Source organism: Ammospiza nelsoni, chromosome 1, assembly GCF_027579445.1.
Source record: "Ammospiza nelsoni isolate bAmmNel1 chromosome 1, bAmmNel1.pri, whole genome shotgun sequence".
Taxonomy (NCBI): Eukaryota; Metazoa; Chordata; class Aves; order Passeriformes; family Passerellidae; genus Ammospiza; species Ammospiza nelsoni.
Window position 1 is genome coordinate 132,207,031 of NC_080633.1, and position 71,685 is coordinate 132,278,715.

The 71,685-nt window shown below is 46.8% G+C and overlaps 1 protein-coding gene across 1 annotated transcript; it reads left to right on the forward strand.

Moving 5' to 3' along the window:
* The first annotated feature begins 16,652 nt into the window (after positions 1-16,652).
* On the forward strand, positions 16,653-27,271 carry GDF6 (growth differentiation factor 6). The gene is made up of 2 exons (XM_059484386.1): positions 16,653-16,989; positions 26,415-27,271. Exons 1-2 carry the CDS (start codon positions 16,653-16,655, stop codon positions 27,269-27,271), a joined length of 1,194 nt encoding a protein of 397 aa, XP_059340369.1.
* The last annotated feature ends 44,414 nt before the right edge of the window (positions 27,272-71,685 follow it).

Genomic DNA, 71,685 nt, shown 5'->3' on the forward strand with positions numbered 1-71,685 from the left:
CAGGGTGGTCACTGGGTTTTGGAATGCAGCCCAGCCAAACAGAATGGAGCTTTTCGTCAGTTAAAGTCCAAGAAGGGAATAATGATCTCAGAGTTTTGTGTTTATCATTGGACTTGGCCTCCTGACCCCCCTAAAGAAAGGCAATGACTTGAAACAGTTTTCACAAAGCTAAGAAATAAATGGTTGCAGTAAAAATTAATTTTATCCTGATCTCCTTTTTTTTTTTACCCCCAGATATGCAATTTCTATTATGTTTGGATAAATCTTACCCCCTGGTTCCCTCGAAATGGTCAATGCAGTTCTCTACATTGGAAAGCTGTGCTGGTCCAGAGATGTCACTATCTTGGCAATAGCTTACACAGCCCCAAAGAGGGCTGTGTGGAGCTATGTGGAGTTTTTATGATTCAGCAGCAACAAGTGTGAAAAGGCTGAGACTGCTAGAACTCACCCTTCCTCAACCTTTTCGTATTCCTGGCACTCCCTGCGAGCATTGCTGGCTGCAGATATTTAAAGAGCAAAAAGAGCGAGTACTGAAGTTAGCTTTTTTTTTTTTTCACTTAGCATTTTTTCCTTCCCCTTTTTCATTTAGGCAGATCTTTATGCTTTTATGACAATCTTCCCCTGGTTTATTAGCATCAGCACAGATCATCTTGTTCTCCCAGCAAGCACCGTGCAGTGATGAGCAACACTCCTTGTCCTAGCAGCCTTTCTCCTCACAGCAGGCACTTTTCCCTCTCACACAAGAAAACAAGCAGGGTTTGTGTGGTGAAAGCACAGGGGTTTTTCTGCCACATAGTGGGTTCAGCATGGTGGAGCACAAGCACTGGCTAAATGATGAGGCATCTCATGTGTTCCCCTTTACAAGCTGCACTATACCTAGAGGTCTTTGCATTTTTTCCAGAAGGCTGGACATTACTGCTCTTTGAAAATTGAAAGGCCTCCACATAAAAAGCCCCAAAACCACAACATAAAAAAACTCTGAAAAAAGACTCAGGGATTTCCATGCTTCCCAATACACCTATGGAAAATGGAGACAAAATCTTTCCATGCTACATCTACAAAAGCATGCTACAAGATTCCTTTATGCCTGCCACAGCTTGAAGCTCCATATTTTGTCCTTCTAGTATAATTCTTCTGGTATGAAACAGGGGCAAGATCTAGGTAACCTAAAACACATCTAAATTGGGATTAAATTGGGCAAAAATCCACCTGATCCTAGGCTGTGATTTAGTCTCCAGGGTTGTATTCTCCAAAGATGTACTTAAATTAACTGGGTACTTCCCAGGCCACTGACACCTAACTTCTGACTCCATGTGTTCCTCAGGCATAATTGTTAATTAACGTTACATTAATTTGTTGGTGGCTGGAGGTTTTGAGGAGGGGAGTTCAAAGCCACTTGACAGGCAGGATTCCTGTCCACCTGCGTCGGCTGCCTCGGCAAAGGTGCCAGCCATTAAATGGACAGAGCCTCATCTCTCAGCCAAAGATGGCTTTCCAGGTGCCCAGTGAACAGCACTGCTTGCTGCTGAATGCAGAGCTGAATTCATTTTCAGATGAAAGCAAATTCAATGACAGTCCTGACATTGAAAGAAATCACATGCTTAGAGACCAAACGTGGATACTTGGTTTTATTCTTCTTTCTCACAAAATACATGATGGCTGGAAATTTTTCTTGTGCACAATCTTTTTCTGTTTATCTGTCCTTATTCAAAGCTAACAGCTGGTTTTACCTATGAGAACCAGCTCACAGATGTACTTCAGGATATAAAGCACATTTATGATAAGACACCTGATAAATCCCTTTATGTTCCATACCTTTCCTGTAAAGCTGGGGAAGGGATGAGGGGAGAAGGAGAAAAGACCTGCCTTAGGATGATGTCATGGCTGTCGGGCACATCTGCCCCAAATTAAATTGCCATCTAAAGGGCTTATTTCTCAAACATATCTCTTTTCAGCTTGGAAGGAGACATAAAGCAGTGTATCCCTTCAGTTTGCATTTGAGGAGTCTGAAAATTTGGGATCACCCTCCACAGTATGCCAGCAAGATTTACTAGTGCTGAGCCTCTCAGGTGATGATGCTGTACAAGTTGCATGAAAAATGAATCTTTCTTGGTTCCTTGATTAACTTGTGACTCCTAATAAATCTTCCAGAGACATCAAGCCTGTCTTGCTAAAAGCATGAGGGACCTTTGCAAAGCCCTCTAAGAAGGTGTGAGAAAGAGGTCTCATCTGTGAGAAGAAAGCTTTAAAAAGTAAACCTGTTTGAATTTAAAAATATTCATTCTCAATCTTTCACAGTATACTCTATGTGCATGTTAGAATTGGAAGATTAAAATGCAGAATGCATAGAAATAAACAACAGTGTTTAAACATACCAAGAATTAAACATTTGCAAATAGACTGTTTTGTCTGCTGTCCCACCATCCCCACCCTGCCCTCCCCAAGAAACCAAAAAAGGCAACAGGAAAAAGGAAGAGGAGACATGAAGGGCAACTATTATTTTTATACTTTCTGTGTGATCTTTTCCTATGAAGACGCTCAGCCTCTATGGTTTGTGGGTGAAAAAGAGGAGGAAAACGCTGCACCAGACAAAATCCTCATGCTCTTGCTGTCTCTCAGTGCCAACAGCAGGTGTCCCAAGACACGGTGGCAAAGCCCTGTGTAGCAAGGGAAACATTTTTTTTCACCTGAGCAGACCCCCGGACTCGGTGGCCATGACAGAGCTGCGCACGTGTGTGGCATCTGCTGCACTGGAGGAAAAGATGCAGCACGTGCCACACCCATGGGCAGCCTTGTAACTGCCTGGGCAACTGCGCTGCCTCTTTCAAAGCCCCTGCCAAACAGCATCAAAACACAGCAAAACCCGCCAGCCCATCTAGAAACCATGGCCCTGGTTTTCCAGCACTCCAGCTGGTGGAGTTACACTCATTTACACCAGCTGAGGAACTGTTCCTACATTTCCACCTGGTTCCTGAAGATTTATACACTAATTCCCTGCAAAACATTACAATGGAAAAAGAAAAAAATTGCCTAATTGGGTCCACAAGCCCTATTTCATAAGTGAGTTATCTCAGCCTTGCTGGGTCAGATCTTACTGAGAGGACGATACATCCAGGGCTGTCATGTAAATCATTTCCTTTTGAATACTTATGTCTAATCAACTTCAGACCTTGTTTTGGACACATTGTATGTTTCATAAGCTGAAGAACTCTCTCTGATGAAATCCTTGCCTCCTGACCGCAAAATACATCTGAACAAAATTGTCCCATCAGGAGTTCAGATAATTGCTTGGCCTTTCCTGTCAGTCATGCACCAGACAGATGCAACTTTTTTGGACACTTCTCCACACTCGACCATGCATTTCAAACATATTCCAAACAGTGTAAGAGAATAGGAATGGTTGCTTTTATAAATGTGTGGTAGTTTGTATGCTTAAGCAAAGAAAACAGACTCTCTTTGCTGGTGCCATATGTGCTATTGTGTGATAAAAATTTACCAGCAAGTAGTTCTGCAATTATTGCTCTTACAGCTCCATTAATCTCAAATTTTATTTATTTCTGTAGATGTTTTTCTCTTACTGGAAATCCCAGGCTCTCCCTTTTCTTGCACCAAAGCTTACAAAGCACTGAGTAGTCCAGGCACAATTTGAAGACTCCTCTCTGAGGGCTGAGCTGGGACACTGCCCAAGCACTGGCAGGGTCAGCAGGGAAGGCACGGCATGGACTCTGCAAAAGCAGGTGAAAAGTTTTCTGCTGACTTCTGAGGGGACCACGATTTTCTTCTCCTCACCATCCTTGACAGCTTGCTGGTGTACATAGGAGAGCGTGGAGAGGTGAGAAAAATTTGCTGGAGGAAGCCTGGAACATATCTGCTGGTGAATGGCAAGTCACCCCATGCACTTGGATGGAGCTAAATCCTGAACAATGAGAACTATTACAAATATTCAGACATCACAGACAAGGGTTTACAGAGATCACAGTCTTGAGTTGAAAGCCTGGGAATTCCTCAAGGAGAAGGTGTGGTCTGGCACAGTGCATATGAGCCAAGAACTTTCCAAGTGCCTCTGCAGCTCCCAAAATCTGATGGGAAAATTAAGTTCATGGGCAAACACATTGTGAAAATGGAAAGCAGGCTGCTACACTCATCAGTAAGTTGAAAGAATGGAATGTATGTGAATGTTAGAAAAGAAAAATCATTAGAAGTTAATTCTACATCAAGCAGAAAACTTTCTAAGGAGTGGAAAACAAGGACCTGCAGGGCTCAGGTGCCACAGAAGAACCTCACTTCTGCACCCGAGTCCTGGTTGTGCAGGCAGAGCTGCAGAACCACGTGTATCATCTCACAGACCATTTGGGTGCTAAGCCTGTATGTGGTTCCTGCAGACAGACAGGCTCTGTGAGACATCACTGTGCCTGTCAGCATTGCCAGCCTCTTGGTGGTTTGACAGAAGTCATTGCTGTCTAGCAGAGGTGACAAAACTGAATGTAACACGACTCCATCTGCCACAGTTGTGGTCTAGCACTTTACACCTGTAGCAAAGAGTAATCTGGAAACAAAACTGGTATTTCTGGCACTGCTGAGTGACACATGGGGCAGGGTTTGGCTCCAGGACAACCTCATATATGTGCTCAGGTCTGCACGAATTACAGAACCATTCCTGAAGCTCATGCTGGCATTATCATTCTGCAGGGTACCTTTGTGAGCCTGTAGTCTCAGGCAGAGCTCACACAGGGTTTGTTTACAAAGCTGTCCTGTGAGGACATGGAAAAAAAGCATGAATCATTGGAAAAATTGTATTCTCTCCAGGAACACCTGCAGCAAAGGCCACAGGAGTCCCCTGGGTAGCTGCTGCACCCATCAGGTTGCCAACACCCATGGAGCAGCACATACTGAGCTGATTCTCTCCAAATTTTTTGCTCTTTCCAGACTTACGCTGTGTAGGAAAATAACTTTTAATTTTTCATATTTCTGCATTTCTTCTCTTCACAATTGTGATAAAACCTCTTATCTCATAATCCTGCTGTGTGATTTAGTTGGATGCCCACTGTTTCAGCTTTTACCTTCTGGTTTCCTCACCATGGATGCTCTCTGTAGCTGCTCCCTGTCTGTGCTGTCATTCCTGCTAGATCCTCGCAGCATGCAAGTGTCATATGGGAGAATCGGCCTGTGGGCTCCTGCTTTGGGGACTGGAATGAGCATGTGGAACAAATGAACACAAAAAGGAGGTCAGAAATTTTTGGGAAGTGGAGGCCCTCCAGCAGAACAACCCCATGGGCAGGGCCGCCCCAGGGAATGGAGACAAAATTAAGGGAGCTGTCCTCGAAAAGGCCCGTGTGGCGGTCACAGCGGCGCTCAGGGACACAGAGCGGGGAGCGCGCCTGTGCGTCCCGGCTGGAATCCCGGCTGGAATCCCGACCGGAGAACCCACCGGAGGCCCTGGGGGAGGGGCTCCCGGGGCCGGCCGCGCCGCTCGCTTCGGCCGCCAGGTGGCGCTGTCGGCCCGGGCACGGCCCGGCCGCCCCGGGGAGCTGGGAGGGACCGGGCGGCACCAGAACGGCGCCGGAGCGGGACCCGGCGGCACCGGGCAGCACCGGCGGCACTGGGCGGCACTGGAGCGGGACCGGAGCGGGGTCGCTGTCCCGGTAACTGGGGGAAGGGGCCGCCCGTGCCCTCCTCTGGCCGCTGTCCCGGGTGGGGGCCGGAGCGCGCCGGGCTCTCCGGGCCGTCCGTCAGCTGGGGATGCGAGGGGGAGGGCAGGGAACGGGAGCAGAGCCCCTCGGCCGTGTGTCCCCGCAGAGCCCCTCGGCCGTGTGTCCCCTCAGAGCCCCTCGGCCGTGTGTCCCCTCAGAGCCCCTCGGCTGTGTGTCCCCTCAGAGCCCGCGCACTCCTCTGATGCTGGCCTGAAGGGGAAAAGTCTGCTCGGAGCCTAAGTGCCGGTCCACAGAGCGCATTTCGTGTCACCCAGAGGTGACGCCCATCAGGTGCCAGTCTGATGCCTGTTCTCACTCAGACACCTCCCTGCGAGGACGGTCATTGACTGACTGCTTGGATGCTGCTAGTTCTTTTGGAGTGATGTGTGGGATGACTCGGTGATCCTCCCGAGGACCCCTGAGCAGCAATTTCTCTTTCTTATCCCCATGCAATGCCTTGTACAAGACTCTGAAATACTTAATGAAGTCCAAGCATGGTGGTTTGGTTGTTCTTTTAACCGGCTCTCCATAGAAAAGCATATCTCTTGTCTCTTTGCTCTTGTCTCTTTGATCATTTAAGTGGTGCTAGTGTCTCTGAGTTTACACCTCTGCTCAAAGCACGCGCAGCATCTTTGCTAACTCCAGTTAGGGACATTTGGGACTGGAGCAAGGCCACCTCTCAGAAGTCCTTCACAGTCCAGACACGGTCCCCATCCTGGGTCTGTGCAGGCACCCAGCCCAGCCAGCATTTCAGTGCCCACCATTTTTCTCCACTGCTCACTGATACGGGCACTGCCAGGGGATGTGCTCGGCACCCTTCCCAGCCACCTCATCAAAGCACAGCCCCTGACATTATCCAAACACCATCTGCTAGTGTTTATTTTGGCCCTTCTACAGGTGTTTCCAAATTATTTTGTGGAAGAACATGGAAAACATGATTTAGGGCAACCATTGAAGGAACTGTGAGACTGAAGGTGAAAATTCCCCAGGTGACATCTGCTCTTTTTGCATCCTGAGAGCTCCATCCTGCCTTGCTCTGACCCTCAGTATGAATGTGCAGTGCTGAGTCTCTCAGGAGAGGCAAAGCCCATCCACAGTCCTCAAAACAAGGGCTCAGGAGTTTATACAAAATTCAACCTCTGCTCTGGAAAACCTGTGAGTTTGGAGACAAGGGGGATTTGGTGAGGCTGAAAATGCAACAAGAGAAGATTTTCTTCAGATGTGTGGATGCTGTTGTAGGCTTCATGAGCCATCAGTGAAGGAAAAATGAAGTTATTTTAGTAAACAAAAATACACATGTAAGCACTGAAAGGTGAAGTCAGAAGTTTGGAGTCAGTTTGCATTTTAACAGACACAGAAACAGCAATGAACTGAGGAAACATGCTTATTTATAAGTCTGCCTAAGCAAAGCTATGCAAGTCAGACAGAGAGCCATCAAACTCAGTTATGCTGAATAATATCCTATTACTCCCTGGACAAATAAGCCAGTCCTCACTGGAGCTATCAAGGAATACCATTCCATAAATTATATACAATTCTGACCTTGTTTTTTAAACATATGCTTTTTGCGGGGGTAGCAAATCCATTACATTATTTTCAGTAATGCCCTCTGTTTCTATAGGTCTGATAAAGCTCAGGCTGTGAAATGTTTCTTCAGCTACCTCAGGCAAGTGCTGACATTACCAGGAAGCAAGCAGTGCTAAAGAAGAAAAGGTACCTGAGTGAAAGCCTGGGCTGAAACTACATGCGATGAAATGGAAGATGCCCAGCCAAAAATTAAAGTGTTTCTGCTGACTTACTGTGGAACTTTGTCCTTTTGCTGAAGAACTACTGTGGGATTTCAGGCAGGGTTGAGTCTTGATGAATTGTGAGGCGAAATTTGATTTTGATTCATTATTTGGTAAGTTCTGAAAATTGCATACACACGGGGGAAGTCTCCCTATAACATGCATTTCTCTGGTTTCCATTCCTTGTTGTGCTGCTGTTTGGGATATTGAACACCTCCAGTTGTGGAATCCCTGCCCCAGGAAAAGGACAATGTCAGCTAAGCACAGGCAGTGCTGAGATTTATAGAGAAGTAAAGACAACTTCTGTTATTAAGCAAAGAAAGCTGAGCTGGATAAAAAGCTTGCTTGAGTAAAATGAAGCTTTTATTTTTCTTTTTTTCTTCTTCCTCTTTTTCTTTCTTAAGCTTAACAAAAAAGAAAAATGGAAAATCCCCACTGATTGCATCCAGCTGTTAAAATTTTATGATACTGAGATTCCCAGTTGTCATGACCACTTCATGTAGTTTAATATGCAGTCGTATTCTTTTCAGTTTCATTTTCTTCCCCAACTTTAGTTAATAAAACACCTTTCAGACAGCCTGTTCTTAGCAGTTATAGAGTGCCTGGTCTTCTTTTATAAAGAGGAGGACTGTGTGCGGCTGTACCCTGGCACAGGAGGAAGTTAAACTGCAGCCATAACTCCCATTACTGTCAGTGAGCGCCGCGCTGATGAAAAGGCGCTGCGGGCTGAACGGCAGCAGGTTTCTCCTGATGAGGGTAGGCCAGCCCTGCAATAAAAAGGTCAGGTCTCTGCCCCAGCCCACTGCCCTTGCCTGTGGATGGCTTTGGGCCCACATCCAAAGTCAAATCTCTCCAAACTTCAGTCATTCAGAGGCAAACCAGCACCTCCCAAGCTATCGTACATTTATTCTGTTTGATCCGCAGCACACGAGGGTTGTTATCTACGCTGTTTGCACAGTTTCAGCTTGGCTTTTATAAAGGACTTTTTTACTGCTTGATTGGCACAGATAAAATACCCAGGATAAAGGCCATGCCCATAATTTTACTTGTAAATGCACTAATATTCTTTTTCTGCCATCACTCCCAGTTCCCTCCTGACTCACTGGTGTCTGCTCACACCAGCAGCCATGCACGTATAGGAAGTGTGGAAGTGATTCCCCATGCCAGGGCAGCATTGGCAACAGTGGGGAAGAAGAATACTCCAACAAACACTTCTGCTTTAGAGCTCTTTGTTTGGTACAGCACATTGGCATTGCTCTGGCTTGCTACCACTGCTCCTGTACATAAAAAAACCCCCCACCATACATTCAGAAAGAATAAATGTACACATCAGCAGCTTCAGGATGAGACCAGCTGATTTAATTAATCCCAGAACAAGCATTAAAAATAAGGGAACTCAGGATTATGATTAAGCTGCAAAGGAAACAAAATATGCTACAAGCAAGAGGATTTTGCTGTTCTCTAGCTGATGAATGCTTCTTTTTGAGCCTTGGCATTCTTTTGAGTAAGTCTTTTGCCTTTGTGGTGTTGAACTGGTTTGAGGAATCTATTTAATGATGCAATTTTATGTAGTAGATAACTACATTACTGCATTAAATATAAAGCAGTCAGAGGAACTAAACTTGTTGATTTCCTAAGACGCAGCACTGATCAACACTTTGGTCAACCAATACATTTTTTGGACAGCGTTGAAGGAAATATTATCTTCTGACATGCTTAACTTGAGAAAGCTTTATGCTTCCTATGCCAGTATTTATAGTCATAGTTTAATAGGAAGCCTCTAATGATAACATCTTACTGCTTGTTTAATCATCTTTTACTGAACAAAACAGCTGAGTTAATTTGGGACCTATAAAGGATGGGCACTATGGCTGGCTGGGATAGGAGCATGGAGGCTCCCTGTGGCTGCTGGCATGGGACTGTGCTGTAGCACTGCCCCTTGGAGAAATACTCCAACTGTCTCCCCAGGGCAAGTCATCAGCTTCCATTTGCCAGGCCTGCCTCTCTTGTGACAGGGATAAGAATAGTGGCTTTTCAAAATTACAGAGATTTTAAAATGCAAAAAAGAAATGTAAAGGGAAAGGAATACTTGCAACATGCAGGGGTGTTTTCTGAGATGAGGTAGAATTCACAGCAAGTCCCTTTATTTAATGGGGAAGATCCAGCTGCCATCTAACCTTCTGATATTAAACCACTATCAGCTTGCCTTCTCCTGTCTTTCCTTGATCCCCTCCTCTTCCCCTCTATGCCTTTCTCTTCTTCTTCAGTAAACCAAACAAAAAGGAAGGGGAAAAGAGTGGAATTACCGTCACAGCTGTCACCATCACAGAGCTCAGCCTGTGCCTCTCCTTCCCCTGCCACCATCCTCAGGCACAACTTCTCTGGACAAGGGAATATCCCCAGCCTGAGGACTGCTGCAGCCCACCTCTGTCCAATATCAAAGCAATACCAAGGGTCAAAATGAATTTTTTACTTCCCAGGAGTTTGTTTTGTTTGCCAGAGCCTATTCCATTGGTACCTCTCTGGTTTGGATCTGTATGCAGTCACTCTCCTGCACTGCTCCTGAAGGGTTTCTCTAGGGCAAATGGCTCCAGGTCGTGGTCTGGGAAGGCAGTAAGCAACACCCACTGGTGGATTGCTTTGAACTAATGTAAGGAAAAATTAAATTTTCCCTACCAAGAAAATAATTAAGTGACAGTGGCATGGTGGAAAGCAGATCCTGTCCTGAAGAGTTTGTAGCTGAAACAATGAATAGGCAGAAACAACAGTAAGGAGACACATGGTGACACTCCTGAGGTAGTGTGAGTAGGGATGAGATTGGTACCCACACCTCTGAGGTGTCACATAAGTGCTCATTTTCTCTCCAGAACTGGTAAGAGAACATTAACCAAGACATCTTGAAGTCATCTCAGGGTCTGTGAGAAAACCCAGCTCCCATGCTCCACATGGCCATGCAGTGCTGAAGTGACAAGAGGGACTTGAAGGAAAAAGAGATGGCTGAGAAAGGAATTGTAAAATAAAAGGATGCAAATAAATTTCTTTGTGCTGTTAAGCCAGACTGCAGTGATGCAACACTTGAATAGACTCCTTCATCTTCTTTTTAAAGGAATTTCCTCTATGTCCCTGTCCCTCTCCAGTCAGAATGTGTGGTTCTGGTCATTCATAACAGCAAGCATTATTTAATAGCACCAACCTGAGTGAAGCCAAAGATGGAAGCCTTTCCCCCCAAAAACATGGAAGTATTCCCCCCAATAAACCCCAAATGCACAGTTAAATCTAACTTATCAAAACTGTATGTATTCCTACATAGAAGGAAAAAGTGCAAAAAAATTCTGCCAATTATTTTGCCTTTTTTCTAAAATGTGAAGTTACTGTGCATACATGAGCTCCCACACTTCCTGAAGCAAAGAACGGCCCTAGGCATATGGCCACTCAGTATAAAAGACAAAAAATAATGTAATTCAGCCCACAAACTGAGGGCTGAATCCTGCTGGATCTGAGTTCCTTTTGTGTCCTATAAAATTAGGAATTGTGGATATCAAAGAAAAAATGCTGAGTATCCTTCAGGGCTGGTTCATAGCCTCACAGAAATTCAGACTAAAATGAAAACAACAAATTAAAGTCCCACAAAATTCCTCAGAACAAAGAAAATTGCATCAAAGCAACAGCTTTCACTTTTACCCCCTCAAGAGCTGAAATAAGCAGACACTGAGGTGGTAAGCAGTTCTCATCCACCAGCAGCAGGATATACATTCTTTAGAAATTACAGAAATTGTCTGATTTAGCAGAGTAGCTGAACAAATTAGAAATGATGGTGTGAGTGGGGGTTTGGTTTATATAGTTGGAGTTCCAAGACAGAAATAGAGATTATGACAGGTTAATGGAGACTGTGACATTCCCTATACATGTAAATAAACACCGAATTTGAGAACCTCTGTTTTCCCCAAGCACTAGTAAATAAAAGTATAACAGAGACTTCATGTAAAGTAACCATATGCTTATAATTATACAAACATTGTGGATCCCTTGTGTGAAATTTTACATCTTTATTGCGTCTATTTTAATGTTTACAAAGTTAGCAGTAATTTTTCAAAATCAAATCTATCCTAAACAGGAAAAATAATTTCTACATAATTTTAATTTTCTACACCAGAGCAAATGAAAGCAGAATCACTGTTGCAAACTTCTTCCCTTTCTCCTGATCTATAGGCTGCAATTTGTTTCCCTGATGTCAGGATGGGTTTTGATGCACCAAGAATGCATGAGTGGCTTCACTCTTCACGTCCATGTATTAAGTTTTTAACTGTGAGTGAGAGAGTGAGAGACAATGTGGTTCTAATCTAAGACAGGGACAAAAATGCAGAGAGCTTGCAGAGAAGCGAAGTTGCCACTGTTTTGTGGCAAAATGAAACACTGCAAAAAGCAACAGTGATGCATAGGCTTAGCCCTGCTCCTTCTCCCGACTTCTCTTGTGCAAGGACAAACTGCCAAAAGCAGGAGCAAAAGGAAGAGAAATGGGAAAGCCTGTCCCCATGCTATGGGGCTGCACAAGCCTCCACTGAGCTGGAACATGGGGGGACTCAGCTGGAAGAGCACTGCAGGCTGTGGGGCGCTGGGAGAGGTGCAGATCCTTGTGGGATGCTTGGAAAGTGAAACAGGACTTTCTTTGGAGGACCACAATGCAGGAGGTACTTCAGACTCCTAAAGCAACCCTATTTATTTGGGTAGGCTCCTTTGTCTGCTGTTAGTCCACACACCATAGTTTGGGCAATTAAAAATCTTGATCTTCTTAGACTTTTGAGGTTTATATTGATGGTTTGGAGATGGGGCATGCTGAAATAAATATGTTTAGGAAAAAAGGATGGTTTTCTGTGTAAAGGAAAAAAAAATTGGCTAATGTGACAGTCCAGAATGACGGCAGCAGAGAAGGAGCTTGGTGATCTATCTCAGAAGATACTCTTAGCCAAGAGCAGGGCAGCTCAGCTGGGGGGAGGCAGGGAGAGGATCTGGCCCATTATCCATAACAGAAGATCCATGTGGGGAAGGGCAAACAACTCCTGGGCCAAAATATAGCTACTGAAAAATAAATATTCCTGCCAGTGTGAAACACTGAAAACCAACCTTTTCAGGAGCACTGCAGAAAAGATTAGAGGTGCTAAAAATGCTGAGGCTAAAAGAGTAAGAATGTAATGCCTCAGAACCTTTGGGAAAAAATTCCCATTTTCAAAACCAAGGCTTTTGCAGGCTGGTGTTTTGCTGAAAACCAGCACATATGGACTACACAGGCAGTTTGGAAAATGTGCTAACTGCTGTGCTGGTAGGAATCCCTGCCCCCTGATTATGTGGTGTAACCACAGCCTTTTTGGAGCCTATTGTGCTAAAGTGGGGAAAAACCCATAGTTTGAGGGGGTACATTTTCTAGTCATCCTAATAAAAATGATTTTTGTTCACAGAAATAAAAATCCTACAAGTAATCGTTCATGTTAAATCAAGTGTCAACCTAGATGCAAAAAAAACCCACCAAAACCAAAAAACAAACTAAGGAGGAATGTCTACAAACTGATCAACTCTGTATTCATATTCCTTGTGTACCACAGAAAGTCTTACAAATGATCACAAATCAGAAGTGAAATGACTGATGCTTACATCTTAGCTCAACCACTTTTCAGGGATGAATTTTAACTTCTGTCATTCTTCCTCAACATGGCTGCTCACGTTATGGTTATAGCAAGAGAAATTTCCATTAAACTTCCAGAGAAAGAAATCACATTTGATTTGGACTGCTTCCTGACTTTCAAATTTGTCTCCACTCATTTGTACTTTTCCCCAGAATAGCAAATTCACAGCAAAAAAGAATGTGAAAGATTGGATTTTTAAATGGTTTTAAACTAGTTTTAAAACTGCATTTTTGCAGTCTCCAAATTGCTTTAGTTCTGAGAAACATATTTGAAATTTAAAAAAATGTTACAAAATATGTATAATGCAATTATAAACTGAAATCTGGCCAAGTTTTATTGTTGAGAAAACCAGAAAGGAAACAAGTTTTTAAAACACTATTCTTCTTTTCTGGTGGCTGCTATTATTTTACTCTTTTTATTGTTGCTGCCATTATTTCACTCTTTGCCATGCACTGAAGTGGGGATCCCAAGTGTCTCACAGGCACTGATTCATTCTCATGCTGCCCCACAAAATGCCCACTCCTGCCTGCAGTTCTCAGGTCCAGTTCCACACAGTTTTCTCAGGAACAATCAAAACCAAAGCTTCTTAAGATGGCTCAATATATTCAAGTCCCTCTCAGTGACCTGAATGTGTTGCTCCATGAGGCTCCACAACTGTTGTATCCCCACAGTTCGTGTTCTGTCATTCCCTTAAGTGACTGTCTTGGCAATTAGCTGTATTGAACAATGGCATTGTTTTCCAAAATGGCACAGGGACAACCCTGAGCAACCTAAAGCTCTGAGAAACAGGCTGGAAAGCAGCACTGCCTGTTTATGGCTGGCACTGCTACCTGTGTGCGCTCTCACCTGCTGAGCAGCAGCCCTGGGGTGCTATGGGGGGCATCTGCCTCAGCAGGGCCTCAGCCTCCACACTGCCTCAAAGGTCACAAGAGCCAGAGCAAAGGCCCTGTTGGCTGCAGAGGGCTTCAAGCCAGGCCCCTGATAAAGAAGGGACAGTGCAAAACAGCCATCCAAGTCAATTTTAGAGAATGTGTTAAAACATGCAAAAGCAGCAGGTAGAAATTAAATCAGGCTGATGGAAGTTGCTCTTGAGACCTTGCAGCTTTTCATTAGCATGAAACCATCTCCCCTTGGGAGAGGAGGAGGCCAAGGGAGGAAAAAGCCGAGAACAAAGAGGGAAGAGGAGAGACAGACCAAGAGACAAAGGCAGGAAGGGAACAGACACTCCGGGAGCACCAGAGGGAACCCTGGAAACCAGCAGAGTGAGAGTGGGAAAGGGCAGCCGTGCAGCAGCAGCATTTGGGACCACAAGGAGGGGATGTGGGAAGTGGGAACAATATCAGAAAAGAAAAACAGGACAATGAAATACAGCAGGAGAGAAAAAAGAAAGAGCCTGGGGGACTAGGGTTGGGCAGAAGTTGATGGAGGAGAAACTGGAGCTGGGCAGCTGATTGGAGATAGCCAGCAGGAGCATGGAATAAGTGAATAGGACACAAAAGGGGCAGAAGGAAACAAAAAAGTGATGATAAGGCTCCGGAAGGAACTGGGTCATGGCAGGAAAAAAATAGCCAAAATGGTAAGTACAAAGCAGAAAGGATAGGAGTGGCAAAGGGGAGCAGAAGCAACAAAAGTGAAGCATCAGAAAAGAGAAGCCGAAGGGACAGGAGGAGGAGGACACTCCCAGTGCAGAAAGCAGCTGATGAAAAGGGAGGGTAGTGGTCAGGAGGGTGTCAGTGAAGCCAGAGGATACAGAGGAGGAGTGAAAGAACAATAAATAAAAGGGGGTGAAGAAATGGGACAGAATGAAGTGGGAAATGGTTTTGCAGAACACTTGCCTCATTTCTGCACTGTCACTGATACTTTTTTGTAGCCCTGTCTCTTCACCGTTCATCTGCCAGCACCTCGCAGTACATCTATCGTGCTAGAAAGAAGCCAAGGCAATGATGGGCCCCTTTCTCCAATCCCAGCTGTATGATGTGTCCCACATCCACATGGCACATCCAAATGGCCATCTAGGGACAGTCCCTGGCACAAGCCATAATTTGTAACAGACCTGGGTATTGGCTGGGAAAGGGCTAGTTGGCATGGGCCAAAACCACACCAGGGAGCTCTCTAAGCCATGTATGGAGGGCTGCAGGACAGTGCGAGCCCCTGCCTTGGAATTATCTTTTTTTCTACTAGAGATGCATTGTGGTTCACTTGGAACCTGAGCCTGTCACTTGCTTTGAATGTTCCCCTTGTGTTCCTCATAGTCCCTAGCGTCTCTCCGTAGGAGATGGGGAACACAGTGGGACTAAGCACCCTACAGGCAAACTGGGATGTGCCAGGCTAGAAGCCTGCTTCATATGCCCTGTCAGGGTCTGCCTCATCCCACTGTTCCTCTGTTGCACTGGGAGTGGTACCAAAGCCCAGGCATGAGCTGCTCTCAGTGGAAAAATGAGAACAGGGAAGAAGAAGACAAGTCCACATATCCAGTGTATGACTGCATGAAGAATGGCAGCTGATGGAGGAGCATGGTCAGAGATCTCAGATTCCCTTTATTTACTATGGACCAGGCTTTCACAGCTAAACACACATGACCTCTTACTGGAATTAAAGGAAAATCCCCCAGTGGCAGAGTTGGGGCAGATAGGAGAGGTAGGAAGAAGTGGCCAATGGGAGATCAGGACAGAAAAGGAGGAATGCTCAGCACAGGGCAGAGGAAAGCCACACGGGGAAATGGAAGAGGGTGGTTTGTGGCTGCCTGCAGCAGCAGTGCAATGGATCAGGCAGGAGGATGAGAAGGTGAAGGAGAAGAAGGTAGTGATCAGGACAGGTAGAGTAATGCAGGCATATTACTGTGCTTTGTCATGGCTGTGAACCCTAGACAGGTGGTTGGATGAAACCGCTGGAGAACTGACACCGATTTTATATTGAAGGATGCTTCTCGGAAAAGCCAAATGAAAAGGGGTGGGTGAATTTCTGAATCCTTACCACCAAATTCTCCTTCTTATAAAACCCCTGCTTTGTGCCAAGTTTTCGGGCACGTAGCCACGGGAATACAAAGAGCCTCAAGCAAAATCATTAGCATCACACGAATCTGCCCACACTCAAACCTGGAGAACCTGTGAGGCACCTGAACAGATGTCATCACCGCTGGGTCGATGAGAAGCGGTACCCGAGAGGTGGCAGCAGGACGCGCGGCATCTCTCTCCGGCCCTCGCCCGCTTCCCGCGTGGAGAGCCCAGCGGGGAGGGAGCACAGGGACCCCCGAGCGCCCGACCAGGGTGTCCCGCCCCGGCCGGACCGCCCCGCGGGGCGGGCTGGGTGCCCGCACAGGGCGGTGCGCGGCGGGGCGGTACCCGCGGGGCGGGGCGGGCGGCTGCGGGCCGAGCCCGCCCGGGTGCAGTCGCCGCTCCGCGCCGCGCCGCCGCGCAGTCCCCGCGCCGCTCCGTGGGCCGCCGGAGCCGCACGTCGGGCCGCCCTCCTCTTCCTCCCTACCGCCGCCGCCTCTCGCTATGAATGCGCGCCGGGCCCTGCTCTCCGCCGCCTTGCTCGCCAGCCTCCTCTGGGATTTACCTTGCTGCCTCCCGGCTTCCCTCCCTGCCTCCTCGGAGCTCGCCGCCTCCTCCAAAGGTGGTCGCAGCCGCAGAGTGCCGCGGTCCCCACGGGAAAACCGCCCGCGGCAAGGGGGACACGCCATGGACCGGGCGCTCCCACGGGCGGAACCCCACGAGTACATGCTGTCTCTGTTCAGGACTTACTCTATCGCGGAGAAACTGGGCATCAACGCCAGCTTTTTTCAGTCGTCCAAATCCGCCAACACCATCACCAGTTTTGTAGACAGGGGACGAGGTAAGTTCTGCCCCCCCCCCCCCCCCGCCCCTCCCGGTTCCCCCGGGGCTGCGGGTGCCCCTTCCCGCTGCGCTCCGCGGTACGAGGAGCGGTCGGTACGAGGCTGCCGTCCCGCGGAGCCTGGTGCTGGGGAGGTGGGCAAGAGCAGATCTCTCGGTGAATTCGGAGTCGCGGTGTTTTATTTTAGAGCAAACGGCCCCGCGGCACTAAACCCGAGCCGAGGCAGCCCTAAGTGCCGCGTGCGAGAGACACGAGTGTTCCTCCCCGAATCGTCATGGGGTGGTAGAAAACACGCCCCAGCTTTGCAGGCGGAATTTGGGTGTAAATTCAACCTTGAAAAAAAAAATTAAATATCGCTCTTCTGATTTCTTTCCACCCGCCGGATAAAGGGTGGCTCTTACCGACGCGGCTGCACGGCGAAAAGAAAGTTTAAACTGACGAAAGCAAACATCTTCTGCCTGAGGCTGCTCTCGCCTCGGGTTGCGTTATCGGGGTTACCTGGGAGAGCCCCAGCTCCTTCCGAGAGCGCAGGGACGGGGACCCTCCGGCTCCACTTGCGGGGGGCAGCGCGCAGCCCAGGTACCGCCCGGTACCGGGACTCAGCGAGGGGCGGCCGGACTTGACGTCTGCTCGGGGCCGCATCCTTTGAGCTTGTGTGCGGGGTTGCTCCTCACGCACCCCCGGGCCGGGATCGGCAGCGGAGCCCGCTACCCCGGGCCGCAGATTTTCCCGGGCAGCATCGGTGCCGCGGGGTCCCGGACCCCTCCGCGACCTGCAGCCCCGGCCGGGGCCCTCCTGGGCTTTTCTCTTGTCGTCGTATCGCTCGTACCCGGGGCAGCGAGTGCACATTTCTCGTCGATCCAGAGTAAAATTTCCCTTCCATAAAAACGCCCCCATGCCCCTTTCATTCCCTCCCCCTTTTTTCGTTACCCTGGTTGTGAACCATTAAGAACAGACTAATTAACAGGTTCTTAATGAAGGTTGCGCTTTCGTTCCTCCCCCTCTCCCACATATGAAGACCCTCCCCTCCGTCCGCGCCTCCTCGGGCACTGGTGTACCTGCCGGGGGCTGGCAGCGCCGGGAAAATCACACGGCTCCCTGGAGCTGCAGAAGCCGATCGCCCCAAACCAAATCGAACCGAACCCAAACCGAGCCCCTTCGCCGCCTCCCCGAGCCGGAAGCTTCTCCCCGCCCACGGCACCCGAGGCTCGGCCCCTTGCCCCATTGCTGCCCCGGGCTCGGGGAGCTCTTTCCGCGGCGGAGCTCGGCGGGCTCTTCGCCTCCCGCCTCGGTCGCGCCTCTCTGCGCTCGGGAGGACGCGGGGGAGCGCCCACAGTATGTGACCCCCGCGGTCGGAAGCCCGCAGACGTTTTCGAGGGGAAAGGGGACAAGGGGTTTTGCTCTTCGCCTTCGCCTTATTTGGGTTGTTTTCTTTGTCGCTGTTAAAAGCGGGGGTGGGGGAAGAGGACCCGCTTTCTAGAAACACGGTTTCGAAAATTCAGCCGTCAGAAGGGAGCTGGACCGCTCCCCCTGACGGAGGGGAAACGGGGTGCTGATCCTGCGAGCTGCAGGAAATGGAGCTGCGCTCGATATCATCTTATTCTTGATAACCAGAAGAAAGACAGTTAATTTAACAAATTTAGCTCATCTCGCTGCATGTGAGATTCTACTCCGGGGGAAGTGATTTGCTAACAGAAGTCCTGGTTTGATTAAGGAAAAGCCTCACTTTTCCCCATTGATTTTGATTTGATGTGTCACAGGCTGTGACCTTCTGCTGGACCTTCTGAGGGTTGCTTAGCATCAAGCCACTGATTGGAGTATTTCAACTCAGTGATCTAATTGAGTGTTCATGTCATAACATATCAAATATTGTCTAGTCTCCCATAATGAAGTGGACCAGCCGATGGCACATCACCAAAAAACTTCAAGAGAGCTTCCGTTCCTCTGAAGTGGTAGCTATTTTACTGCCCACCTCCCCGTGGGCTCCTAGCCCAGTTAATTGGCGAACTGGAGTTGTGCTGATGATGAACAGTCTTTGCTCAGAGAAAGCGGGGAAGGGGGTGGCAGATTTTCTGTCCCTTCATTTGCAGACAGTATAGCCGCCCAAACTGACCCATTTAGATGGGCTGCTCTTTACCTAAGCGGCATCTCCGGAGCGGGGATATGGCGGTGGCCATCCCACCTGCCCACGCCATCCTGCATGGCAGCATTTCGGGGGGACAGCAGCCCGCAGAGGAGCGCGAAGCAACTTTTAGCCCTGCCGAGAAGGGCCCCTCCCGTGCGAGGCGGCTGCTGTGCCTGCGGGGCCGCCCGGCGCTGGGCTCTGACCCGCAGCAGCCCCGGCTCGCCCGTCCCAGCTCCCGCCGAGGCTGAGGGGCAGGGCGCTTCGGCGCAGGCACCGGCAGCCGCTTCCCGTTGCTTCGCTTCTTCCCTTCCCGCTTGAAGCTAATAAGATCATTTTCAGGGTAGCGCGCGAGGGAGTGAAGACTCACTACTGCTTAATACGTATATAATTTTTTCCCCCGTCGGTAGAAAGAGAGGAGAAAGGGGGGAAAGGGTTTGCGAATCCCCCTTCTCCACCCCCTACCGCCCCCCACTCGCTCCCCCTTGTTACGGTCGCAAGATCAGACAGGACCTAGCTGAATGTAGGAAAATTACTGTTGGCACATGAAGTAACTCATTAAAACGCAGATGGTGCTCTCACTGGCCTCAGGACCCCCAGCATTGGAGCTCCACAGTAAGGCAGGACAATTAGGAGCTGCAAGGACTCCACCAGGCAGGGGAGGAAAAAAAAAAAGAGAGCGGGAGGGAGCTGGAGAAGGGAGTTATAAACAAGCAATCCCACAGCTAGCAAGAAACGCGGCACGACTAGGAACAAATAGAAAACAAAAAAGAAATAGCTAGAGTGCGAAGGAGCACGATTTTCGAAAGGATCTCCGTGGGAAGGGGTTGCCACGAGGGCCGGCTGCTGCGAGTGCCCCTCGCCTCACCCTTTTGTGTCTGCAGAGCCCGCAGCACCGGCACCAAGGCAGGGCTCCCGCATACGAAATGCTGCGGTCCGTGCCTAAGGGACGGGGACATCGAAATAGGTCAAGATCGTCTCCTTTTTCCCTCCCCGTTTTCTTTATGCGCTTTCGCGTTCCAGTTGGAAGGCAGCTGATTCGGATGGGCAGGGATCCGAACATCGTTATTTTGCTCTTGCCATGAGGGTTGTGAGGGTGGTGAATAGACGGCTAGGACGAAAGGGGGATCCCGTGTGCAGAAACTGAAAATGGCCCGGCTGTGCATGTGGCAGAAGAAAAGAATGTAAATCTCACTTGAAGTTCATCTAGTACAACATATTTATGCAAAACAGTGGGTTTCTGGGTGGACCGAAAGCTGCAATGTAGTGTAATCTGTGCAGCGCCTTTGCCCAAGCAGTGTTGTCGTTGGCAGAAGGAAAATGAAATATAAACAGGGAAGTATTTTAATGGGAAAGGAGGGAATTCACAACTGTTAATTATTTGGTGACCTTGTATTCGATTTGTTTGAGCCCCTTATAAAAACACTAATGCAGACCAGACGGCCGGAGCGCGGCAGCGAGCTGCCGCTCCTCATCCCCGCCGTGCACCCGGGAAAGGAGCGAGCGGTCCGGCCCAGCCCGGTTTGGCTCGGCTCGGCCCGGCCCGGCCCGGAGGGGCCTCCGCGCGCGCGGAGCCGGTAGCGCGGGCGGGGCGCGGCGGCGGCTCCGCGCTGCCGGTGCCGGGAGCTGTTTCGGGGGTCGGTGTTTTACCCTCGAGCTGCGGGAGCTGCGGGAGGGAGCGGAGCGCGGGGCCAGGGCGCGGGCGGAGCGGAGCGCAGCGTCCCCTCGGCGGCTGCGCCTCTCGCCGCTTCCCCGTGAAAACAGGGGCTGTCGGCGGGGGGAGTATTTTTTAGTTCATCTTTCGTTTGTTTGTTGTCCCTGGAGGAGGCGCGGGGCTCGCGCACGGGAGGGCGGTCCGGGAAGCGGCGCCGGGAGCTCCGCAGATCAGGCGGCCCGGCGGGGCGGTGCGCTGCCGCGGAGGACGAGTAATTAACGCATATCAAACTATTCCGGTGGCTCATTTCCGACCGGGTCCTGATTTTTTTCGTTATTATATATATTTTTTTTTTAATCCAGAAATCCTCCTGCAGGGCTTGCTAAGAGGTTGAATTTTTTTTTTTTTTTTTTGAGGGGGGGGACACGTGGGGGACGGCGGTCCGAGGTCTCCGCCTCGGAGCTGTGGAGTTTCCGCCGCCCGCGGGGAGATGCTGTGCCGCGGCTGGGCTGGCCCCAGCCGGCAGCCGAGTGGCCCGCGGGGAGAAAATCCGGCGCAGGCCAGGGCCACTCGGTGCTGGGCACGGCAGCGGGGCGCCTCGCCCTCCTCATTTACCTCCTCCCTTCCTAGTAGAAAAAAACCCCACAACGGTCGATCGGAGAAAACCGTCCCTTCCTTGCGATTTCAGGGCAGGCTGAAACTGAGAGTGGGAGTCCTCTCGTGCCTGAAGCCAGATTTATGAGCGAAAGGGGATGTTTCAGTCTTTGCTAGTTATGGCCAGATCTGTATGTTCTGCTGTTGTATCTTAGCGCTTCCACATTTATCGCTCAGTAATATTTTCGCTTCATTTCTTAGCTCCAAGCGCTGGGAATATTCGGGCCGATTTTCTCAATACGAATAATTTCAGAGGAATTATTTCTCCTCCGTCGAAGTATTTCGGGTAGCGTAAGCACCGCAAATGGGCAAAGGGAAAGATATTGGGTTAAGGTCTGTTACAGCAGGTAGAAACCCCGCAAGGAAGCTCCCGTGCGCCTCGGTGCATCTCCTGGGACGATGTCGACAGCCGAGGGCCCGGAGCCTTGCGGGAGTGTCCCGCGGGTGTTGCAGCGATCCCTCTATGCCCGAGGGCCGAGAGTCGCTCGTGGCGAGCGGGAGAGTGGGGCAAGGGCAGGCAGCCTTGCCGGAGCAGGTACGGTACAGCGGTGATCAAAAGTACATCACAGCCAGGTGCCCCCCCGCTCCGAGGAGAGAAAAAAAAATAAAAAAGGAAAAGAAAATTAAAAGAAACAGCCCTCCAACAACTAGTTAGTGTTTTTTGGCAGGATTGGGAATTCGTCGAAGGAAGGTGTGGTCTTTCTCGGTTACTCGATAGCGAAGCGAACGATACATTTAAATCTAATCACTCGTGTAATAAAAAACCGCGGCGAGGCAGGCGCTGGGAGATGTGGAATTGAAACCCGGAGAAATACCACACATGGAGAGTCAGTCCCTTGTTTCCACAGCTTGGGTAATGCTCCGAAAGAAATACCTGTCAGCCTTGCGACTCTGCAGACAACGTGTGGGCAGACCTTCGCAATTAGGGACAATATATGTTTTAATTTCCAGATTATTGTTGTGCGAGTGTCTGCAAAGTGTCTTTAAACTGAAAATGTGCTTTTGGTTTGCGAGTTTAAATATGGCTTGAAAGAGAATTTGGGAATGGGAAAATTCTTCTTGAATGTGGTTTGGGTATAATTTGCAGTGATGTAAAGTTAAGTTCTGAGCCCTGATGAATTGGCTGAGAGCCCAGTACCTGATCTGCCATGAAAAGGGAAACTTTGTGTAGCCTTCGTTAACCCCCGTCTCTCCTCAAAGCCCAGACTACGGCGAGAAAGCGACCCGGGAAATGGGAGAGGCTTCACACAGGGAATCGAGGGAAACGTCCCAACCCAGTCATTCATTCAGCTTCGGAGATGCTGAAACCGCAGCCACCGCACGGCGAAGGAAAGCGTTGGGGGAAGGCGGCGGGACCCGGCGCAGCCCCCGGCCCGGCCCGGCCCGGTTCGGCTCGGCACGCCCGCGGGAGCACTGGGCACGCCGCTGCCCGAGCGCCTCGCGAGGGGCAGAACGGAGCAGGGTTGCTCTCTCCCATCCGCCACTGACACATTCTTAAATTTCAGATAGACCTACTCCCTCCTTCTGTCCCTCCTTCCTGCCCCTAATATTTTATTTTCGCCCGAATAAAAAAAAAAAAAAAAAAGAATAAACTACGGAGAGTGAAATAGAACAAATACTCACGGCGGAGCTAACATTTATCTACATTAACGCTACAAATATAAACACACCTCCCCGGTGCATTTTCTGCCATGTGGCTTTCCCCAGCCCAGCTGGGATGGCTTTGCTGCTCGCACCAAGTATTTCGGTAACGGGAATATCTGTAAGGACAGCTTCAGCTGGCCTGAGAAAAAGGCAGATCGCGAGCTGGCTGTTAGAAATCCCAGGTTTTACCCCATTCGCTCCTTGAGTTTAAAGGAAAACTGAAGAGGACAAGCCCCTATCCGTTGTGCACTGCTCACGGGGAGAGAGGGACAGTCAGGGTGTCCCCGCGCCGTCTCTGCTGCCGCTCTTTGTGTGCTGGGACGGCAGCAGCTTCCCTGGAACAAAGGGTCCCCAACCTAGACCCGTTTCTCCCCGTTTTGTGGAAGTTCCGGAGGTCCCGCTTTCCCTCCCCGCCCTCCGCTGCTTTTCCCACCCTCTCGACTGCTCTGGGAGCGAGCCAGTACTGGTTTAGGATTATGTATTCATCTGGAATTATTAGGTTACAAGAGTGAATAAATAGCGTTTATCTGATCGGATTCAAAGCTGCTTATTTGAAACAACCGGCAGCCCTGCCCCTTTCCCTGCCCTCCCGAGAGAGGCACGGGAGCCGGCAGCTGCCTGAGCCAGTGCGACTTTTCCAGCACAGTTTCGGTGCTGCTGAAATCCGTCTCAGACCTGCTTGACCGGGGGCACATTTCTCTGTAAACCGGCCGTGTCGCCAGCGTGCCATCCCACCAAGCAACCCGGACCAGCCATGCAACGCCCCAAACCCTCGCCAAACTGGAGTCTCAAAAGATGCTGGTTCGGCAGCATCCCTGAGCGAGCCTTTTGGCACCCACAGTGCCGGAGCTGGTTTCCTCCCGCACCGCCTGGTGACAAAAGGTCTGCAAACCCTTTAGAGCCCATTTTCAGCACCGGGGACGTGTGGGGAATTCAGCCTCTCGCTTCCCTCCCGTCTAAGCTGCATGCCTGGATGTTACCCCCGAATGGGATTATTTCCTGCGCCGCGACAGGCCACCTGCGTGACGGTTCCTCGGGAAGGGGAGAGGCGCTGTCACCTTCCTGTCCCCTCCTCCCTCGGGAAAGGGCTGCCCTTTCCCTGAAAGCTAAGACTGCCGGGCAGTCCTGCCTTGCTCCTGCACCGCGCCGGAGAAACATATGCGGGACCGTGGTGCTGGTCAAGAACAGGACAAGGAGGAGTGTATGTGGGGCTGTCTGCTCCTCACCCCCACCCCATGGCGACTGGGAGTATCAAAGAGAGCGAGCATCTCTCTCTGAAACCAAGCGTGACACCCGCCTCTCCATCCCCTAAGCAACGAGAGCGATTAAAAGGGAATCCGTGCCCAGGCCCTGCTCTGCCCCCATCCCGATGCTGGGGATAACCGCAGAGAAGGATGCTGATCTAGTTTCCTCGACGGTCGCTGGAACCCGTGAAGGAAGGTCTGATGCATTTCGGCAGAGCCAAGAGATCGGTCTGCACCCTGTCGGGTGTCCGAGTATCTGATAGATGTTGGAAAAAAAAACCCCAAAAAACCAAACAACCAAAAACCAAATCGAAACAAAACCACCAAGACGACGAGAAAGAAAAGAAGGAGGAGGACCTGCGCTTTCTTACCCGAGGGCTCATCCGCTTTTCTCTGAAACTCCCAGGACCCTCTTGAAGGAGGAGGCAATGATACCAGAGATCTCCTGAGCTGTTGGACCCTCCTCCTGCAACCACGTGCACCTCAGCCCACGGCCCGCGCCTGTGAAGGGCAGAACTACCCCCACGATCCCCCAGAACCCACAGGAGACTCATGGACCGAATCCTGGTCTGTACTTGCAGCGCTGATGAAATTGTCCAGCACCTCTAGGCAGCTCCCGATGGGTTTCGCTTCTATTTTCACAGCTCAATAAAGCAGCTGTTGTCGTCACCTGGACTGTGACGACATTTTTCGGGCTCTGCTCGTGTTTTTTTCAGTCTCCTCCCGCACTCCCTGAGCGAGATGCACGACCAGGCTGCTTCTCGCCTCTCGCTGGGAAGGAGAAGCCCCTCCGCAAGGAAACAGACAAGCCTGAGGTGGGAGGCGGATGCAAGGATGCGAAAGGCCTGGGTTCCAATTTTCCTGATGCCTGAAAGGCCTGACGGATTCCGCATCGCTCCCGCCGGCGCGCAGCCCCGGGGAGGCGGGGAAGCTCCGGCTCGGGAACTCCCTCTCCTTGCTGACTCCTCGTGCCCCGGTGCCGGGCGAGGCGGGGCCCGCGGCCGTGTCCCGGGACCGGGCAGGTGTGCGGAGCCGGGCCCCGCAGCCCGGGGTGCCGCCTGGGTGCGCGGCGCGGTCCGGGCGGGCGGCAGGGCCCCCACGGCGGCTCCTGCGGGGCGAGGGGGACGCGCTCGGCAGGCAGCCAGGCTCCGCAGGGGGATTCCCTGGCCCGGCTGCGGGGCAGGTCTTTTTCCCAGCAATTCCCGCTGTCCCTGCTGCACTCCACGCTCCATCTCCCTGCTGACGTCCAGGGGAACACGCGGCGACGCAGGGCGACTGTCGAGTGTGCTAATCCGCACTGATTAACTGCACGTTAATCCGCATTGATTTTTTACATCGCCGTGTCGCGTCTGAAGGTTTTTGGTTTGCATAAATCATCCCCTTGTCTCTCCTGCCCCGCAGGAGGTTCTCAGAGAGCCTGTCAGGTAGAGCCGAGGTTGTGAAACACACTGATTAGGGATCGCAATGACCTTTAATATCGATAAATAGCAGGCGGGTGTATATTTCTTCAGTCTCTGTTTCTACCCCTGGGGCGGGCTGATTTTGGAAAAGCGGCGAGGGGCTGCTGAACAGAGGCTCCAGTGACACTTTTACTATAGAAATCTACACAAGCTTTACTAGCTTCTGGGGAAACACAGGGGCTTTGGGAATTTTTGTATTTGCTGGGTTGTAAACATTTTATTGGAAAGCAGCTCCAGGGAATCTGGTTTGCTTTCTGCGCTGCACTTTGTACACCGATGTGTCAAAAAAGAAGTCCAGGTTTTTCTCAGAGAGCACGTGTATATGGGGCTGATACGCAGAGGATGTGCGTGGGGCAGGGTCTGCCTCTAGTGCTGGAGAGTCGTCTCCTGTCTGGTGCGGATTCTTCCATACTGCCTTTCCTTTCCATATTATTCCCTTTCCTTTCCATATTGTTCCCTTCTCCTTCTTTCTCGTCTCCCCGCCCTCCCCCGGTCAGGGTCCCGCTGGGGGTGGGTGGGGGGTCAGGCAGGCAGGCAGGAGCGGCCCCGGCCGGGCACGCCGGCGGTGCTCCCTCCCTCTCCCGCCTCAGAGACCTCTCGGCAGATCCCCCCGAGCGCAACTGACTGTAATTATTTTTATCTCGCAGACGATCTCTCGCCCGCTCCCTTGAGGCGGCAGCAGTATGTGTTTGATGTGTCGACCCTCTCGGAGACGGAGGAGCTCGTGGGGGCCGAGCTACGGCTGTTCCGCCGGGCCCCGCGGGGCCGCCCGCCGCCCGCCGCCCCGCTGCACGTGCAGCTCTCCGCCTGCCTCTCGCCGCGACCGCTGGACTCCCGCGCCCTGGACCCGGCCCCGGCGGCTGGCTGGGAGGTGTTCGACGTGCGGCAGGGCCTGCGGGAGCAGCGGCCCCGGAAGCGGCTGTGCCTGGAGCTGCGGGCCTCGGCGGAGCGCGGCCCGCGCCGCTGGCTCGACCTGCGGGGCCTGGGCTTCGCGCGCCGGCCGCGGCCGCCTCAGGAGCGCGCGCTGCTGGTGGTCTTCACCCGCGCGCGGCGGCGGAGCCTCCTCGGGGAGCTGCGCGCCGAGCTGGGCGCGGCCCCGCCGCCCGCCGCCCGCCGCCCGCCGGCCCGGCGCCAGCGCCGCACCGCCTTCGCCAGCCGCCACGGCAAGCGGCACGGCAAGAAGGCCCGGCTGCGCTGCAGCAAGAAGCCGCTGCACGTCAACTTCAAGGAGCTGGGCTGGGACGACTGGATCATCGCCCCGCTGGAATACGAGGCCCACCACTGCGAGGGCGTCTGCGACTTCCCGCTGCGCTCCCACCTGGAGCCCACAAACCACGCCATCATCCAGACCCTCATGAACTCCATGGACCCCGGCTCCACGCCGCCCAGCTGCTGCGTCCCCACCAAGCTGACCCCCATCAGCATCCTCTACATCGACGCGGGCAACAACGTGGTGTACAAGCAGTACGAGGACATGGTGGTGGAGTCCTGCGGCTGCAGGTAGCGGGCGGGACGCCCCTCGGCGGCGGCCGGGTCTGCGTCTGGCGGAGGTGCAGCGGCGAGCGGGGCCCCCGTCCCGCGGCCGGCCGAGCGGAGGGCACGGCGGAGGGCACGGAGGAGGGCGGCCCGGCGCCGGAGCTCCGTCGCGCTGCCCGCGGTGGCCCCGGGGGCTACGGCAGCGTCGGCCCGCGGCTGCCGGCTGGGAAGGGCGAGCGGGCCGGGCAGGCGGAGAGGCCCCCGCCCGGTCCTTTCCCCGCTCCCTTCTCCTCCCCCGGGGTTTATCTGGCGATCTATCCTCCTCCCTCCAAAGGTGAAGGCAATTTACCAAGTACAAAAAGAGTCGGGGGAGGGAGAGGGAGCAGACTGATCCCTCTCTCTGAAGTCGCTCTGAAGAGGGCTGTTTAATTTCTGCCCTCTCTCTTTCACATTCCTGCAAGCTTACCAGCCAGAAATAGCCTATGCCCCCCCCCCCCCTCCCCAAGGGAAAAAAAAAAAAAAGAGAAAAAATAAAAACAACCGAGAGTTTCTTAAGATTGTAATTATCAGCTAGGTTTTATTTTAAGACAGCAAACTGTGAAGAGCGAAGTGTTACAGAAAGCACAACCGGGTTGGACTGGAGAGGAAACTGCTTCGGGTCCCACGAAGAGTGCGAGGATGCCATTGCCAGTCTCTGGGTAGCTGTGCCTCGGCGGCCCTCGCAATTTGCAGCAGTATTATGTGCAAATGTTGTGCTGGAAAAGGCGTTTTATGTAAGATTTCTGATTCTTTCCCACCTTTGGTCTCAGCTGTGGCTTCACCTGAGGAAAGTGCACTTCGAAGCTATTCCTAGCCCTTTCTTAATGTAATTATTATGTTCGTAGTTTCAGGCTTTTCCCCACCGATTTCTAGAATTGTTGGCTTATCTGGTATTGCAGAGCTACAAACTTGTGGAAAAAGATAAAAAAGAGAAGAGAAAAATAATATAAAATGCTAATAAAAAGACTCGACCAGGAGCAGTAATTTAAAATGCACATTTTGCTTTGGATGCACTGTTGTTCATGTAAAAGTTGTAAATATTTGTTTATTTAAACAGACTGAAAAGTGCAAAATGGAGATGAACAACATGCATTTCTTTTTTTTAATGTACAAAACATGATATGCACTCGAAATGTTATAATTTCTAATATTTTTAAAAGTTTATATTTGAGTTGTACAGAATTAAGCATTAATCAAATATTTCATCCTTACTTAACATTATCATTTCCTTAAGATATTATTACAAGATTTTAATTCTGTGCTAATAATGGAGAAAATAATTTTTTTTTACTGTCTACCTCAATATAATGCAAGTATTTACAACTCTAAAGTTATCTGAGGTAAATTAATATTCAGAACATTTTTACAATACACCTTTACTGGATGATACTACAACTATCATTGTATTATTAAACAATTTTTTTTCCAAAAAGTCAGCTTGCTTTTTATATGTTCTATTATTTGATTAAGTAATTCTGAGTTCTCAAGTAAATATTGGCTCTAATTCTAAAATGCTGCAGAGTTGAGTTGGATCAAGTGCCACTTGAAGGCGCACCTAAAGCCATTCCTCCTGTCTGAAGACTTTTTGTACTCTCACAAGATCTTTAGTTTCGTCTTTGGTATATGCCAGTGGCATAAAGCTGCATTGTGTTTTTATGCATTTTATGCAATGATTATTGTAAGTGGGAGAATGCATTAAGGGGAAAAATTCAGGCAAACGTTTGTAAATCTCATCTGTACTGGGGACATTAATATACACTGTATGATGATGATGAGCAAAAGACAATGAATGTTTTATAAATGATATTTATTTTGATGCAATGGGTAATATATTTATTAAATATTTCCTGGCTATCTCTTAGATAATGAAGAACTATTCAATGAGTAGCTGTTTCAGTAAGAGAAGGATCCTCTCTCAGTGGTGCATGCAGGGGTGGTACAGGCAGCTTGGGGACTGTGAGCCCCACTCTCAGGGAAAAAAATAAAAGCCTCATCTTATATGCAGAAGGGCTGAAAGAGCTGCTCACCTTGTGGAATGTGTTTGAAAACAAGGTTCCTTTCATGGAAAGTGGATTTTTTTTGCCATATCACAAGATCTGATCCCACACGCTTTTCTCTGACCAGCTTTCACTCCCTTGGACTGGTGCTTGAACAAAGGAGTGCAGGATCGGGCCCGAGTGTTTGAATAGCAGCAGCTCAGAGACCTGTAGAAGACTCCAGCCTTAGACTTGGCACAACTGCCAGAGGAATACTGCTTTCTAGTGCTTAATAGTGGTTCAAGTTCATTACTAATAGTAGATTTAGCAATTACAGTTTAAAAAGGGCTTTGATTCTTAAGCCAGGTTCACCATGTGCAGTTCTGATTGGTGTGAACTGTGCTGTTCTGACTACACCAATTCAGTCTTCTGCTGTGGATCAGGCCTCTGCTCTCTCCATGAGGGAAAGAATGGGCAAATGATGTCCAAAGAGCTGCAATATACTCTCTGAGGAAAGGTAATCTAGATATGTAAGACATTGTCAACTGGAAATGAACATGATGTAAAATCTGAAATTTTACGAAATTGTCAGCTAGAGAAGGCAGAATGAATCATCTCTTTATTTTGCTGTCTATTGAGCAAATGAATTATTGTGTGTACAGACAATGCTTTGGCTACAACCATACACTGAGAGTTTCAATGCAATTTCCTTTCCATGTAAAAACCAATATCGCTTCTGTTGCAAGCCCATTCATCACCCGTGTGGTGGCAAGCTGTGCTGTCACTGTGCTGTCCTTTCTGCTCCACCTCAGACACAGCTTTGGGGAGCTTCATCAGGCAAAGTTCAACTGTGGGAGGCCTAAGGAAACTTCTGTCAAAGGAAGTTGTTAAAGAAGCAACATTTTTCTCTCCTGGGTGTACAGTGTAGTGCAGTTTGTACCTTCTTCTACATTAGCTGAATTTTTGGTGACGTCTTTAATGGCCAAAAAATATTTGAAAGCCCTTTGTCCCAAATGCCTGTGGTTGGTTAGCTCCAAGAGGAGTGGAGAACCAGAAAAAAGGCAAAGATAGTTAGAAACTGCAGTATCTGCTTTGGAGGCACACCTTTTGGATATTGCTTACTGAAGCACAGAAAACACTGGCCTTTTTGAGCATATGCTCTGCATGCTGTAGCTAATATAACATTATCTGAACCTGTTTTGGCAAATCTGCTATTCCTAAAGATGGGATCTCTGCTTGCTTCCTTTTTTAGGTCTGCAGTATTATTTTGCACAAATCTGAAAAGGAGCAATATCGTGTTGAGAGGGAGAAGTGAATAGATACAGCAAAGCTGAGCGATGGTATTTCTTTCCTTGCACTTCCCGTCCTCTCTCCTGCCCTCCCCCCCCAGAGATACCCAGTAAATTGAAAATGTAACAAAAAATACCTGTAATTATTTTTTCAGCTTTTTTGCTACAAATACTGCAAGCCTTTGTTACAGAGAAATCCAAATATGGAAATGCAGCGGATACAGTTCAGATCTCTTTGTCCTGCCAAAGTAATATGAAGTTTCTTTTCCATTTCTCAACTCCCCATGCTCAAAATCACATTTCAAAAGGGAAAATTATTTCTTTTATTATGTTGCTGGCCAGAAGAGGGAGCAGAATCTATGAAATAGTGGGAATAGACAAGGAGGGACAGAAGACAGCTGAAGTTGGTCTGGCTGATTATACAATTCATCCATCACACTGGCTGTGCTGCTCAAGCACAAGAAAATCACTGACTCATCTTTGAAATGTAGATATGCATTGGAACAAATTCTGAGTACATGAATGAAAAAATCAGCATGGGACTCAAGCCCTTTCATAAGTAAGCTCCTTTTTGGACCACAGACTCCGTCTTACTTGTCAGAGGGGTGTGTTTCTGACAATGTTTTTTTTTGTGGGGAGGAAAGCTGGAAATTCCCCATCAAGAGCAGATTCAGTCTTCCTACTTGTTATCTCCATGTAGATGAGAGGTTGGTCTGTTTACTGCATTTATAAAATAAGCATGTTGATTTTTAACAACTCAATGTTTAACCTAAAATATTATTTGAGCTGATTACATTGTATGAAACCTCTTCCTTCACAAACTCTTATCTTTGCTTCAGAAGCACATCTGAAGCTTTGAGGAAGTTGAGTGACTGAACTTCACCCTTGTCAGTCATTCAGAGGCTGGGCAGCAGGACAGCAGGTATCAATAGTGTGTAATTTGTAATCTCACATAGCAACCATGTGCTATAAAGGAGTATATTCCCCTAGAGCAGGGTCCTCTTGTCAGCATTCAGCTATATTATGTGATTAGATTTCCAAATATTTGTTCTTGTTTCTTTGCAGTGTCAGACCCATTGTAAACTGGGGATGTTCCAGCTGTTCATAATTGTGAGGGAGGAGAATCAACATATTGTCCCTGCTACACTCATCACCTGCCTATTGCTTGATGACTGCAGCCTTGAAAAGTACCACTGTCTTAGTTAATATACATTACTGCTTCATGTATTATGCTGTCGGGAATTAGAAACAGTTCTCCCGAGGTTTTACCCAGACCTAATTTTGCACATCAGCCTGATGTAGAGCATGGGACTTTATATTTGCCCATGTGCTAGCATTTTGACAAAACTAGGGTTTGTTTAAACTATGAGTGCTGTCAACCCCCTCTCTGGAACTGAGAAATCTGAAATTGGACTGTGGACCTTTATTCAATAAGACTGCTTTCCTACTAACAACTTTCTGACCCGTTTTTTAGGAAGACCTTAGGGAGAATCTCTATCCTATGGAGCATTGTTAAATCAGTGAGAAAAACATTGCTTTCCAGAATGTGAGAATTTTATTACTGGAGAAAAATGAGTGAAAATGCTCCTAGGACAGCAGAGTTTGAGTGAGTGGGCAGGAGAGACCTCAGGTGAGTAAGAAAAGTAGAGGTCTGGTTGACAACTCGTTGCTTTGGTGGAAGTGGGAAGTTGCAGGAGAGCCATAGAAGAATGAAAGGGATAATGTAAGGGCAACCTGCCAAACATCTGAGATGTTTTCACTCTAATGGTAAGAGTATGGAGAATAAACAGGAAGAACAAGAAGTCTTGGGACACAACAAAGGCTACAGTTTAATCAGCATCACATAGGCTCAGTGAAATAAATTGTGGCACTTCAATATTAGCAGAGAGAATATAATCTGTGTAGGAAGTAGAGGCAGTAAAAAAGGGAAGAGTATTATCTGGTATATTTGGAATGTATAGAAGGCCAGAAAGAGGGAAAGATGGAGTGGTTGGAGAGGAAACAGAGGAACAGTAAAACCCTGCTAAAGATTACTGTATGAGGAGGAGGTTGATGTCACATTTTTAACGAACTTCTGGGAGTGTTCTGAGGGTATGAGGTAGTGGTAATCTAACTTTATCTAACCAGATTATCTGCTGCCAGAAAATTTAAAAACCAACAAAACAAAACCTAACAGCACAGCACAAAACGTTCCTCAAGTTGTTGGAATATGTTTGGACAACTCTTTCTTTCAAAGTATTAAGGCAGTTATGGGAGACATGGCCAGATAAAATATGATAGATATGATTAATAAAGAGAAACTTGCTAGAAAGCAATTTGAGCTGATGTGTCTGTGGAGGAAGAGAGCAAGACCAAGTGACTCCTGTATAGCAGATTTCTTCACTTTGGGCAATTGATAGGGAAAGTTCTGAAGGGAGGAGCCAAAAGGAGAAAGAATCTTAAGAAAACAGGCAGTTTGGAAGAAATCCTTAGTTAAAAGTCTCATAGGATCCTATCCTGCTGGCAAGGAGGACAGCATTGGAGAAAATCAGGGGGTCTGAGTCAGAAGTTGTGTTTTCTATTGACAAAAACCCATAGTATAGAAAGTGAGCAAAGACACTACTAGGAAAAGTAAAAGAGAAGGACTGAAGTATAAAGAGTACCAAAAGGGATCAGAAAAAGAAATAAGGAAAAAGGGAAAAGGATTATCACTTCATGGGGATGTTAAACAAAGGACAAATGACAGAGTGGGCTGAAGTGTGAAACACCACCTTTGCAAGTAGGAGACACTTGATATGAGAGGCTGAACACCCTTAGAACTAGCAAGGGAATTGAAATGCAGCTCAGGGAAGAGAAGTGAAGGAACCTGTGAATAAAAGGCATATACTCAGACAAGGAAGTCCTGGGGAAGTTTACTCTGGTATAATTAAAGAACTAACCACAGGAATTTCTGAAATATTAGTAAGTGTATTTAGGAACACAGAGAAGATTTAAAAGGTACCAAGAATTACAGACCAGACAACCTGTCTCGGATGCCTCCAATACTTTGAGAATTACTGCAAAAAATTCAAGAGCTTCATAGAATAGCAACTGCAGAATGATGATGTGATAAAAATATCCAGTGAGAATTTATCCAGAACAAATCATATCTAATTAGTCCCATGTTCTTCTTGGTAAGAGTGGCATGCAATTCAAGCATGTAAGTTTCCAACAAGATTTTGCTACACTAAAGGGACAGTTTGGTATAAGTACAGTGAAATGTAACAGCAACAATATTCAGTTAAGCACTTTATACAAAATATTACACTTAAGAAAGGATAACATCAAGCAAAATGTAAAAACCCCTCTAGCTAATAATGCTCATACAAGAGAGAATCTGGACTGTATAGTGAAATGGGTTCTGAATACAAGGTAATGAAGGATTCATTTAGTTGTCCAGGACATTCCAGAGAATAACAACTGGAATATTAGGTGTCAGAAATATTCTGACATCTAGACTACTGAGGGCTCAGGTAAAGTGCTGTGCCCAGTTTTAGGGATCATGATCTAACAGATCATTTTCTGGTATCTTCTGGATCATTGGTGGCCTCCTGGCCACAGGCTAACATGATCTGGGACATCAGTATCTCTGGGCACAAGTACCTGTGTAAGACTCACTCAGGGCCAGCTCTTTCTCTGTGTGTTCTGAAAAGTATTTTCAGTTATGCCTAACAGGGTGGACCTTGCTCAGTCCCTTGCCATCAAAAGAGGAGGGAGTAGAGCTCCAAGGTGCTGTTGTGTGGAGAGCTCTGCAGTGCCACAGTGCCTGAGATCTGTACATCATAAACTGCCTGACACCGAGGAGAACTAAAGACTGTTATGCACTCATCTGCAATTATCTCCCTTGAGACATATAGATCTGAATTTTCCTCTTGAAATGGGAAAAGGGGGATTTATTTTGATGCCTATTGTGGCACCTAAACTGGACTGTATGCCTTCTGGGATGTCATTAGTACTGAGCAGAGTGAAATAAATGTCTCTCATAACTTTATATGAGGCATTATGTTTGATGCAGCCAGATGAATTCTTCACAGTGAGGGAGTCCCTTTGTTCACTTCCACTCAGATGGGGTCCAGCTCTGGATGAGAGTTTCTTGTTGCCATCATAAACTAGACAATGGGTCATAGCATGACAAAAATGTGCTTCTGTGAATTCACCAGGCATAATTTGCTGTTGATGCCAATTCTGGTCAAAAATCTCCCAAACCTCAATCAGCCTAAAACCAGTTATCTGCACTTTCCAGCAGATGTTCTGCAGCGAGCTGTGTCCTACAGCTGACTTTTGAAATACTTTTCAGGAACTAGGTTTTGTGTCCTCAAGGGTTTTAATCTAACATTGCTGTTCTGTTTGTCATTTATTTCATATTGGTTCAGACGTGGAGCTCTAGAGAGGAGTATTAGATATTGCTGTGACAGACAAATAAAAACAATGAAAAATCTGGTCCATCTTGAACTAGAAACCCTGCAGACTTGAGGGGAATCAGTTCTTGCAAATGTGTCTGCAGGCCTTTGGCACAGCTGTGAACAGAGTAAAGCACACCTGCTAATCAACCCTCTCATACACATCTTTGATTAGTGAAGATGAACATCCAGTATGACACAAGCTCACAAATGTTTTTTTCTTTGTTGTTTTAGAGAAAAATAAATTAATATCATAATCAGAGATGAAATTCTGTAAATCATACTCCTGTCCCTTTTTGTCAATATTCTACAAGCAGAATATTTTCATTAACAGTGCTGAAGGTGTAGTGACTCTTTCTAATATTCAGTTGCTCTTTTTGTTCTTTTAGAGTCTAAAAACCTATTTAAATTGGGATGTATCTCTGCCAAAGGCTGTTTTGCTGGGAGAAAATGCAAACAAATTCATGACTGACAAAACAGGCAGCAGAGCCATAAAACATCAGGCATCTACTGTAGGTGTGGCTGAAAGGTTTTGAGAGAGAAAGAGGAAATAAAGAAGACATGTTCATCATGTAAGGACTTCTCAAGCATTTCTGACTTCACATTTTATCTCAGGAAGAAGGGTACTCTTTACATTGAGAGGAATGCCTAAGATGGCAAGGAAGATGGGCTTGACCTGGAGCTATTAGAAGTGTGGCAGACACTTGGAAAGCAGTCACATTTGCTCAAAAGACAACAAAACCAATTTTTTTCTCTAATTATGAGAGCTATGGTATTAGGAATTGCTGAGGCAGCTACTCTGTAGCTGCCCCTTAAGTATCACACTGCCACAGATGTGAGAGGTTCAGAGCAGCTTAGAGAAAACCAGGAGGATGTACTCCTGGGCATTATGTTTTGTACAGCTTGGTAGTCCTAGTGGGTTTGCAAATATTTCTTGCTCTGAGTTCTGCTCTGTTCTCTATCAGCAACCACCAGGACGAATTCCTTGATGTGAAGGTAGAATTTGTTTCAGATGGAACAGTCCAGAGATAATGCCTTCTCCTCCCTACAGGTTTGGTTCTGGTCTTTTCTGTTTGTGGCACAAGCTTTGCCAGAAGCTCTGAGGCATTTAGACTCATAGCCTAGCTAGAGGGTTTTGTTTTGTGTGAGGAAGTATATGCATTTGAATTCAAAGCAGATTGTTTTATGCAGTGTCAAATTCTGTGCAGATGGAACATGATATGATATGTTGAAGTGGGATATATAGCATATGGCTATCATTCAAGGAAACACATTTCTCCAGCTGGATACCTGCTATTGAGTTGGAAAACATGTGTCCTGCATTCTGGTAGGCTTCCACCAGAACAGTGAGAGGACATAAAAGACAGGTCATTCCTGGTATTGAGTATCAGCTAATACTTACATCTATTTCACTGGTTTCATAGTGCTGTTCACAATTAAGCCTCCTGTTATCACAATGAGAATAGCGCAACTGAAAAAAAAAAGCTATTGCTGAGCTCTACACCCACAAGTACATGTGGACAAGCCAACATATGCAAACAGGCTGGCTGCTTTTGGGCTGGATGGCCATGCCTTCTGCCTCTCCTGTCCCCAGGGAAACATAGCCTGAGCTGCCTCAGGGCGTGGCACTTCTTCCAGACACCAGCCCCTGACTCTGGGGCTGCATCCCATGTCTCCAGGGATCCCCTGAACCTGGAAATTCCCTTGGGTGCAGCACCCAGCTGCAGCCCACATCATGCTCAGTCTGGCTGTGGTGCTGCAGTGAGCATCTGGATGGGAGCAGTGCTGTCTTTGGACAGAGGAGCTGCAGCTCTGCCTGGGTCCTGCATGGTCTGCAAGGTGCAGGCATCATTTCACATAATTTCACAGCATCCCTAAGCAGGCAGGAACTGAGTTGTACATGACAGACATATTCCTCAAGGAAAATGGGCTCATTTTGGCCCTTGGTCAATGGGAGAAGTGAGATGTGAATTAAGCTGTATTAATCATCAACTTATGCCTTCTGCCAGGCAGAGGTAGGCCGCGCATACAGCTTCTTCTGTGGTCCAGCTGTTAAATACCTCGTGGTCAGACTCATGAGTAATTACCTGCCTCAGCCTACTTAAAATAATGAAGCAAGTATAAACCATTGCCCAGGAGGGATCCATTCTCAATGCTGCTGTTCCCTGCCTGCTGATCACCCTCTGTGATCCCTTGCACCCATCCAGGCTCCAACCTTGCTCTGCTCCATCCCAGCTGAGCACAGTGAGTAAATAACAATTTCTCTCCTGAGAAGATCAGGCTAACAATGTCTCACACCCTTGCCTCTGCTTTTTCTTATGCAGATTCTACTCCTCTTGCCCTTAATTTTATTTTCAAAACCTTGTGCAGCTAATAACCATGCTGAATGTTTGTCCTTTCTCTGGCCTCTTGGAGATGATGGCATCTGCTATTTCCCCCTTCCTCTACCTCTTCCTCTTGTGGTTTTTTTCCATGTTAGTCACTCCTTCCTACTCCCAGATTTAAAGCCTAGCATCACTGTCATAGCTACACAAATTTTGTTATCTTCAGGTGCACTGTACCCTTGGAATTCTGGTAGTTCAATTTACACCATTCCACCCCCCACAAAAGAATAGTCTGGCAAAATCCAGATAGCAAAAGTGGAGGCTGACTGGTATGCAAAAAAAAAGCTTTCCCCATAGCTTTTATTTTGCTTTCTTATTTTTACATAAAAAAGCAACAGTTTTTATGATGCAAAGCTCTGCCCCTTCACTGGAACAGACATATTCCTAAGAAGAATAAAAGAGATTTTTATGTGGAAAAAATATGACTGAAAGAAATTCACTACTGATATTAAAGAAGGTTGGAGGCAAAATATCACTTTTTGTGTTATTTCATGTCTGCCTTCTCCATTATTTAAATACCATGTGCCAAACAACACAGGAAAACACAAAATCCTAGAGATTTAATTTTTTCTAAAAAAAGTGAACATTTTAATTTCATTACAGGCTAAGTTCTTCAGCAACCCTTCTCAGTCCAGCATTCTGGTTTTGTGTTTTTTTTTCAAAACCAGCCACTGTTCCCCTCCGCAGAGGAGCGGCTGGGGCAGCTGGGAAGCTCTGAAACCTGGCAGGTTCAGCACTCAGGAGCCAGGTGCAGGTGAAGGTGCTGGTTCCTGGAGCCCCAAGGGGCTCCCTGGGACGTGGCAGTGACGCCAGGAGCAGGGGCTGTGCCTTTGCCAGGCACACCTCCCTGGCATGGCTGAGCAATAAACCCAGACACCATGCTCAGTTGCCCTGGCTTTTCCCCAGCCTGCTGATGGCTCCTATTTCACCTGAAGTGACATAACTGGTATGGTGCAACCCATCCCTTGTTTCCACAAGTTCAGGGATTCCTCCTTGAAGGCTGTGGGAAGCAGAGAAATCTGGGTGTGACCTGAGGGCAGGTATAAAGTAGCTCCCATGGTAGAGACTCTGGAGCAGCTCAGCAATTCCCTTTTGCAGACAGCCTGCAATGTACCTTGATGAAGAAAATATTCTAATTTTACTGACTATTTCTAAAATGTTTTTCATGTTTCAATAATGACTGAAAACAGAAAAAAAAAAAAAAAAAAAAGGCAGACATTGTCCTGCATGGAGGATATGGAAATTGCAACACATTTTCTGCCTTTCTACATTGCAATTTTCAACATATTACATTCATATTCCTGTCCCCTTTGTGTACAAACATGGCAAAGTTTGAGTTCCATGGGCAAAAATTGCACTGTATTTTAAAATGTTAGTTTCATTAACAATATAAAACTTTCTAAAAATTAAAAAGAGGAGGTAGAAAACAAATTGCAGGGTTCCTATTCCTCTTATTTATTCTGGAAGGGAACAGGAGGTCATGTCAATTATATGAGAGCAACAGCTCAACAGCACAGCCCCAGTTCTGGATATTTGTAATCAAACCAAAATCAAAACGGTGATGAAGCCCAGAAGTGTGTAAGGGATGGAGCTCCTCATAAATGTCAAGTTAGAAAAAAAGCCACAGCAGCTGCTATTGAGTGTAGTGAACACTCTGCTCTGGGTTTTGGCTCATATGCACCCCTGAGACATTCATGGGGACCCTGGGGCAGCTGATGGAGGTGCTCATGGCTTTCCAACATGTCCAGTCACTGTGAGAGGCTCTTACTTCAGAAGAGGAAGTTCAAAGAGCTCCTGGCCATCTCCATTTCCTGTCCTTCTCTGTTCCTGGGCCTTACAGAGGATATCTCTGCTGCCCATGCAGGATCAGGAGAAGCTGAAGGACGTAAGCATGTCACTTCTCTGAGGGAACAGATGCTCCATGAGAAGATGATGATTCGTGTGCCAGAGGAACAAAGCAGGTTGGAGCTCTGCCAGCAGCACTGTTCCAAAGTGAGGAAAGCAATCCCAGCTGGAAAGTGTGGTGTATGCCTCATGTGGCAGCAAAGTGACCCTAGGAATGAAGTGGCTGCTGGAAGCTGCCCAAAGGCCAGCACACAGCAGTTGGTGCAGTCTGGCTGTGGCCCACTGTGGGTGGTGGTGGAGGGGCACACCAGCACTGGTGGGGAGTGAGTGTGGTGCCCTTGTGTTGTTACTGACCCTGGAAGGAAACACAAACTTTGATTTCCATGATTTCCTCCTTTATGGAGGAACAGTGCTCAGCATTGTTGTGACAGGAGAAGAGGTGCTTTTATATGGAGAGGACTGTCTGTAATTAGGGCACATAAATGCTGTAGGAAAGTTGTGATCAATACCTTGGGATGATGGACCCAGGTGTCTATTCATGTCAAACTCAACCTCTGACTAGGCTCTTGGAGAATTATAATGTTTCTGTTTAATAATAGAGAAAGTGCATTAATGTGAAGAGTTGACATGCTATCCAAATTTTGGACAGCTGTGTCTCTCCTGAGTTTTGGGTTTGTGATAAGTAAGTAATGTCACAAAGTAATTGTGCAGACCGAAATATTTGGCTGCCTGTGTATTTCATGGAAAGTTCTCCTGATTTTGAAAGGTCACACAAATGTTAGAGTTTGGCCAGATGTGAAAACCAAAGAGCCTCCCCTGAATGCTGCAGACTAGCGAGTCACTGGCCACCCTGGGATGCCACAATCATTGTTCATCAGTTTATTAGATGGGCTGTACTCAGGAATGATCTCTATGGAGTCAGGAAGTCCACACCAGTGAATACTTCTGTACTATTTGCAAGCTGTTGGAGGAAAAAAAAAACCAGCATCTTTTTTATCTACAACCTTTTCCTCACTGAAACACAGTTCCAAAGGAATCTGAGCCAAGGGGCCTGACGCTGCCTTTATGCCTTATACAGAGCTGCTATTTTTCATGCAGCACACCTGAATTCTCAAAATGGCATAAAAGCCAATTTAACCAGTCTCAGAGGAATGGGCTGGGGTGTGGGGTGCCCTTCTGGGCACTGCAGATGATGGAAGTGTCCGTGATCTGTCCCAGGGCATGGTGTGCTGGAAGACCCATGGCTCCTCTTGGATTTCCAGGTGCAAGACCCACAGTGCTGCAAAGGCTGCTTGAAGCTTTAGTCTGCCCATGAAAGCACCTTTCTGGTTGGCTTGCCTGACCTGTGGGGTCATGGTGCTGAGGGATTCTTTTGTTTTTCTGAAAAGAGCTATGTAATTGTCCCTTTCACACTAGGGTGCTAATGGAAAAGGGAGGGCAAAGCACCTCCTATCAACACCTCACAGAGCTCACCAGCTCTGTAAATATTATCAAACAAGTGACAGCAGCCTTCAGGTGGCTCAGTGTGAAATGGAGAGTGAGATGGTGGCATCCTGCAGAATCCCCAGAAAGGGTGAACTGCTGGGTCTTTGCTTTCTCATTTCAGCATCTCCTGTGGGGCCACAGCATCTCTTCACCACTGAGCTTCAAGATATGTGGTGCCTGGGCAGGGCTGCCCAGACCCTCTTGTACCTGCAGGGCTGGCTCCTAGATCCTGGACATTGGGGTGTGGTGATAAAGAGCTTTTGAGGTCTGATATCTATGCAGCATCCCATGGATTACGCTTCTGCTTTCCTAAAACAGTGAGTGGTGACAACTATCCCCATATTTCCTTACAAGTATCTGAGAGGGTGAGTCATTGGCAATTTGGAAACAATTTTCATGTGATCACCTTCCTTGTATTTACCCTGGCACGTGAAGTTGGACAAAACAGCAGTGTGCAAAACCAAGGCAAAGATAGGGAGCTACTGCATCTTATGTTTAGTTTAATATAACAGTTTGAGAGGAGAAACTGGGAGATCTCATGCATGGTCTCAATTGGCCTGAGTCCACATCTGCTTGATTTACTCCAGCTGAGGATCTGGCTCTACACCATTTTCTTCCTCATAGATGTAGCTGCAGTCAAGCCAAGTGGTACGTGTCAGTGCAGATGAGCATCCTGTGTAAAAATCAACAGAGAGCAAATGGGGGAGTAAAATTTCAAGCACAGAATGGCAGCGTTCAGCTAACCCCTGCCTCTAGGCCAGAGTGCACCCAAGTGATCTGCACCCTGTAGCTCAGGATTTCAGTCACCACAGGACTTGATCTGGGCTGTGCTCAGCTGTCCCTCTGAGTCTGCTCCCTGGCACCCCTTGCAGATACTCCCCAAGCCCTACAAGCCCCTGTCTCTCAACTTCTGCTCAAGCAGTTGCTCCTGCCCTTGCCCTGGAAGAAGCACACTGCCTTTGGGGATGGCAGGCTACATTCTCTCTGGCAGACCTGCTCCTCCTGCCTTCTTACATCTTGAGTACTCTCCTCAGATTTCTATGCTGGCCTTGGGAGCTGGATGGAAATGTGACACAGGTGCCTTTCATACACAGCCTGCAACTGAGACCACATCCACCTGTGTCAGTCTCAGACAGATTTTCTTCTACAGAGAATAGGAATAACAGACATGAGAAGATTTGTCAAGGCTGCAGGAACAGTTTCAGGTCTGGACTGACAATCTAAAATTTTGGGTGCTCACAACTTACCAACGAGGTCCCTTCCTTGGGGAGGACCTGGGTGGAAGAATTTGTGTGTATTTGGGGCACCAGTTGCCAGACAGGATGATTTCAGGGCTGAAGGGGAAGAGAAGCTCCATGGGCTCTGTGCAGAGTATGAAACACCTGGTCGGATGCCTGGGGCTGGGGGGCACCACTGAGACTGCACCCAGCACTGTCACCACAGATTTCAGATTCTAGTGGATATCCCACCCTTTCCCAGAAGGGTGACACAAGCTTACACTGACCCTCACAATACATTTTTGTCTCATCTTTATGCCATGCTCTATCTGGCAGCATATATATTTTAACTGTTTCTCTTCAATGACTTTGACTGTGCATGAGTTTAGAAAAGCCACAGGATTTCTTACAGGAGTCTTACCTCTGAAAGCATTTAAAATTTCCTGTCATGTGTTTTTGTTTTTAGCTGCCCATTAAGTCACCCCTTAGCCTTATTAATACCTATCCTGCAGCCCACCTTCAGTACACCATGATCCTTTCAATGGCATGACCTGGACGTAGTTGTATAACAATTCTTTCTCTTTTCCTCATGAATTCCAAGAGATTAATTCCTTCTGTGTCTCAGCTATCATAGAATTATAGAATATGTGGAATTGGAAGGGCCCCATCAGGATCATCAAGTCCAGCTCCTGCACACAGCACCCCAAGAGTCACTCCATGTGCCTGAGAACATTGTCAAATGTTTCTTGAGCTCTGTCAGCATGGTGCTGTGACCACTTCCCTGGCCTCCTGTGAATTGTGGAAACTTCCATGTCTGTATTTCCAATTTGCAGATCTGGTTTTCACTGGAAAACCATAAATAACAGAGCAGTGATGCCACATAGGAAAAGTTACAAAATTCAGTGAGCTGATTTCTGACTGTCATCCTGCATGATGGAACCTTCTGCCTGCACATACCACTGCTTTCTTTCCATCTAGTCAGCATGCTGGTCCCAATAAAGCATTGATCTTCATTTGTCATGCTTTGTAAATACAGTAAAAACACAGCACACCAGCCCCTCTTGGTACTAAATAGTTTTTTATCAGTGTAACAAAGTCTCCTTGCCCATCTCCTGGCTATCCCTCCTTCCAACAGAGTCACAATGAAGTTTTACCTAGTGACAGAAGTTGAAAGTTTCCTGGTTTAAATGTTTATTTAATAAAACATTTTACATTCCTGGAGAGATACCAGTTTGTCATTAATGGATTCTTGGCTTGATGCCAGCAGCTAATAGTTTTATTGGTCCTCACACATACAGAACAATTGTGCAATTTGGGTAACTGCACTGAGCTGTGCCTTCCTCTTTAATTCTGACAAAAAAAATCAGTGCTGGAGGAGGGACAGCCATCAGAGTGTGGAGAGATGGAAGGGATGAGGGGCTCCTGAGCTTTGCAAAGGTTATACGTGACTCCTGGGAGGCAGCTGGAGATGTCCACAGCCCCTGTGAGGGGCAGGGTTAGCTGGAGACCATCCACATGTTGGCCGTGAGATGGTGAGCTCTCCTGGGTCGCCCCTGGTCTTGCTGGGAGCATTGTCCCCATTCCTGGTGTGATCCCCCTGCCCACTCCTGCCCTCCACTCCCAGAGCACGGGCAGGCAGAGCTGGCTGCCAGCTGGGGCTGCAGGCAGAGCTCTGTGACTGCACGAGCGGGATCAGCACCAGAGCACAATTGTATGCTTACATACCTGTCTCATTCAATCTCATTTTCCATTGGTAGTTAAGATGAGGCCACTTCTTCCTTAAAGCCTCTTCCTCTATTAGTCTCAATGACAAGAGGAAAGGTGGCAGTGCCATTATTTTTGATGGGGGCTTGCATTTGTTTTTCAGCTGGAGAAGTCAGGCTGTTGTACATGCACATTTCAAGGGGATGACGCAGTGAAGAAAAATGAACGCTTTGGTGCTACAGGTCAAGTTTATTTAACACTGCAATGTTTTAAAACACAGTGATGCCATTTCAATTAAATACCCTAGAATGTTTTGCAAGGTAATAATTTAAGAAACTTTTCAGAACTACTTTTGCAAATTGAGCACATCTCACATAAAACACCCTGGCAATAAAATTGTATGTGTGAGAGAAAATACGCTGAGGGTTTTACTAGAAATGAGGGAAGTAGTAATTTTCTTTTTAGGACAGGCTGGTTCATAATAACATACTATTATATCACTTAGCCTGTTCTGCATTTCTTTTGCAATATTTGTGTTTTGCTTTGCTCTTGCAGCAACCTTGTGATAAAATCGTAAGGGACAATGAGAAGAGAAAATAAAGAACAAGAAGGCCCTTGAATTTATAGAGCATATTCAAACTTGCCTGTGTCTTTTTCATTTGCAACATCTCCATTCCTGCTCTCTTTTTGTGTTTCCCACTTATCAAACTCACTTCCACAGCTAGGATTGACTGAGACCCAAAACTGGATTTCACAGAAGCAGATAGTTGTAGGGACCAAAGATAGACAAAGGACAGTCTAAAAATCAATTCTGTCTACTTCTCTTGGTATTGCAACTTCTGGATTTGTAAAACTGTGGGATTTCTTTTGATTATTGAAAGTTTTGCAAGGGATTTTGTTTTTCCTCAGAAACATCAGTTATTTGATACTTTTCTGTAAAGAAATATTTGACAAAGCTGTGGCACAATGGTGTCTCATTCTGTTTCTAGGAAGAATGGAAATCGGAGGCAGGAAATTTCCAAAGTGAGTGTCAGATTCTGATGTCTTTTACAGAAGGATAAATCCAAGGTAATTCAGTGCAGTTACTTTAGATTTATGCTAGCATAAATAAGATAACAATTTGGCTCTGGGAATCTCTTTAGCTCCCTGTTTGCTCATCTAACAGCTGGCAGCTTGCTTCTTGCTATTTCTCTTGCTTTCTGGGCTAATTTGTCTTGCCTGGTGCTCACGTTGGGGCCAAATGAACTCAGGACTTGGTTAAACGATCAAATGTGTTTTGCACAACACACAACTGTGAATGGCTCAAGATCCTTCACATGATCATACATATTTCAGATTTCCCAAAGGTCAGAAATTAATGGCTAGTAAATGGATAGAAGTATTACTTCACACAGTATGTAGTCAACCTGTGGAATTTGGTACTGCAGGAGGTCACTGATTCAAACAATGGGTCAGGATTTGAAAAATGGCTGGATAATTTAATGTCAATTAATTACACTTGGAACTGGACAAGCAAAGATTGAGGTAAGTAGGCCTTTTGCACCAGCACAGACATGAACTCCCCTGCCGAGGCTAGGAGGAATTTTCCCCTTGGGTTGTGCCCACTTGGCAATCAGCTTTGCCTGCTTTCCTCTGCCATTCCACATCAGGAGACAGAAGGAGGGAGCAAGTAAAGCTGGGGTTTGTAGGGCTCTGTCTGCTGCAAAACCTCAGATCCCAGCATCTCCTGACTTTGAAGGAATTAAGACCTACATCTAGAGCCAAGCCAGACCTACATTATCTCCACCTGCTTAGGTGCTTTTTGAGTGTTATCTGTGTGCTGGAGCTGTACACAAACAGTCACTGACAGAGGAAAAAAATACACATTCACACATGTAAGCTGATGCACTGCTTCTTGCAAATTAAGTCAGGCAACAAAACCACTTCCAAACCATTTTAGAAAATAAGTAGCTCAGTCATAAACCATGAGTGTCTATTTAAGCATTTATACTTGTGTTCTAACCTCTCCTTGGGAGTTTCCTAGTGAAGGCACCAACCAGCCAGTGCAGCTTCCCAGCTGTAGATATCTAGTGACACTTGAGAGGACCTGACACACCAAGGCATCCTCTGGTGCTTGGTGGGGAGAGGATTTATGGGAAACTCCACTCTCCAGCTGCTTGGGGCCAGGTGACACTGGCTAGGGTATCTCAAATAGCCAAAAGTCCAGTGCTGAGGCAATTAAATCCTCCTTACTGTGTCAAAACACGAACATACATCCCATCCACTATATCTCCAAAAGGGAGCTGAGGTTGCTTTCCAGAACTGCAGAAAGCTTCCTGGCACAGTGCTGGTCACTGTCTAGGGCAGGGCCTGGGGTTTAGTGACAGTTGTGCTGTGTTCTAGACCCAAACTTGCAGTATGGGTAGTAGTGCCTGTAGGCCTTAAGACTGGGTCTGAGTCTAAGCAGGAGTGCAAGCATGCCCTCAAAAGTACAGCTTCCTGCAAACCTGCTTTTCTAAAAAAGTTGACTTAATCATACAAGAAGGAAGAAAGGGTGGGAGGACTTCCACTAGCAGCAGTAGTAGAAAATATGAGCTCTGAGGATGTGTTTCAGTGGAAGCAGCAGGTAGGTGTGATTTGGAGTGCCTGGAGCAGCATAATCCTGTATACATGGTTTCCAGTGTTCACTTTCTGTGGAGGTCCTTACAGAGTGCACCCTGCAGTGCATGGGAGAGATCTTCTTGCCATCTTCAGGAAAAAACACAGGCAATTATATTTCATAGGGAAAAGACATTCTAGAATTACACAGCAGAAGAATGCAACTGACAGCAGCATATGGAGGGAGCCTGAGGACTCCACGGAATTGCATGTCACTAGATTTTGGTCCGTGTTACATACACAGAGTCATTACTTTTTATTACTGACTGTTCTGGCTGCATTAAACACCTGAACAATAAAGACGTCGTGGTTTCTGCCATAGCTGGGAAAGTGATGTCAGTGGGAAATCTGTCTCTAGCTCCTCTCAAACCATCAGCTTTGCCTTTGAGATGGCCAGAGGAATTGGAGTGAGTCTGGTGAGCAGTTCCATGCTCTGATTTGATTGTATTCAGACCAGAAAGAAACTTTTCTCTCATACAAGGACTTTGAGAATGGTTTATGCAAATAGCAGCTCTCTCACTTGACTCAGGAAATCTGTGACTTGCCAGGTTTTTAGAGAAAATCCTCACTTTTCTGTTTGGAACCTGATTGGGAGAGTGGATCACCACATGGTGACTACCAGTTCTGAACAAGCTCTGCCCTTAACTTTTTAAAGGTTCCTCTGAAAATGAGTTTGCAAACAGCCTCAGCCTTTTGAGTCCCACTTTGAACTGTTGATCAAAGAAATAATGACTTTTCTGCTTTGCTCAGCACAGCTTGGGACAACTAAACACTTTGAGGTGATCTTTTTGGCAAGTAGGAAAACTCTTCCTGCTGAAGTTGCCCATGATGAAGCTTGCAGCTGCAGTGAATAATGTCTGGATTCCCGCTCCCTTGCAGATGCAGACACAGGCCTCCTCTCCTCCTTTGTTTTCCTCTGCTGTTTTGTCAACTGTGAACAGAGACCTGCCAGCAGCTGCAATATGCTCATAAAGAAAGGCAAAGGTCCCCACTCACCTCTGTCTCCCAGGCAGCTGTTCACCAGTGTGCTGGTCCTCAGTGTTCTCAGCATATTGAAGTACCCGCACGTGTTGTCAGGTGCTGAGAACCCCGAGTGCCTTCAGCTGGTGGGTTCGGAGGCACTCGGGGGCTGTACATGGCCAACAGGGCCTGGCCTTGCGCAGGATGGACTGGAGAGAGGGGCAGCTGCACCAGCAGGCAGGTCCACTTGTATCCTAAGAGTTTCCCACACGTGTTCAATTGATTTCAGAGATCCAGAAACTCCCATTTCATCTCCTGTGTTTATGATCTTTCCTCCCTGAGATGTACTAAAGGCGAGGAGGAGCTGGTACTCATGGACAGACAAGGTGTGACTCCAATGAGTTCACTCTAGGACTAACCAGAATAAAACATTTGTTATCCAGCTGAACAAGACTTTTAGTGGGAAATGCTTCACAGAATCACAGATTCATCCAAAAATCCAATTGTAGAACATTTTGCTAAAACACAGCACTACCCAAATGAAGCTGCTGAGTAAGTTTCTCACATCTAGAAGGAATTTTACCTTTCCTTGGAGAGAACCTGGAATATCAGAGACTTAGATTCAACCCCCTCAGCTAAACTAGAGAATCTAGGTCACCAGATGTCTTCTGAGTCTGTTTTTTCATGGTAGCATCTGTTGGGAGTACTGTATTTCGATTTCATTCTACAGGGAAATAAAATATATTGACCTTCATGTTTCACATGAAATAGAGTCCTGGTTTTCTGAATAGGCCTAGCTAGCAGTGAGCAATAAGACTGAACTTTAGGGATGCTACATCCCCCTGCATATTCTGGACTTTGCAATTTTTAAATTAATGTTTTGCAGACCTATGCATGCAAGGGAGCCTAACAAACATTTTTATTTATCTTTTTTTATATCCAGCCATGAAGAACACATTATTTTTATAGGCATATGAGTGTGCATCTGTGTGTAACATTGTAGGTAAAAATTGATATGTGTAACAGTGGTCAACAAAGAGCGCTATTTAAATGTCAGTGCATAGCTTCAAGTTAGCCTTGAGATACAATTAGGCATTACACAGTTCTTCAAGAACTAAGCAAGTGATGGTCCTTTGTTCTGCCCTTGCTGGTGCAGAAGTACTGCTGAAGCCAGAGAGCAAAGGGAGCAAAAGGACCGTGCCTTTTGCCCAGCAGACCTGGATTCACAGGGCTGGAAAGGCAGCCCAGAACATCACTGGGGTCCCAAGCTGTGTGCAGCTAAATCCAACAACATGTATATTCAACTGATTTAACCTTCCAAGTAATTTCTGACCATTACAAGAACATGTACAATAGGATTTTCTTTCTTGAGCTGTATTAACACTTGAGATAACCACAGTGTGTAGTGTCCGTATAGAGCTGCTGGTAAGTCCATGTCCAGGCATTGCAGTATGCAAGGCTAAGCCTTTGAGGGGCTAGTTCACCATCAGTTACAATCCTTCTGGGATCTGCTCTAAAGGGCTGTCATCCACATCACCTTCCTCCACTGGATTTGCCAGGAGCTGTGTATGACCTCCTAGGACTTCAAAATGTGATTCATTGTGTATTACAGAATGTCCATTCCTCTGGGCAGCCATTAAAGTGCCTTTGATGTGGGTCACTGTGCAAGGATGAAGGCTGCATGATGTCACCAGTTTCCCTCTGACAGACCCATGCAGCCCTGCCAATGTCAATACAGAGTGGTGGTGCTGGCTGCCTCTGAGAATCACTGTGCTGTCCTTCCAACCCTGCAGGACCTGTCAGGGGTTTATCAGCCTCTTTGGCTGCGACAGGCAACGCTTCACAGACCCCTGCAAAGAGTCAGCACAGGCAACTGTCACGCAAGTCAGTGTGGGGCTGAGCTATGGCTTCTATTTTTAAGATAAATACTTCTACAGAGCTTGTTAGTGTTCCTCCTGGTCTCTGCCCTGGGTTTGCCTGTGAGAGTGGAAGGGGGGTGTTTAAGCTATGTATGCATCTTGCAAAACATGCAAAACTCAATGCTATATTGATGATGGCTCAGAAAAAAACCAACTATGTTTTAACTAGTCTTCAGTCAGTTTCTGGTTTCCCAGGACAGTAGCAATCAAATTTTAGTCTTTTGAGATAGTAGGAACAGGTTATAGAGTAAAACAAAAATGTAGATATTGTAAAAGCTACTTGCATCTGGCTCTGGGAATATATTTGTCTTTGAAAAACTTAAAACTTGGCTTGCTAGACAGTAGAGTGTCCCAGACTGGTCCCTAACTGACCCAAAGCACTTCTAAGCTGCATATCGAAAGCTAGGGGTAATGGCTGCTGGTAGCTCTGATTCAGGCTCCTGCAGATGCTATTGGCCAGGTGTCCTTTATCTCCAGGGAAAGCTGGTGCTGCTGCCCTGGCCTTTGCAGGTATATATCTCTGTATCTAGATCATCTATATCTACATCTGTAAGGAGCAAGATGGGTTGACCTCAGAAGCTAAAGCAAAAAGTGTAGTAAGCAGTCAGGAGGTGTTGACATGAGATGTAAGTGAAGTAAGCAGTCAGAGGATGGCATGAGATATGCTCCTCCATTTTACAGGTACAAACAATAATTGATAAATTCTTCCTCACATGAAATTCATCCTTTGTACCTTCATTCCTTGTATGAGTTACTTCTGGCCACAGATTGCTTTCATTTCAAGGGCCCAAGAACTTCAGAAAGGGAGTAGAAGTAGGAACTGTCAGGATGGCTGAGAAAAGGTGGTGACACCACTGCTACCTGTGGTTGAGAGTGTCCTGCATCTCTCCCTTCTCTGATGTAGTGGAAAAGGGGTGTGCTGGGTACAGCTGCTTGATGGCAAAGGTGCTGCTCACCCAGGGACATTTCCAAGGCTTGGTCACAGCACAAGCCAACATGAATCATCCTATGCATTACTTCTAATAAATGGGGAAGCTCATTGCAAGTATATGGCAAGCAAAACAATAAAATCCATCAATGAAACAGTGGGCAGCAGGCAGGGCTGGTGGGAGAGAAGCTGTGTGGGCAGAGAGGTTTCACTGGGGGCAGGTAGCCAATGACTGACTGTTACTTCTTGTAGAACCATGACATGAAAAATGAAGCCAGTTCAGAAGAAAAGTAGGCAAAACATGGCAGAGTTCAGCTAAAGACAGCCAGAGGGAAGTGTTTGTAATGTGATCCTGGAGGAGAGAACCGCCTGGGAATGGGGGACAGAAATAGCAAAGAAATGGTATCTTGCTATTTTGAGTCCAAATGTGATTGTAGAACATGTTTTCTCTTTTTTATTTTTGTAATTGAATGCGATCACGTCAGTTTCTGATTCTGCCATCTACTTTTCTTGGTTGAAATGAGCAGGAGAACTCCCTGTAATATCTGGGTTGGGAAGAACCAAAAGGAGCCAGGCAGAAAAGCAATCATGGCAAAAGGGTTGGGAGCTGATGGTGTCCTTGAACTGAGAAGAACCAAACAGCGGAGATATCAAAATTACTTGTCTGGAATTAGGGAAAGAAGAAATCACAAACAAGGTCTAAAACAAGACCCAAAGACTTTGCAGTTGGAATTAAGACTTGAAGCAGCTGGAGATGTCAGAGAAGGAATTAAAAGAGGGTATAAAATATGAGCTGAAGGCTTTGAAAAAAAATGAGAGCAATGTCTGGAAGTTTCCCAAAAAGGGAAAGGAACAAGCCTTAGATTGAAAATTGTTGAAGACAGCATCTACAAAGCATTTCACCATCTTGGGAAGCCACCTAGGTACAGCATTTTAAATCAGCAAAGGCTTTGCTGAGGTTCTTAATAGCCTGATTGCTGTGTTCCACATGAGATTATTCATGGAGGAGGAAGGAACCCAAGCAACTTGTAACTGAATAAAAATTCTAATTGATTTGAAACTTGTCAGCAGAAGCAGACTGATGTGAGGATTCCAGAGGATGCATTATGACTCTGAGAAGGATGTTGGAGGTCACAGTGGTCATACAGTCCTTGGATTTTACTGTGACAAATAGGATTGTGTTTAGCACTTTCTTAGTTTACTCATAACCTAGAGGAATCATCTTGCCTAGCTCCAGAGATATAAAAATGAATATCTATAGGGAGTGAGATTCCACAACTCTTGTTGAAGGAAAAATCATTCTTAGGTATTTTTGCAGATTAAATAAAATTCAAATCCCCAAGTTCGTCATGAGTGAAAGTATGAACAAAAAATGCCAGCTAAAGTGATTCAGACCCACTTGAGCACAAAAAACTTGAGTCTGTTCTAAAGAGATTCTTTGTAATGCTTGTCCCAGAAAGCTACAATTTCCCAGTCACTATAATTTCTCATGGCAGGAAGCCTGTGGTTGGGATGGCACTTGCCATGATCATCTGCAGCCACACGTGCTGCTCAGACACTGTGTGTGGGGGAAGATGACAGAGCTGCAGGGCTGCAGCTGTGCACAGCCCTGGGCACCCCCCCCTTCCAGAGCCTGGTCTCCCAGCCCCAGCTGTGGGCACCAGGAATGAGCAAGGAATATACAGAAATGCATGAGAAGGGAAGGATTCTCTTCCATGGCCTGCAGGGCGGCAGGCACTCCTGCCCAGGGTGAGTGTGCTCTCAAGGCTGGTGCCTCACAGTGCAGTAGGGGACATGAGGACATTTTCTGGCCACAGCAAGGGGGCTTGGACTGAAGATGTATTAGAGTTGGGAGGCACACAGCAGAAATACAGTGTCTGAGGGTAGCTGGGAGGCAAAGTCACAGAGTCCAGTATGGAAAACTATCTGAAGCTGACAGGCACTTCTGGAGATTGTCTGGTCCAACCCCTGCTCCAACACCATCAGCTGCAGCAGGTTGATAAGGCCTGTGCCCTGTCAGACTTTGAATATCTCCAAGGATGGAGACTTTGTCTCCCTGGTCAGCCTGTACCACTGCTTGAGTGCCCTCCACATAAAAATGTTTTTCCCTTATGTTTTAAATGAAATTTCTTGTGTTCCAATTTGTGAGGTCAGTGGCCAGTGCCTGGGAGGCTATCTCATTGGAAGCAGCATGTTGGTGCCTGCAGTAGAAAGGGTGAGGGCCTGCCTGATGAGTGGGATGTTCTATAAGCACCAGCCCTCAGCCCCATGACAATTTGGTGTGGTGGTGTCAAGATTTATTTTCTTTTTAGATTTGGCAACTCCTTTGCAGAAGGACATCACTGGACACAGACCCTTCAGTGCTTGAAGAGCAGGTGGCAGGAGTGAGAGGGAGGATGGTGCCTCCAGAGCCCCATCATTGCTCAGGCAGCAGGGACACCCACTGCCCTCCCCTGGGCAGCCCTCTCCCCACCTGATGGATGCAGGTGCTGACAGAGGGCTGGGAAGGATGCTTCTGCTATGCCGGATTGCTGGATGTGTATGTGGGATCTGAGTGGGAAGAGCTGAAGTTTTCATGCAGAAGTTGCTTAACTTCTTTTCCCAAAATGTTCCTGAGGTGCATTTGCACTGAGTCATATTCCTTCTGGTCTTGGACTCAAAAAAAAAAATAGTGGAAGGAAAAAATCCTGATGGTGACAGGGTAGGCTTAGATGTTAAAATCAACTCTCCTTTGTGGGTAGGAGCTCATTTATACACATGATTTATGCCTGTTGGAATGAGAGGGACAGACTTAACAAATGACAGGTTTTGAATAGTTGCAAGTAATGCTATTAATGTCTGCTGACTTGGTGCCCTGCCCAACTTTGAACTTCTTTCAATTGTATGGGACTGAACAAGAGCTGTGTGAGTTTTGAAATATTTCCACATAAAATAACCTCTGAGACGGATGGAGAAATGTGAGTTTACTAATGAGGCCTAGTAAGAAGAGTGCAGGAATGAAAAAAAGAGGGGGGGGGGTGTTTATAAGAATCTTCCTCAATTGAAACAAAACCAAAGAATCAGAGGAAATGTATTTCAGTGCCAACCACTGTTGCCTGACGGGTTGCACCGCTGCCAGTAAGAGGACAGGCTCTTTCAAAAAGGCATTTGCAACACCTTTCACCTGCTCTGCAGGTCAAGCAGCACTGCATCCATAACTCCAGCTACTGCTGCCTCCCAGGCCAGTGCTACTGAATCCCAGCCTTAATTTATTTAAATGCACACAAGATGATTCAGTAGGTGCTAATGCTGCTAATTCAGTAGGTGTTAATGCGTGAATAATTATAGACATATTTAAGCAGCTGGTGCTGTGCCTTCAAAAGTTTCTGTGCATGGAAATTAATAGCTCTGTGGTGGCATATGTGCTTGCATGACATAAAATGAAGATGTTGGTAGCAGCTCCATGTTAAAGTTTGAGTTAATATTTTCACTTGAAGTAGAATTTAAATTTCTTGTTTTACCGTTGGATGTCTCCAGACATGGTACAACAGATCCTCAGAAAAGATCTGAATTTTTTTCTTCATTCTTAAAAAAAAAACCCCTGGTTTTTTACATCTGTCCTTGATTTCCCCTCATTTCTCAGATACCTGACAGCATGAGCTCAGTTCTGACTGACTTCCCCCACATACGGGTACTGATGGTATCTGAGGGCCAGGCCAGATGAGAACAGCACACACAAACAAATATTCCCCTTATTTGAATAGCTGCTTGGGGCTAGATAGAATAGATTCTGGGGCTGATCTTCACTTGACTTAAGTCTGTTTATGTAGTTCCAGGTGAATGCTTTGCCTTGAACAGGTGACAGGGCACCTCAGATGGACACAACCCATAGAAAATAGACCTGTATGAAGGTCAAGCACTGCAGAATAACAGTGAAAATGGGCACAATGGGAACAAACACTCCAGTGTGGGCCCCATTGACTGCAAATAATACTTTCTCATGGACAAAAGGGTTTCTGAGCTTCTGCTCAGAGGTGCTCAGCACCTTGCAGGATCAGCCCCCATGGAGACCTGGGCTGAGGCAGGAATTGACAGCAAGGTTTTGACATGTCAGCTCTTTGGCTTTGGGACAGAAAACAGGTCAACTTGATGCTGCCTGGTAGATTTCTCTGGGTCATCCTGACAGCTGTAGAAAGCCCTTTATTGCTTTTACCAGATAACCAGGAGGAGCCTGCTTTCTTTCTTATCCCCTGCCTTCCTGTGAAGGCAGTGTCAGTGCTGCTTCCCCCTCAGCTGCCTGCCCGGTGACAGTGCCCAGCACAGCCTTGCAGGACAGGAGTCCTGCCAAGCAGAGCTGAAGCAAGGGCTGCAGACCCAGGCAATTCCTATATGTGAATATACACCATGAGAGCAGGGAACTTTATTGACCCACACCACTGTGATTCCACCACTTTTTGCCTAGAACAGGTGGTGGGACCTCTGGCCCATCTACAGTGGCTACTTTCAAAAGGTGGCATATCTTTGGATGGGAACCATTCCACAGACATCTAGGATGTCACAAAGCTTAGATTAATTAAATAAGCATTACTCTAGCAGCTGTTTTAAATAGCTGCACATTAGACTGACTTCCAGTGCCTCAGTTTTTAATAGATGAATGTCATGTGAAGGTTTCACATTATCATTTGGATGAAATACAGATTTTTGAAGATAGAAAGATATCCAGTATTTTTTGTATTTCCAGGAATGACATATTAATATGTTCTCTGTTCCTCTGCAAAAGGCACAAAGGTGTTTCATCAGTATCAGACATGCTGCACAAGAATGGCTCACAACTCTTAATTAAAGAAAGTCCAGGATGACAGGCAACAAGGTCTGTTCTCATGTGTTTTATATGCAGGCAAGGAAGTCTCAGAGTTCATGAATGGTTCATTTATACTGCACTTTAACTTATCTGTTTCTTGAGTGCTCCCAGTCTTTTAAAAAAGTTGTATAAATTTGCACTGGATACCCCTTGCCTAAACTGATTATCAGTATCAGATCCAAAAATAATTTAATTCCTCTAAACACTACCTGTTGCTTCCTGTTCCACTGTACAATAGTTTATTGTCTGGCTCTGTTGTGCCACATTTTGTCCTGTCAACTGAAGCCACAGATGGGCTGAAAGGGGAGATGAAAGCGTACTGCACTTCTTTACAAACCATAACCCAAAACCCAGGGAATGCACTTTACATCAGATGCCCCCTAGCCATGCAAGTAATGACTGTTTTACCTTCATCTTTGTGCTGATATCTGTGAGTTGTCTGGGATTCAGAAAGTATGTGTGGTGCATGGGGGTGAGGGGGTAGAGGCTGTTCATTAGATAAAAGCTACATTTTCCTGACTTGTCAAAAAGGTGCACTTTAAAAGAACTTACTTTGGTTTATAAGCAAATCACAAGAATTTGCTTTTTCTATTGTTATAGTGGCAGAAAAGTTGAGTGTTTAGTGTAGCCCAGTATTTTTCACTAAACAATTCTGCAGGAGCAGTAACAGGAAGAAAACTGACCTGTTTCTGTCTTCTCATGGACAAGCCTTTCTCCTCTGACCCTTTGTCCCCCTTGCAAGGTGGAGGATGTCTGGTATTTCTGCTTTGAGAAAGGCACCTCTCACCCCACTGCTTTCCCTGAGGTGCTACTGGGGGGACAGGCTGGTGTCCCTGAGGACACCCAGGGTCAGGAGAGGTGACTCTGCCCCTGCTGCAACCCCACCAGCTGGGGAATAACCCCCAGCCACCCTGCTGCTACCTTCTCACTGGGGAAACCACACTTCCCTCATCCCTGAGACAGAAGTAACTCAGCTGTGAAACTCAGATGTAACTCGGGTATAAAATCCTCTACTCATTCATGGTTTCCCCCTCAGCCAGGTCTTCTTTATTGCCCCAATATTTTCTTTGGATTTTCTCCTTTCCAACATTTCCCTGATTCAGATTCCAGCTTATTTTGAAAGACAAATCCTTAGATATACAAAAAGAAGAAAAACAGAACAGGAGAGAGAAGGGGAGAGAGAGGGTGACAGAGAAGGGGAGGAGGAAGGGAAAGGGGAAAGGGAAGGGAACAAAACCCCTTCCTGTGAAATCCCACGTCCACAAACCAAATCAAACTAAAAAACAGAAAAAACCCCAAACAATAAAAACGAGAGCAGAGAGCTATGCAGGATGCCTGGCTGGCACATGCAAAAAAAAAAAAAAAAAAAGAAAGCCAGCCACGCAGTACCATCAGGAACAGACCCATCAGCTCTCCCCCCAGAACAGACCCTGAACAGCAGGAGACAATTCCTTGCTTTGGTCTAGACCCCACACAGGTCAGACTGCCCTCAAAGCCCACCTGCTGTGGGCCACCAACCCAATACCCACAGCATGTCCTCACTGCCCAAGTCCCCAGGAGGAGTGGGCCTTGTTGCTCACCTTCAAGGACTGCCTATCTGCCTGCTTTGGCTCCTGAGGAGGCTGGCATTTGCATTCAAGTAAGCTGAGAACCCCACCAAGAATGTCCTGGCAGCAGCTCTTTCTGTCAGGTTCTGCTTGGGCTCTGGCTGTGCTGGGATCAGCAGTCCTGTGAGACCTCCATTGCACCTCCTCTAATTGCACCTTCTCCACCTCAGGAGAAGGTGCAATTAGATTGGAGCCCCTTACTCACATCAGTCCTGGATACAAGAAAGCTGCTTCCTCTTGTGTAACAGGTTTGTGTTTATCCATTTTTTCAAAAGAGCAAATTGTAAAGACAAGATAGGATTTGAGAGTTGAGCCATACTCTTGGTGCACACAAGGAGAGGGGGAGAAAATTCTCATCTTTCAAAATCCTGGAAAGGAGTCAAAGGAATGTATGCTTCCAGAGTTGTGTGTTTCACACTGAATGAGTGTTACATGTTCATCAGTGATTTTGCAAGAGGGACGATATTTCTAGCACCAAAAATCCTCTCCTTGGTATATACCTCCAGGATTTTCTTCTAGCATGTCTCAGGATTGTTTTGCTTGTATCCTGGACTCTTCTTTCACTTCTTATGCCTGGTTTCTGTTGTCCCTTTTAGATATTCCTTCTCTCAGACTCACAAAACACATTAGAGAGCACACAGACATATACAGAATCCCCTGCACCTTTTCCTCTGAAGCAGCCATGCTACCCATTATGCTTTAGCAAAAACCCTCAAAACCCCTATTTCTTTTGAGCGAGGACCCCAGCAGCTCTGCAATCCCTGTGTTTAAGGACCAGGAGGTGGAGCAGGTAACAAACAAGGGATGACAAGATGGTGAGAAGACCTGGAACTGAGGTTTCATTGGCTCATATTTAGCATATTCAGCAGTTGAGTCTCTGATGCCTGAGGGCAGAGAGTCAGGGGCTGGCTGTGAAGGAAAGATGGCATGAGGTAGGAAGGAGGCTGGAGGGTCAGGCTGGTGTGCTGGGGACCAAGAACTGGAAAAGTAAGTTCTTTGTGGGCACAGGGGTGGGCTCTACTGTGGTGTCACCACTCTATTGTCCCTTGTCATTGCTGAAATGCCCTATCAAAACTAATAGACCAAAATATGGCAGATAAAAACACATTTAAGCTTCATTTATTTTTTAGGCTCACTTTTCTACAGAGGAAAAAACACCCTTAATGTGTCATATTGACCCAAAAGATTTAATAGAATCTTTAGCTCTTGTTGGAATCATGTTGTGAATTAACGTTCTTGTGCCAATGTGTTCCCAACTCAGTGCTAGCACTGGGGTGGCCCTAGCAGGCACACATTTTGTCTTGATTCCCACAGGAGCCACACTCAGGCAATGACAGCATGCAGTAGCATTGGCCATGTGGGGTAAGGAGTCCATCCATTGCCACCAGAGTCACCCTCGTGGTCACCTCTGCTTCCAGTGAGGCTCCTGGACCTGAGGTTCAGCACAGGCTGGAAGAGGGGAAAGGTCCCTCCCTGGCCCCCACAGTGGATTCTGACAGGAAAAGTGGGATGGGCAATCTTCTTACAGAGGTTCCCCCAGCCATGGTAACAGGTAAAGGATGAGGCTGAGGGCCGTGCTTAGGGCTTCCTTCAGAGGTGTCACTGCTGTGCAGCCTTCTGCCAACAGGACATGGCAGTAATGTGGAGCCTGGGCCCAAAGCACTGGGCTTGGCTTGAGAAAACAGTCAGGCAGAGGCCTGGGAAAGGACTCTTCTTTCTGGCATCTACCAAGCCTGAGGCACCTCAAACTCAGCACTGGCTTGCTGAAGAGCACCTCACATCCATTTGGCAGCCTACAGGATCTTGGCACGAGCTTGGCATTTCTCCTAGGCTGGATGTTGTTCCAGCCATGTGGCCCAGGGGCCTGAGCCACTGCTGTGTGCCCTTGTGTTCCATGGGAGTGTGCCAGGGGAGGGTGGTAGTGGTGCTCTGATAACCAGTTAATTATTGTATGTTAAATATCATTCCAGGAACTGTAACAATAGATGTTAGAGCAAAAATGAGATCCTCAAAGTCCCTCTCTGGGCAGATGATTGAGGCTGAGAGCACTATTGCTTCTCTCTCCCTGTGGTCCAAATGATCTTTCACAACTCCTTGCCAAGTGAAGCTGTTTCAGCAAGAGGGGTTGATATTGCTTCTCTTTCCTCTCTGGTGTGGTATGAGCCCTTGCAGGCAGCTGAGACAGCAAGATTTGGGGAGATATTACCTTCAATCTCACTGTTTACCACCTTCACTAAGAGCACCTTCTCAGGCTTTTTCCCCTCTGAGTGAAAAGCTGGCTTTTCCTCAAGTTTTGAAAAAAATCACACACTTTGGAAATATGGGGAAACAAATTATGCTTAAGGTAATACTTCACAGCCAGGTTTTCTTTATTGGCCTTTCAGCAGCCCTCAGTACAGGAAAGGCTGCTGGTAAGGTGCATGGGACGTGATGCCTATGTGGGGAGAAGAATGGGGTTAGAAAAACTGATCTAATTTTAAAATATGATACAAGAAAAAGAATTTAAAAATAACCAGACACCCAAGAGATTGTTTCTCCAGTAGAGGCTTTCTTCCACTCTAGCCAGAAAGGATGCAGACTTCATCTCGTATCTTAACTTACAGAAGCACTAACAATGATGAATTATTTAATAAAATACACAACTAGGACACATTTTGGGACTCACCCATAAGAAATCCAGTGGAGATCTTAGTGTTTCAAAATTAAAGTTCACAAATTGAAAATCACCGTAATTTAAAAATACCATTTTCACATTCTACCCTTATTCACAGTACAGGCAGAGGAGGGAAAAGCTGCCAGGCCTGGATGGGGGCTCAGCCAGCTCTATGGTGACAATGTCTGGACAACCATGTGCCAGTTCTGTAGCTCTGCCTTGGCTGTGTTTGTTTGGCTAGAATGGATGCAGCCTGATTGTTCGGGGGCAGTTCAGACCAGGACAAAATGACAACTGGGGTAAGAAGCCACAGATTTCCATCTGAGCATTTCTCTCTGCAAGAAGCCAGAGTGTCCCTGAATTGGTGGCACTGATCTACACTGGATGCGCACAGAGTTAGGCCTTCAGGGGATCAGGGCATTCCAAAACCACAGGGACACCAAACTGGTCATGAAGAATGTCCCAGCTCTTTGACCACATCCAGCATATGTAATTAGACAGGAAACTCTGCATCTTGGTATTAATTTCTGGATGATTTCTTGCAACTATTTCTCCTCTGAGTATCAGACTCTAAGCAAGTGCATAATCAAAACAGCAGAAGAAGCAGATAAGACTGATCTCAAGATATGCTTTGTTCATCTACAAAGGAAAGGTGAATGCTGTTTCAATTGTGTCTGATAATCATAGAATAGTTTGGGGTGGAAGGAACCGGTAAGATAATCTTGTCCAACCCCTCTGCAACGAGCAGGGACATCTTCAACTAGACCAGGTTGCTTAGAGCCACCGTCCAATCTGACCTTGAATGTTACCAGGGATGGGTCATCTACTGCCTTTTGGGGCAACCTGTAACAGTGCTTAACCATCCCCATTGTAAAAAACCCAAACTTCTTCCTTAGATCTAATCCAAATCAACCTTCTTTTAATTTAAAACCATTACCCCTTGTCATATCAAAACAGAATATTTCAAAAGAACCTAACAAGTAGTCAGTAGATATTTAATTGTAATGATGACTTTGTAGTATTAGACATCCTTGTAAGATGAGCTTGTAGTAGAGACTGAATGCATCACAGTGCAGGTATCCATTAATTTGCTAGTACAGCACAGACCAACCACACAAAGAGAGCTGACCAAAGCTCATGAGGTTGTGCAAAGCCTGGAGCCGACCTGTGTGGCAGCAGCTCTCTGGCCATAGACAGAAGCACACAATTTTCCCAGGCATCACCTGAGAAAGTCTGTGAGAAGATCGGAGAAAAGAATGAGAAACAATTCTTACCTTAACTTGCTGTACCTGTTGGGAACATGTGGCATGTGTTATAAAGATTTATTTCCCAAAGGGTGGTTTCTTAATTAGCCAAGGGTGATGGTGTTTTAATTAGAGGACCAATTAGGTCTACCTGTAGCAAACTAGGATATAAAAAAGCAATAGGCCTCTTAATAGAGATTGATCAGCCTTCTGTAAATCATGGAGTCAATGCTGATTATTACCCAGCTGGGAGCCCCTTGCAAGGTCAGACCTGCCCTTGAACTGCTCTGGGAAAGGTGGATCTTGACAGGGACTCCATGTGCTGGATGTCTCAGGACAAAAATTCAGGAGGTGTTTGGAGAGCACAGTGGAAGGGCTATATGGGACACCTTTGTTGCCAGCATGACCGTAGTGTGATGTGACTGGCAGGCAGCCAAGGAGGGCTGGTGTCATGAAGGCAGAGGAATGAGCAAGCATCACTCTCAGCTGGTTGAGAAGAGGTTTCCTTCTGCTTTGGATGACTGGAGCAAGGGGGGTTTTCTGGGCTCATGTGTTTATGTTTTACTTCATTGCTCCCTCAAACCAACCAAGACCCTCAGAATCTTCTCTGGAGTATGAAAAAGAACTTCCTGTTGCTGCTTGTGTTCTTATGCAACAAGGAATAAAAAAAAGGTGAGGCAGAGGAAACAGGACATGCTTTGGGCACTTATACTTCGTGGTAATTCTGGGCTGTGTTTCTGTCTTTTTACTGCTTACTTCAAGACTTTTATATGTTCCAGCCAAAAAGGGTGACAACATGGTTGGCTTCCCTCAAAGGTTACTCTTGAGTGGGGGATTTTCTTTGGAATATTGCGTTAGTGGCAGTGGAAAAAGCAGTGGAGTGTGATCAGGGTGGGATTGTTGACCTGAAGGAATGTGTGTTAGTGCAGTGACACATTGCTTCCAAGGAATAGGAACAAACCATCAAGAAAGTCAGAAAAATGCTTCATTTCATAACTGGCCTGTGAGAGTTCTCCTAGCATCTGATAGTAGTGCTGTATGAGCCAAATACCTAACAAACACAGAAAAAGAAGAAAGTAAACCAAATTTTACTGAAATATAAGAACGTTAAAATTCAGGGTCACACCAGCAACAATATGGGGGATTGGCAGGAGTGGTTTTGAACGACTCTGCCATGTCCACTGTTTTTGATTCTGTAGAAGAACTGAGACCACTGATTTTATTAAAAGAGCATGGAGAGCAGCAGCCCAGGCACTGGAGAGGAAATTGTCCCCTGGGTAATATGGTGCCATGGAAATACAATCTGATGGCCAAAGTCACCAGATGGTGCTATTGTGCACACTATTTTTGTGTGTGAGTGACCATTGTCTGGGCTTTGAAGGAACCTTGAGGGGTTTCTCTGTAGGATGAAGGTTCTGGGGTAGTTTGTTCTCTGCCTTCCTCCCTCCTGGTCCAATGCAGACCTTGGGGCTGAGCACTCCTAGGCTGATCACTGCCTCATTGGCCCCAACTCCCAAATGGGGACTGCCTCCATGTCATTTCACCCTTCTCTGCTTGAGGATAAAGAATAACAGAAACCTGCTATACACAGAACACCCCTCATTCTGAGTCACCTGACTTCTTCCCCATGGGAAATCCAATCTCTGCTCAAGAGGGTATAAAAAAGAAGCTGGTACTTCCATTGTGCCAAAGGAGGCAAGGAGCATATATTGCTCACTGATCAACAAAAGTGCCTTCTGAAATATCCCACAGCAAAATTACCCTGCAGCTAGGCACAAAATCCCCATCATTTAGGCTACAAGCCTATAGAACTGAAGGGCACTGCTCTGTGTTCCAGGAAAGCACTTCTTTCTGGAAAGGCTCTGCTTTGAACCCTGTAGATCAACTCCAAACAGCAGGATCATGGTCAGAGAAGTTCTGTGGCACTGAAGCATGATAAGTAGAATATGTCCCAGGTCAAGAAACATTTGTCTCAGTTCCTGTCACTGCCAGAATAATATATGCAATATTACATATCTACATATTAACAGCTATTTAACAGTGATAGTTTATATGCATATTTATATATAAATAACAAATTAAAATATATAATATGCTCTATACCTTTATAATAGGCCCTAATCCCTGTAAAACACCTCGATCCCATTATCTGTGTGGGACCCTTTCCCCAGAGGGAGCACACTGCATGTTCAGTTGTGCTTGCTGAACTTGAGGGTAGATGTGGGAATCACCTACTTTGTCTCTCCCTGCCTGGAGTTTTGGACTGCACTACCACCATCTCTGTGTGCTGATAACCAAGCAGGTAACTGCACAGGAGGAGGACATGAACCCAGCCCCAGATGATCCTTTGCACAGTTCTATGTTTGAGTACTCATGCCACAGGACAAATGAAAGGCAGGGAGTGGTGTGGAGCTGGCCAAGCTAGGACCGATTTCTGCATCTCGCAGTGGTAGGGGGGCAGACTGAGGGAAGGGATGTAGACTACAGAAGGTTGGAATATCCATATTTACCTGGGCATGTACAAGTCACTGTGGGGACAGACTACTCCTTATGGAAAATGTAGGAAGAATGTAGGGGAGGAATAAAGATTTGTGTTGTTGCTCCAACCTTGGCTGCTGTGGGGGTCTGTAAAGGAAGGTCAGTCCAGAAAACATCACTGCCAGCATCAGGGATCTGGGTAAGACACAAGATTGTGTGATGGCCTTGGTGAGACCTCACCTGGAGTGTGGTGTTCAGTTCTGGGCCCCTCAATTCAGAAAGGACATTGAGGTGCTGGAGCATGTTCAGAGATGGGCAACAGAGCTGGTGAAGGGTCTGGAGCACAAGTCCTATGAGGAGTGGCTAAGATGGAATGGTTCAGCCTGGGAAAAAAGGAAACCCAGAGGAGACCTTATCACTCTCTACAAGTACCTGAAATATGTTTGTAGTGAGGAGGGGGTCAGCCTCTTCTCCCAGGTAAAAAGGAAAAGGATTAGAGGAAATGCCATCAGTTGCACCAGAGGAGGTTTAGACTGGATATTAAGAAAGGGTTGTAAAGCATTGGAAGAGACTGCCCATGGAAGTGATGTAGTCACTATCCCCAGAACTGTGCAAAACACAAGAGAATATGGCACTTGAGACCTGGTTTAATGATGAACATTGTGGTGATTAACAGCTGGGCTAGGTGACTTTTAAAGGTCTTTCCCTATGATGATTCTGTGATTCTATGTTCAATGTTATGCATTATCATTATTTTGTTTTATGCCCATTCTAAAAGTTGCTTAGTGAGCCTGCTTTTTCCTAACTACTGTTCTCTAATTCTCTTTTAACATGCATAAGCAGTTTCCTAACAGTATTTGTACAGAAAGTGTGACCCTGAAATCCTGACGTAGGAAAGGTATAAATGGGCATTTTAAGACTGCCACTGCAAGGTATATCAAGAATGTGGCTGAGAGGACTAAACTCACTTTGGCATCATCTCCTCTGATTGAAGTCCTGCTGCTGCCTGTGTCCACCAGGCTGAGGATCTGTCTGCACTCAGCGTCTGGAGCAGGGATGAAAGCTGCTGCCTGGTCTCTATCTCTAGACCAGGACCTGCTCTAGCAGGTGGTAATAGGGGGTTGGTAAGATGCCCACACCACTGGCCACCCTCCAACACTGCCCCAGGGCCACAAGAAGAGCCTGCTGTCTCTGCTGCTTGAATTATAGCACTCTCTCCAGTGGTTACCACCAGCAAGAGAGTCCATCTCCAAACATGGAAGAAAAAACCCTTTTGTCCCAGAGCACCCCTCTGCTGGCTGAGTTCTATTCCTCAGGGATTAAAACCAGGGGGACATCTTTTTGGCTCAGAAATAGAGGGAGGGGAGCAGCCCCCTCTGAGTGGGTGCCTTTTGCTGTGCTTGCACCAGACCGAGCCCCTTAGCTGCAGAGGTCCAGCAGCAAAACTGCCCATGGAGAGAAGCAGCGCTGGCCTGCAAGAGCCCCCGGGCAGGGACAGGGATGGGGCTGGGATTGGGGTGCTCCCTGAGTGAGTGCAGCTGCTGGGAGGGGATGAAGCAGCATCCAAATGCTTTTAGCAACAGACACAGGATTGAATCAATAATACAAGAAAGCCTGTGGTCGGCGGCGCTTCTGGCCACAGCAGATGGACCACCATTCAAGGAAGGGTTTGAGGCTTCCTCTGCCTGAGGGGATTTTAAACCACATTCCCACATTTCAGGCAAGTACCCTCATCTCTCTCTGGCCTGTAGGTCTGTGTAGAAACTGCAGTCAGAATCACAGGGCTGGCAGGAAACTGAGCAAAAAGCATGACTTTTGTAGGGCAGTTATCTGGGCAGAGCTGCTCTGCTGCCTACACCCAAGAGGAGCCTGTCCATGGAGATACTCATAGCTCAGCTGGTTATGACCCTTTACTACCTGATCTAACTTGAGGTTGTATTTCACTTTGAAGTTTACCCTGCTCTGAGCAGCGGATGGACTGGATGACCTCCAGAGGTATCTTCAAAGCTAAATTATTCTGTGATTCTATGTCTATCACTGGTTTTTATCCAGCTACTGTTTCATGTAAAATCCCTCAGTGAAGTCCCCCAGCCATTAGGTACAGGCGTGTTCCTTCTTGCCTGTTTTACCTCTGCCTCCATAAATCTCAGGAAGCTCAGCTGTGAAGGTACAGAGTCTTCAGCAGGTTTTTATATAATGCACAAAGATTAAAAGCTACTGCAGTTGCCAGTAAAGGCAAGACTCTCAGGGTCACTTTTACTTAAGTAAAATCTCCACTAATTTGATCAAAGAACTAAATGATATATTTTAATGATTTGTCTAACTGAAGGTTATTTAGTCCTATATAAAATTTTGCATAGAAATCCACTTTTCTGTTGGTACCTTTGAACAAATAGAAACAACCCAGGCATATTAGAGATAATATAAAAGTGCATTTAGTCACAACAGAAGATACATTGATGTATTTGTTGGGTATGAATGCAGGCAGATAAATGCAATCATAAACAAACCACTATACTAAACGAAGCCTGAAAAATAAATACATTTATTGTATCTTTTAACAGCAAATAAACAAATATTCAAATAATCATTTAAACTTATTTTTTATATGTTATGTTTAAATACAGAGAAGCACAGTCATTACTGACTCTATAATAAAAGATATACATTAACTCGCACTGAGTTAAAAATGATGATTTTTAACATTTTTAGGGTGAGAAGGGTTATACTTTAGAAAAAAAATATTTTCAAAACTGTATCCTGTTTTCAGGCTGTATTTATTTGCCATGAAGTAACAAGTTCCACAGTGTGGTGTGTTCTACAGCAGATGAAAATATTTAGTGTGTTAAATTTATGGCCGAGGGCAAAGAGCTGAACTTGGGAACCTATTTAAAGTGCAGTGGAAGTCTGTAAAGATAACGATGGGGAGTTGAAAGCAGTGAAGCCTCAGACAGTAATGTCTCAATAACAAAGAGCAAATACTTTGCTGCAGAGGCTTTCTCAGCAACAGTTGGTCCATTTTTGTCATTATGTCTAATCAAGTCCAGTCTTGCCTCGGCCTCCTCAGTCAGCAGACATCCAGCACTTAAATATAACCGTATGTGTCCAGTGTGATTCCAGGCGTCACAGCGCGCTCCCGGCTCTGTCCTCCCACCTCCAGCTGGCCCCGGAGCCCAGGGTGTCACATTCCCGGTTCCATCCCCTGAATCTGCCATGTGGCCTGGGCTCAGGGGAGGGCTGCAGGGTGGCTGTCACCCATGGGCAGAAGCATGTCCTCTCTGAGCCCAGCCACTGCCCCAGACAGCCACAATGGGAAACATCAGAGCCAGTATGGGCTTGGGCTCCCAGTGCGCCCACATTTCTTCAGATGATCATGGACTTCACTGACCCTGGCCCCACTTGGAGGTGGCCAAGCATGTCAAACCCCACCCCTGCCAGGCAGAGGACAGTATTTGCCTCCTTGGCAAATGGAGACAGGAGGCAAGAGGCAAAGGCAAGAGCTGTCTGAAGTGCTTTCTGCAATTACACAGGAAAATTCTTTTGCTTGACTCAGCGGTAAAAAGTTAAGCAAGTGCCAAGGAGCAAAATTTACATCCAAGAGGTTTCACAAGGTAAACAACTTTGCTCATAATTTGCTTAGGTTCTAATGTTGCCTACATGGCTTAACACTCTTGAAAGAATTCCTGCTCTGAGCTGATAGTTAGAATATAGACATTAAATTGCCCACATTGCTTATTCATTATGTACAGGCACTGGAATCCCAGTTGTGATTTTGGATACACTTTTTAACAAGTTTTAGTGAACAATATCCACTATCCTGGAGGAAGCAGAGAACAAGCCTTTCCACAGCTGGGGTAGGATATAGGGTTGTATTTATCCCTCCTGAGTTTTACCAAAGTCCCTATCCCCGTGACCTTTTCCAAAAAGTGTTGAACAGCCTGTGGGAATGATGGGGTGTCCAGCACAGGTGACAGGGGGATGCATGACCTGGGACTAATAATCACCTTAAGGCCACTTCTATGAGCCAGCTCCAGCTGGGATGAGGAAGGCACTGAAACTCTCATGAAAAAAGCTCTCCACGTAGTGAGTTGTATACTCAGTAAGAGAACTAAGGCCTTGAGAAAGTTGTTCTGCTAAAATGTTTTTAGGATTATAGTTTCCCTTTTGGTACAATTGTCTCTAGTAATACTGGAGAGCACAGAAATGGGCAGAGAGCTCTGCTGTTTCCACTGTTTCTCCCATTTGTGCCAAAGTCTGGAGGACCAGGAACAGCGCTGCTGTGGAGGCCAGAGGGCTTGCTCTGGTGTGGTCTGGGAAAAGTGATATGTACCTACATAATGAAAAAAATCAAGGTGTGATTTTAGTGTGGGAGCAGCAGGCATGAGCAGCCCACCAGCAAAGAGGAAGGAAAGGTAATCCACCTCCCCTTCCTAGTGCTGCTTCCAGTGCCATGCTGAAGACAGGCAGGCAGGGGAGAGACATACTGGGAAAAAGGGCAGTAGGCTGCTCCATGCTCCTCGTGTAGAAAGGAAGCTGAGTTGCTAATATTATCTGTATTTATTATATTTATGTGGTGCTGAGCTCATCTTTGAGACATCTGGGCCCAAGAACAGTAATTAAAATGAACAACTGTTGACAGCATTTGTCACAAATTGAACAACTGGCATAAATCAAACAGCCTGGAGTCTCAGCCATCTCTCCCAAGGAGTGGATAAATACCATCTAGCCAAATTAAGAAAGCTCTGTGGAGTGCAAATGTTTGTGGCACAGAGTCAAAAACATGCCAGTGTCAAGTTCTGTTTTGGTTCTAGAGGAGAAAATCCCCCAGCCCAGGTGCCCTCCTTGAGGGATGCCTGTCTGCCCCCCACCCACCCCCACCCTCACCATGCCACTGATTCCAGCTATGGCACAAACAGAGCAGGTTTTCTGGCAACAGGGAAGGTTAAAAGCAGCAGCAAGCTCTGTCTGAGGGTGGATTTTGCATTATGTGCAAATACCACTGGCTTTGCTGCTTACTGAAGTTTGCAGCTAATTAAAGCACAAACCAAACCAAAATCCCACCCAAACCCCTTTGAAATCCATGACATGCAAACATAGGATATATTTCATAAGCAGTTGAGAGCAGCCAAGTTCATTAGGCGAAGATCCATCTAACTCAATATCCCAAAGCAGCAGTTTAGGGGACAGCATAAGTATGGGTAAGCAGACATTATGCCATCTTCCAAGCCCTCTCCTAACCTCTGACCATTTGCAGCTGAGAGACATTTAAATGACAAGGCTTGAGAAAAAAAAATCTAGCTTAGAAAAACACACCAAGCATATAATAATTATGGATCAAGTCCTTGGGACATACAAATCCATGTAGCACCTTCATTTGTTTCTTAGAAAGCTTGTGGATTTTCTCTACTTAGACAAGGGGCCAATTTAACACCAAAGTCCATTTGTAATTAGAGCTGTTTTTCTACTTCCTTCAAAAGATTTTAAGGTTGGACCCAGCTGGTAGTCCTACCCATCACCTTCCCTTTGTTTCCCACAGCTGAAAACACAGGCACTTTTCTGAAAGGGGTAACCAGAACTGCCCTGGTGCTGAGGCTCCTCTGTAGCCTACGGGGTCACCAAAAAATCAGGGCCAAATAAAACCAGGCAAAAGCACAGGGACAGCCCAGTGTGCCCTGCGGGGCTGCCCTGCCCCAGGGCCCTGCATGACCCCGGGCCAGCTGGATGGAGCGGGCTGCAACTTGTCCCCAGCCCAGGCAGGAAGGTGGGACAGCAATGCAGAGAATTATTTCAGGAAGCTCCCTGGCTTATTCACAGGGCGCGTTCCCGGGTTTTGCATTCATGTGGCTGCAAATAGGTGCAGCAGTCCATGCCTCCTCCTCACATAGCTCCAGGGTGGGCTCAGAGGCCAGGAGCTGTGTGTAGGACATCTGACAGCAGCTAGGGGAAGAGGCACAGCAGCAGATCAGGCTTTGCTGCCCAGGTCTGCGAGCCCCATTCTCCTCCACAGTTCTGAGGCTTACAAGGAGTCCTGTGGGTGTCTGTTCCATGGCTGCTGAAGGTGCACCACCCTATGCCTAGCCCACCATGGCCCCCTTTCCACCCCCTGCCCTGGCACTGTTCCCAGTTCTGCCCCTCCAGCTGTGTGTGCACAGACCAGCCCGGTTTCTCTAAGCTCCAGCAATTCCTTGCACGTTCAGTGTCCCATCTCCCTAGCAGGCAGCTCTAGGCTGCCTTGGATCTTCAGACCTTGTTCTTTAAAGTTGACTCAGTTGTTTTACAAGGGTGCTGAAACGAGTGAGAAATCTCTCTTGCCAGTATTTGTTCTCTTTTCCTCACTCAGTAGTGTGGAATCTTCACCCCTGAAAACCAGAAATAGCTCCCTGCATCTGGATTCAGAAAAACTCCAGCTTTCTGTTTTTTCTCAAAGTGTACACAGGAGCAAAGACTCTGTGTATGCAAGCTTTCAAATAACGTTTGCAGCTTTCTTCTTACCCTTATTTATTATGTGTTTTGCACCAGCTGTGGCTTGAAGCATTGTTATACCAAGCACCATGCAAACACAAAGCAGAAAAACTGCTGGTGACTGGAAGAGTTTGCAATCTTAATCTCATAAATGAGTACTGTGATTATACATAGAAGAAAACTGTAGATTCATGCTGGCATACTCCCAGCTGGAAAAAGAGGAACGGGTAATTTCTTCTTATTTTCTCACAGTCTCAATCAGAGCCTCATGCACTGTGCTTCCAGCATCTCTGCTCTTTCTAGGGGTGACCCCTTCAGGTTCACCTCAATCCTCCAGACTGTCCTGCTCCAGTGACATACAATCATAACAGTGCTTTTCTAAAATAGAGAAAGCCTATGATCACTGGAGGGATGGTTTGGGTTTGGCTCTCTGTGCTCAGGATTCGGTCTTCATAATTAAATTCTGGTCAAAATAATACACTTGCTTTATTTGGATTGTGAGATATGTGTCTTGAAAGGCAGTAATTGTGACAGAGTTTTACTTTTGGCAAGCTAAAGTAAACAACAGGCTGTCTAAATGGATATGACGTCCAAGTACTTTCCCATCACAGGGACTGAGATGCTAGCTCTGCTTGCTCTGTTTGCTCTAGCCAGTATAAAACAATCTGCATACCATAATCTGAAAGGAAAGGTCAGCCCGAGGGTCACATGTTTTAAGGGTGTTACTTCAAAGACATTTATCTCCTTTACAACACCATTAAGTCCCTGGTAATGGTCTATTGTCTTTCATCATCTCAACCTCTTCACCTGCGTGTTTATGTTTGGCCGAGCCTCCTGAAGCAGGCTCAGGGGAAGCAGGTGCTTGGTGGCTCCTGCTTGACGGAGCACACTCGGTGTTATTTGAGAAAGCAGCAGGCTGTTACAAGACTATCAAGCCATAACCACAGTCATCCTCTTCCCCTTTCCTGCAAAAACCAGTAGTTAAATCCTGCACTTTTCAGCTGTTCTTTCTGATCCAGCCCTTCTTGTCCTGTTCAGCTGCATTGTTCAGGTGGGGATCTCCACCAGGGTGGCTCCCCTAAGATGACTGGTCCCTGGGATGAGCAGCCCTGCTGTTTTCCTGCCATGCCACTCTCACCCCACTGCTGCCAGAGGATGAGTTTGCTTGTTATACCTGGGAAGCATAATGACCCCTCTTCTCTCAGTAGGTACTGTCCTACTGAGTAGCACTAGAGCAAAGTTCATCAGCTGAATATCCAAAATAAACTCTTTCCTGAAGACCTTGATGGTGTGTCCCAGGATTATTTTCAAAGGCAAAAATGCCCCACTCCCATGGGCAGCTCGTTGGGCTTGCTAGAACACCTGAGACACAAAGTCAGAGAGCACTGTGATTAAGTTCCCCTAGACTGAAAAATTCAAATATTTATTCTGTTTTCTTTTTTGTTAAGGTGTACCATACCTAGACACACACAGCTTAGTCATACCCAAAGGGCAAGGTTTAATCTCTTGACACCCACAGCATCCTCTATGTCTTCCATAGTTTTTGCAGTTTCAGTGAGAGGACACCAGGCTCTCCACTGCACTGAGATGCTGTGACTGAGAGAAGAAAAATTTTTTTTCATTCACAGCTATTTTGCCTTCTAATTTGCAGTAACTCTCCTGCTGTCAAGAGAGGGGACATGAGTTTGGTGGATGGGTGGAGAGGCAGGGACTGTGGGGGCATGCTGAGAGTGGGGTCATGCTGCAGGGTGAGGACAGCTGCTGAGTGCTGGGATGGGGAGGAGGAGCAGTGCTCTAGGTCTTGGCTGAAGCCTGATGGATGCAGCACAGGGAGGAGTCACTCAGGAGCACTCACACAAGAACATGGCCAGGTGTCTGCTTCATGCAGAGCCCAGGACCCCTCCTACAATCTTAAGGCATTGTAGTTATTGTCAGGTATTATCAGGTATTGTTATTGCCCTTTCCAATTATTATACATCACAAATTTTCCTAAAATGTTCCTTGTTCTCTTTCCATCAGTTGCAATGGGGGACATTTTTCAGGCTTTCCTAGGAAGAGTTGGTAAGTACAATTTCCACTTAGAAGTTTCCCATATAAGTTCATCTTCCACATACATAACTGAACTTAAATATTTGGGCTGAAATTCCCATGCCATGTTGAATTAGCTGGGCAAATAATCAAATTAAGTAGTCTGGGCATTTCTATCAATACGAGAGTAAGAAAGAAACTCTCCTGATGAATTCTAGCACTGTTGCATTTGTCCCTTGTGTCTTAAAATTACTTAAGGGCTGCTCAGAATATGCCTTTTCCTGTTCCCATGAAAAGGTGTTAAATTTGATGAAGCTGTGGAAAAAAAT

Excerpts from the sequence above, each read along its gene's own strand:
- GDF6 (XM_059484386.1), top strand. The coding sequence starts at position 16,653 with ATGAATGCGCGCCGGGCCCTGCTCTCCGCCGCCTTGCTCGCCAGCCTC. Across the intron at positions 16,990-26,414 it reads TTTTGTAGACAGGGGACGAG|ACGATCTCTCGCCCGCTCCC; the intron begins GTAAGTTCTGCC and ends TTTATCTCGCAG.